At 44.8% G+C, this 72,089-nt stretch overlaps 2 protein-coding genes across 2 annotated transcripts; one reads left to right on the plus strand and one right to left on the minus strand.

Moving 5' to 3' along the window:
* Positions 1 to 14,269: 14,269 nt before the first annotated feature.
* LOC141129413 (cystatin-A5-like) lies at positions 14,270 to 22,294 on the plus strand. The gene is made up of 3 exons (XM_073617436.1): positions 14,270 to 14,485; positions 17,160 to 17,270; positions 21,931 to 22,294. The coding sequence occupies exons 1-3, from the start codon at positions 14,414 to 14,416 to the stop codon at positions 22,051 to 22,053; spliced, it is 306 nt and encodes a 101-aa protein (XP_073473537.1). The 5' UTR covers positions 14,270 to 14,413; the 3' UTR covers positions 22,054 to 22,294.
* Positions 22,295 to 29,955: 7,661 nt separating this feature from the next.
* LOC141130130 (cystatin-A-like) lies at positions 29,956 to 44,336 on the minus strand. Its single transcript, XM_073618083.1, has 3 exons — positions 44,234 to 44,336; positions 42,336 to 42,437; positions 29,956 to 31,076 (listed from the first exon to the last, which is right to left on the minus strand). Exons 1-3 carry the CDS (start codon positions 44,315 to 44,317, stop codon positions 30,924 to 30,926), a joined length of 339 nt encoding a protein of 112 aa, XP_073474184.1. The 5' UTR covers positions 44,318 to 44,336; the 3' UTR covers positions 29,956 to 30,923.
* Between the last annotated feature and the right edge of the window lie 27,753 nt (positions 44,337 to 72,089).

A 72,089-nucleotide genomic window follows, 5' to 3' on the forward strand; every position in this document is an offset into this window, starting at 1 on the left:
ATTTTCACACCCTTCCTGCCCAAGCCAATTTTCAGCACTGTCGCATTTTGAATAACAATTGCGTGGTCATGCTACACTGTACCCAAATGAAATTTTTATAATTTTTTCCCCACTAATAGAGCTTTCTTTTGGTGGTATTTGATCACCTCTGCGATTTTTATTTCTTGCGCTATAAACAAAACAAGAGTGACAAGTTTGAAAAAAACACAATATTTTTTACTATTTGCTATAATAAATATCCAATTTTTTTTTTTAAACTAATTTTTTCCTCAGTTTAGGCCGATATGTATTCTTCTACATATTTTTGGTAAAAAATATCGCAATAAGCGTATATTTATTGGTTTGCGCATAAAAAGCGTCTACAAAAAAAGGGGATAGATTTATAGCATTTTTATTTTTTATTTTTTTACTAGTAATGGCAGCGATCTGCGATTTTTATCATGACTGCAATATTGCGGCAGACACATCGGACACTTTTAAAACATTTTTGGGACCATTCACAGTTATACAGCGATCTGTGCTATAAAAATGCATTGATTACTGTATAAATGTGACTGGCAATGAAGGGGTTAACCCGGAGGGGGCGCTGTAGGGGTTAATTATGTTCCTAAGGAGTGATTCTAACTGTGGGGGGAGGGGACTCACAAGGGGAGGAGACCGATCAGTGTTCCTCTGTACAAGGAACACACCATCGGTCTCCTCTCCTCTGACAGGACATGGATCTGTGTGTTTACACACACAGATCCACGGTCCTGCTCAGTTACCGGCAGGGGCGGACTGATAACTCATGGGGCCCCCTGGCAATAAGAGATTATGGGGCCCCCAGCCAGTCAGAGATTATGGGGCCACACAGTATATACAAACACAGTATACAATCACACAGTATACACATACATGTACACACAGTATACACAGACAAATGTAAAAAAAACACAGATTTATACATATTGTCCCTGATTTTACAGAGGCTGGCAACCCTGATGGGGCCCCCTAGTGGCCCAGGGCCCGAGTGGCTCAATGGTTAGTTCGCCCCTGGTTACCGGGCAATTGCGGGTGCCCGGCGGACATTGCGGCCGCTGGGCACGTGCACCGGGACCCGAGTGACGCGGCGGGGCACGCGCGCCCCCTGGAGGGCCTTGGAGGCCGTCACGTCATATGACGGCGGCTCAGGATAACAGCTGCACCGTCCTGCCGTCATATGACGGTGGGCGGGCAGCAAGCGGTTACATTTAAAAATTTTGTGAAGAAAAATGTTAATTTTATTACTGCATTTTCCAAAATCTTTTCCAAAAAAATGAGTCCTCACAGACTCTTAAAATACCTTGGGATGTTTACTCTCCAAAATGGGGTCATGTTGTGGGTGTTTTTCACTGTCCTGGTGCTCCAGGGCATCCAAAAATGTGATAGGTAGTAATTAAATTAGATGCATAATTTAGGTTCCTAGAAAGACTTAAGGTGCTCCTTGGATTTTGGGTCCCTCTGTGTGCCTAGGCTGTGAAAGTCTCACACATGTGGTACACTTGGGAAAAGTACCAGAATGTGTTTTGGGGTGTATTTCTAAGTATGTCCATGCTGTTTGTTAGAAATGTCTTATTAATTGACAACTCTGTGTTATTTCCCACATTTTCCAAAAACTTGATGCAAAAAATTACATTTTCAAAAGACTCATTATGTCTTTCAGAAAATACATTGGAGTGGTTGTTTCCATTGTCTTAGTGCTCCAGGGCTTCCAAAAATGTGATGGGTAGTCATGAAATTAGGCATGTAATTTATGCCCCTAGAGAGCCTGAAGGTGCTCCTTGGATTTTGGGCCCCTCTGTGTGCCTAGACTTTGAAAAAGTCCCACACATGTGGTAATCCCATACTCAGGAGGCATAGCAGAATGTGTTTTGGGGCGAAATAGCAAGGATGCCTATGCTGTGTGTGAAAAAAAGCTTGTTAAAATGACAACTTTGTGAAAAAAAAAATATTTATTTTCTTCATTTTCCACAAAACTGTGAAAAAAAATGACAACTTAAAAAAAACTCTTACTAAATACCTTGAACTGTCTGTTTTCCAAAAAAGGGTCATTTGGGAAGTATTTGTTCTGTCCTGGCATTTCATGGTCTCAAGCAATTAGATAGGCAGGCAGTATATTAGGACTGATCAATTTTCAAATACACATACAGTGCCTTGAAAAAGTATTCATACCCTTAACATTTTCCACATTTTATCATGTTACAACCAAAAATGTTAATGTATTTTATTGGGATTTTATGTAATAGACCAACACAAAGTGGCACATAATTGTGAAGTGGAAGGAAAATGATAAATGTTTTTCAATTTTTTTTTTTGTCGTATCCCCCACATGGCTTCTTGCAAACTGCAAACGGGACTTCTTATGGCTTTCTTTCAACAATGGCTTACTTCTTGCCATTCTTCTATAAAGGCCAGATTTGTGTGGAGTTGTCCTCCTCCAGAGTTACCATGGACCTCTTGGCTGCTTCTCTGATTAATGCTCTCCTTGCCCGGCCTGTCAGTGGACAGCCATGTCTTGGTAGGTTTGCTGCTGTGCCATACTCTTTCCATTTTTGGCTGATGGATTGAACAGAGCTCCGTGAGATGTTCAAAGCTTGGTTGGAATATGTTTTTATGATCTAACCCTGCTTTAAACTTCTCCACAACTTTATCCCTGACCTGTCTGATGTGTTCCTTGGCCTTCATGATTCTGTTTGTTCACTAAGATTCTTTGTTAAACATCTGAGGGCTTCACAGAGCAGCTGTATTTATACTGAGATTAAATTACACACAGGTGGACCCTATTTATTTATTAGGTGACTTCTGAAGGCAATTGATTCCACTAGATTTTAGTTAGGGATATCAGCGTAAAGGGGGCTGAATACAAATGCATGCCACACTTTTCAGATATTTATTTGTAAAAAAATTGGAAAACCATTTATCATTTTCCTTCCACTTCACAATTATGTGCCACTTTGTGTTGGTCTATCACATAAAATCCCAATAAAATACATTTACAATTTTGGTTGTAACATGACAAAATGTGTAAAATTTCAAGGGGTATGAATACTTTTTCAAGGCACCGTATATCATAGTTTGTAGACACTATACCTTTCACACAGACTAAATAGGCACAGCTTTGGCTTATTTTTAACAAAAAATGTAGCAGAATACATTTTGGCCTAACTTTATGATGGAAGTGGTTATGCAGATAAAGGGGAAAATTTGATACTTAGTGCCTCCAATCAACCATGTGTTTTTCTGTCAATATGGGGTGCTGTGTGTACATTAATGAGGAAAAAAATGAACTTAAACGATTTTAGCAAATGACTGCAATATAACAAAGAGTGAAAAATTTAAGGGGGTCTGAATACTTTCCGTCCCCACTGTACATTCAGTGTTGGAGGTGCCGGAAATGTGTTCCTGCTGATAAAAGCCCTGGTGCTTACAATTTCCAAAAGTTTCTTAAAATGAAAAAGGTTCGGAGCTGCCTTGGAGCTTTTCCCCCGTGATGTCATCATGCTATTCCGGAGCTGGTTCACTTGATGTTGGTTCATGTTGGTGCTCAGTAGAAGTAGGAATGCTCCCTTACATTGGTGGTCAGTAGAAGGAAGAATGCTCCCTTACATTGGTGGTCAGTAGAAGGAAGAATGCTCCCTTATGTTGCTGCTCAGTAGAAGGAAGAATTATTATTTTATTATTATTATTATACAGGTTTTATATAGCGCCAACAGTTTGCGCAGCACTTAACAAAATAAAGGCAGACATTACAGTTACATCACAATTTGTTACAAGAGGAATCAGGGGACCCTGCTCATTAGAGCTTACAATCTAAAAAGGAAGGGTCAATTGATACAAAGGGTAATAGCTGTGGGGGGGTGAGCTGATGGAGGCAGTAAACAGTGTTAGTTAGTAGGGATGAGCTTCGTGTTCGAGTCGAACCCATGTTCGACTCGAACATCGTGTGTTCGGTCGTTCGCCGAATTACGAACGATATGGGCAGTTCACGCCAAATTCGAGTGGCGCATCATGACCCATAATTCACTGCGGCATCGCAGTGCATTGCTGGCTGATGATTGGCCAAGCATGCACTATGACCCGCATGCTTGGCCAATCACAGCGCCGTCTGAACAGAGAGCTGTAATTGGTGGCCAAATCCAAGGAGGCTTTGGCCAATTATGGCTCAGGGGGATTAGTACACGCCCCACACTATATAAGACAGCCTGCACGGCGGCCCTGTGTAGTGTGTTCCAGTGTTCAGATAGAGAGATAGAGAAAGAGAGACAGACAGTGTCATTTGATTTAAGTTAGATAGAGTAGGCAGGTCAAGTCAGTTAGCTGCAGTTACAGTGTATTGTGTATATTTATGCATCCCAGGTGTTGTATATATATATTTCCAGCTACTGTACTGTGTACCCTGCACAGTCTCACCTACAGTATAGTTACCTGCAGCCAGGTGCTTGTGTAGTCTCATTGAATTATTTCCAGCTACTGTACTATGTACCCTGCACAGTCTCACCTACAGTATAGCAACCTGCAGCCAGGTGCTTGTGTAGGCTCATTGATTTATTTCCAGCTACTGTACTGTGTACCCTGTACAGTCTCGCCTACAGTATAGCAACCTGCAGCCAGGTGCTTGTGTAGGCTCATTGAAGTATTTCCAGCTACTGTACTGTGTACCCTGCACAGTCTCACCTACAGTAAAGCTACCTGCATCCAGGTGCTTGTGTAGGCTCACTGAAGTATTTCCAGTTACTGTACTGTGTACCCCGCGCAGTCTCACCTACAGTATAGCTACCTGCAGCCAGGTGCTTGTGTAGGTTAATTGAAGTATTTCCAGCTACTGTACTGTGTACCCTGCACAGTATCACCTACAGTAAAGCTACCTGCAGCCAGGTGCTTGTGTAGGCTCATTGAAGTATTTCCAGTTACTGTACTGTGTACCCTGCACAGTCTCACCTACAGTATAGCAACCTGTAGCCAGGTGCTTGTGTAGGCTCATTGAAGTATTTCCAGCTACTGTACTATGTACCCTGCATAGTCTCACCTACAATATAGCAACCTGCAGCCAGGTGCTTGTGTAGGCTCATTGAAGTATTTCCAGCTACTGTACTGTGTACCCTGCACAGTCTCACCTACAGTATAGCTACCTGCAGCCAGGTGCTTGTGTAGGCTCATTGAAGTATTTCCAGCTACTGTACTGTGTACCCTGCACAGTTGCACCTACAGTATAGCTACCTGAAGACAAGTGCAGGTGTTATCATACTAATAATACTACAGGCAGGCAGTTGATTCTGCTAGCTGCCTGTATAATCGGTATATATATATATATATATATATATATATATATATATATGTATCCCAGTTTTGTGCAGCTCACTGCAGGCCAATAGTATGCCTGGAAGGCCAACAAGGAGAGGCAGACAGTCACAAGCCAATAAAAGAGGGCAAGCAGGCTCTGTGTCTAGAGGCAACAGTGCTGGTCGTGGACACGGTGCATCCTCATCAGCACATGGCCATGGGACACGATTGGCCTTTTTTTCGGCAGCTGGACGTGTTGAGCCACAACATGCGGAAGACTTGGTCGAGTGGATGACCAAGCCGTCCTCATCCTCCTCATTCTCTCTCACCCAGGCTCAGGGTACTTTGTTTGGCAAAGCAGCTGCCAACGCAGCCTCTTCTCTCGGCTCAATGGCATCAGTGACTCCTTCCCTAGCACCACCATCTCCTCCTGAGGAGTCCCCCGAACTGTTTTACCACAGTGTTGGGTACATGCTCCAGGAGGATGCCCAGCGTTTTGAAGATTCTGATGATGATACTGAGCTAGATGAAGGCAGTAATGTGAGCACGGACAGAGGGGGTGCCCAAGAAGGACAGCAATCTGTCAGTCATGTTCCCCCTGCTGCAGCATACTGCCAGCTTTGCTCCAGTGATGAGGAGGGAGGGGATGATGAGGTCTCTGACTCAACGTGGGTGCCTGATAGGTTAGGGGAGGAGGAGGCTAATCACCAACGAGGCAGGATGCCCTCCAGGGGCCAGCCTAAGGGCAGCACACTGACTGCATTACACCGCAGAGCTCCACATGTGCAGGGTGCTGCTGTCTCTGCGCGTTATTCCAAAAGTTCTTTGGTGTGGGCCTTTTTTGAGATGAGTGCATCAGATTGCACCACTGCTATTTGCAACATATGTCTCAAGCATGTCTCGCGTGGCCAAAACATCTCCCGCTTGGGCACCACATGCTTGACCAGACATATGTTCACCTGCCATGCAGTTCATTGACAAGCGTACCTAAAAGACCAACACCAAAGAACAAAGAGAACCTCTCCTTGCTCCTCATCAGCTGGGATCTCCAACCCCACTATACCTTCAGTCCTCTCTGAGACCTGCACTGAGAGGAATGAAGGTGTAGAATTAGGTGTGTCACAGCCAAGTACTTAGGGGCAATCTGCTATCGGTACACCGACGTCAGATTGTTCCAGGCAAATTTCCCTGCCCCAGCTGCAGAAAGAAGCTTGGCAAAATTGCTAGCACTTCAACAGCTACCTTTTCGGTTGGTAGACTCTGCCCCCTTCCTTGAGTTTGTGGAATGTGCAGTTCTTCAGTGGCAGGTTCCCAAACGCCACTTTTTTCTCACAGAAGGCAATTCTGACTCTCTACCGGCATGTGCAAGGCAATGTCTTGGCCTCGCTGGACAGGGCGGTCAGCGGTAAGGTGCATATTACCGCTGACTCATGGTCCAGCATTGGGTGACTCCGCTGGCAGCTGGGAAGAATGCAGGACAAGGTGCAGTAGTGTTGGAGGTTGTTCCACCACCACGCCTCCAAAATGCCACTACTGGTGATTCTGACACACCTCTCTCATCCACCCCCTCCTCTTCTTCCTCCATGGTCTCTTCCTGTGCTTTGTCCTCGGAACCAGTGGTGCTCTGTAGGCATTCAAGGGTACGCAAGTACGCAGGCCAAAAGATGCCATGCGGTGCTTGAGCTGGTGTGCTTGGGGGACAGGAGCCACACTGGGGCAGAGGATCTGTCAGCTCTGCAGGGGCAGGTTCAGAGGTGGTTGACGCCACGCCAACTTAAGGCAGGAATAGTGGTTTGCGACAATGGCACCAACCTCCTCTCCGCCCTGCGACAGGGACAAATGACCCATGTGCCCTGTTTGGCTCACGTCCTTAACTTGGTGGTGCAGCGGTTCTTGGGCAGGTACCCGGGCTTACAGGATGTCCTGAGACAGGCCAGGAAAGTCTGTGTGCATTTCCGCCGATCATATAATGCCAGTGCTCGGCTGGCAGACCTCCAAAAGGAATTTAACCTGCCCAAGAACTGCCTAATCCGTGACATGCCCACCAGGTGGAACTCAATGTTGGCCATGCTGCAGCAGCTGCACATGCAGCAGAGGGCCATTAATGAGTACCTATGCGACTATGGCACCCGGACAGGGTCAGGGGTGCTTGTTTTTTTTCCCCACACCAGTGGGCCATGATCAGGGATGCATGCACTGTCCTGTCACCATTTGAGGAGGCCACAAGGATGGTGAGCAGTGACAGTGGATGCATCATTGACACTGTCCCCCTTGTCCACCTGTTGGAGCACACGCTGCATGGAATAATGTACAGGGCATTTGAGGCAGAACAGAGGCAGGAAGAGGAGGACTTCCTTAGCTCTCAAGGCCCCCTTTATCCAGACAGTGTTCCTGCATGCCCGCCAATCACACAGGAAGAGGACTAGGAGGAGGAGGATTGTGTCAGCATGGAGGTGGAGCCTGGGACTCAGCATCAGCAGCAGTCTTTAAGGGATCATTTACAGTCCTAAAAAACCCATGGACTTGTATGTGGCTGGGAGGAGGTGGCTGCGGATCATGTCGTCCTTAGTGACCCAGAGGACTCCGGACCGAATGCCTCAGCAAACCTACACTGCATGGCCTCCCTGATCCTGCAAAGCCTGTGGAAGGATCCTCGTATTCGTGGTATCAAGGAGAGGGATCAATACTGGCAGGCAACCCTCCTTGATCCACGTTACAAGGGTAAGGTTGCGGACCTTATCTTGCCGTTGCAGAGGGAGCAGAGGATGAAACAGCTTTTGGAGGCCTTGCAGAAAGGTCTGTGCAATGCGTTCCCAGAGACTGGGAGGTTACAAACTCCTGTTCCTGGACAACAGTTGCTGAGGCTTCGGTCAGTCAAAGAAGGAGCGGTGGAGAAGGTGGCCGTCTGACCGATGCGTTCAGACAACTTTTTAGTCTGCAGCCCCAAGGTATGATCGGTTCCAGCAACCATCGCCAACTTCTGTTTTACATGGTGCAGGAATATCTAGGGGCAAGATCTGACTTGGACACCTTTCCAACCGAAAATCCTCTGGGTTACTGGGTCTTGAGGATGGATCACTGGCCAGAGCTTGCACAGTATGCAATTGAGCTACTGGCCTGTCCTGCACCCAGTGTTCTTTTGGAACGCACATTCAGTGCTCCTGGAGGCTCTGTAACCGATCACAGGGTGCGTCTGTCCACCAACTCGGTCGATCGACTGACCTTCATAAAAATGAATCAGTCTTGGATCACCACCAGATACCAAGCACCTGATGCTGATGTAACCGAATACATTTTTTTGAAATGTCAGATCCCTTCAAGACTATGCTGAGTGACTATCCTGTTATGCGGAGTGACTATCCTCTTCCTCCTCAATGATCATGCTGATAGCTTGTAAGAACATTTTTGGTTCTGGGCGCCGCCACCAGTGCCTAAGGCCCAATTCTTCAGCCCTTGTTTAACAGGGGCGTGTGATTACAATTTTTGATGCAATTCTTTGCAGCAGGGCTAGTTCCTGCACTCCAACTAGAGCATCTGTGAGGGGTTGCAGTGTTGTGGCACCAGCACCAGTGCCTAAGGCCCAATTTTTCAGCCCCTGTTTAACAGGGGCGTGTGATTACAATTTTTGATGCAATTCTTTGCAGCAGGGCTAGTTCCTGCGCTCCAACTAGAGCATCTGTGAGGGGTTGCATTGTTGTGGCACCAGCACCAGTGCCTAAGGCCCAATTTTTCAGCCCCTGTATAACAGGGGCGTGTAATTACAATTTTTGATGCAATTCTTTGCAGCAGGGCTAGTTCCTGCATTCCAACTAGAGTATGTGTGAGGGGTTGCAGTGTTGTGGCACCAGCACCAGTGCCTAAGGCCCAATTTTTCAGCCCCTGTTTAACAGGGTCGTGTAATTACAATTTTTGATGCAATTCTTTGCAGCAGGGTTCGATCCTGCGCTCCAACTAGAGTATCTGTGAGGGGTTGCAGTGTTGTGGCACCAGCACCAGTGCCTAAGGCCCAATTTTTCAGCCCCTGTTCAACAGGAACATGTAATTAGAATTCTTCATCTAATATTTCACAGCAGAGCCCGTTTCTGCGCCCACCAAGAGTAACTGTGAGGACTTACAGTGTTGTGGCACCAGCACCACCACCACCAAAGGCCCAATTTTTCTGCCCCTGTTCAACAGAGGCATGTAATTACAATTCTTGATATAATATTTCACAGCAGAGCCCGTTCCAGTGCCCACCAAGAGTAACTGTGAGGACTTACAGTGTTGTGGCACCAGCACCACCACCACTATCACCAAAGGCCCAATTTTTCTGCCCCTGTTCAACAGGGGCATGTAATTACAATTCTTGATCTAATATTTCACAGGAGGACCCTGTGAGGGCTTACAGTGTTGTGGCAACACCAACGCCTAAGGCCCATATTTCTGCAGAGTATATAGGGCAGGCCCCTACTTTCAAACATCCAACAGGAAGTGAGATGAAATCTACCCCTAGGAAGGGAAATTCTCTCCTGTAAGAGTTAATATGGGAAAAACTTTTCTCCTTTCCACTAATGCTTTATCACCAATCCTTGTTTCACTAAAAACCCCAAATTTTCAAAAAACATTTGTCATTGGGACAAAAAGTGAGGTGAAATCTTCTGAAGAGGAGCACAGACAACAGAACAAATGTCACAGGGGTGATAACCCTTCCCTATGTTTTCCAAAAAGCTTAAAATAGATTTTTTTGCTGGAGCTACACTTTAAAAATGTACCAGTTCAAAATTTTCAAACAGATTCTACTTAACAACAAACCGCCTGTATACTGCTGTTCAGAGTATATAGGGCCTGGGGGCCCCATGCCTTTCCTTTTTTTAATTTGGGTGCGGGGTTCCCCTTAATATCCATACAAGACCCAAAGGGCCTGGTAATGGACTGGGGGGGTACCCATGCCGTTTGTCTCACTGATTTTCATCCATATTGCCAGGACCCGACATTACATTAAAGCCGCAAGCAGTTTTAAATCAGTTTTATTCCTTTAAAAATGTCATTTTGTGCAGGGACTGTTCTAAGCACGGGAAACACGCGCCACTCTACAGGCATACTATAGACACCCCCCAGGTACGATATTTAAAGGAATATTTCACTTTTTTTTTTTTTTTTTTACTTTAAGCATCAATAAAATCACTGCTCCCGAAAAAACTGACGTTTTTAAAAACTTTTTTTGCATTAATGTATGTCCCCTGGGGCAGGACCCGGGTCCCCAAACCCTTTTTAGGACAATACCATGCAAATTAGCCTTTAAAATGAGCACTTTTGATTTCGAACGTTCGAGTCCCATAGACGTCAATGGGGTTCTAACATTTGTGCAAATTTTCGGTCCGTTCGCAGGTTCTAGTGCGAACCGAACCGGGGGTGTTCCGCTCATCCCTATTAGTTAGAAGCAGGATAGGCTTTTTTAAAGAGAAGGGTTTTCAGGGATCGTCTAAAGATGGATAGATTAGGGACAGTTGGACAGATTGCGGTAGGGAGCTCCAAAGGATGGGAGAAGCTCTGGAGAAATCCTGGAGGTGAGCATGGGAGGAGGTGACAAGGGAGCTAGAGAGCAGGAGGTCTTGCGAGGACCGAAGAGAGCGACTTCATTGGTATTTTGGGACTAGGTTATTGATGTAGCTGGGGGCAGAGTTATGGATGGCTTTGTTAATTACTGTTAGTACTTTGAATTTTATTCGTTGGGTGAGTGAAAACCAGTGGAGGGATTGGCAGAGAGGGGTGGAGGACAATGAATGGTTGGTAGGGTGGATGAGTCTTGCAGCAGCATTCATTATGGACTTCTACTGACCACCAACATGCTCACTTATGTTGGTGGTCAGTAGAAGGAAGGATGCTCCCTTATGTTGGTGGTCAATAGAAGGAAGAATACTCTCTTATGTTGGTGGTCAGTAGAATGAAGAATGCTCCCTTATGTTGGTGCTCAGTAGAAGGAAGAATGCTCCTATATGTTGGTGCTCAGTAGAAGGAAGATTACTTCCTTATGTTGGGGGTCAGTAGAAGGAAGAATGTTTCCCTACATTGGTGGTCAGTAGAAGGAAGAATGCTACCTTATGTTGGTGGTCAGTAGAAGGAAGGATGCTCCCTTATGTTGGTGCTCAGTAGAAGTGTAGCAGTGTCCCCAACCCCTAGAGGCCTAATAGTGACCTCTAGAGTCAGGGAGAGCTGACATCCGTCTTCGTAGAGTGGGTTACTAGGCATGGAGGGTGTGATGCAAGAAGGAATAATTGGGCGCCAGTCACTTTTTGAATGTGAACAAAAGAGATTTATTGTCTCTTAACAAGAACTGGAGGAGAGAGGGTTAGGGCCAGGACACTCTTAGAGCAGATGCAAAAGCACTTAGCAGACTCTGAGACTCTCAGAGATAGAACAGTATATTGGTTGCATAGCTACAGACACCTTAAAGCTGAGTTGCGCCTGAAAGAGCTGTTTCCTTTAGCAACCAAACTTGTTTTGTGTACTTCAACACAGTTCTGTACACATACCAAACTTGGTATCCCTGTTGTGTAGGACCTGGCCTCCATCTCGCAGCCTCCCGCTGTGGCTTCATGAACTTAAGCTCACAGTCTCTCTTAAAGGGGTTATAAACCCTTGCATCCTATGCATTTAGGTGAAAAAAATTCTGTCACTGAGCAGCCCCCCAGCCCCCCGTTTTACTCACCTAAGCTTGTTCATTCCCACGCCGGAGATGTGCACACCCTCTATGGCCGGTGTCTCGGCTCTTGGTTCGGCTGCACGGTTAAACCCAGGGAGAGCGCTTCTCCTAGGTGGTTTCCCGAAGTGGGGAGGAGCCACGAGCGCAGCTGAGGGACCCCAGAAGAGGAGGATCGGGGCCACTCTGTGCAAAACGAACTGCACAGTGGAGGTAAGTATGACATGTTTGTTATTTTTATTTTTTTTTAAAACATGGGGGTTTAGTAACCCTTTAAAAGGCTCCTTGGACGCCCACTGCCACTCGGTCTCTTAAACTTCACACAGCCAACTGCTGTATCTTTCGAGTGCCACGCACTCTGACCTGCTGGGCCCCTTGCTTGGCTCTTTAGCCCAATTGCTGAACTCTCTTGCAAGCGTCACTACAGCTATCCTGCTGGGTCCCTTGTTTGACTTTCGCTGAGACTTTCCCAACTTTTTCACCATCTCCGACTAGTGAAAAAGGCTGCTCTGGTAGTCTGACTATGAACTCTGGCCTCTGATAACAGGAGCGTTATCCCTTTGAGGGCGAAAGTTTCCGCTTTACCTCTGACCCTGGTCCGAGCTTGCCTCTGGTGACAGGAATGGTTGTCCTACGTTAGCAACTCTGTCACTTCACCTCCAACAAAGAGGGGTTCTCCGGCCGGCAGAACTCGTGCAACTTGGTTGGATTTCCGACATGAAACCCCAACCCTATGCTGCTCCTTCTTATCCTGGGTAGGCCTCAAACTGCCTAGCAACCAGGAAACTCCCGGATAGGCCTCAGGCTTCTGGCCTAGCAGCTGGGAGCTTTCAACACACATCCACCCAGACAGGTGGCACAGAACAGTGATCCCCTGACTCCACCCAAATAAATAGGCTCTCCCAGCATTCCAAGGGCTAAAGAGATCCCTGTCAATTGGCTGGGACAACTCATCCATTCATAGTCTGACTTCGCTATGCCCTAGTCAATCCAATGTCTCTGGCTACAATGCTACCCGGTGACAGAAGAGAGAAGCCCAGCAAACCCAGATTTAGGGAGAAGTTAGTGGATCTTCTAACAATTAGACAGAGCACTTACTACCTGGCAGACTAAATTTGTTAGCAACCCTGCCTAAACATCATGGTGCTACAGAAAGAAGAATGCTCCCTTATGTTGGTGGTCAGTAGAAGGAAGAATGCTCCCTTATGTTTGTGGTCAGTAGAAGGAAGAATGCCCCCATATGTTGGTGGTCAGTAGAAGGAGAGATGCTCCCTTATGTTGGGGGTCAGTAGAAGGAAGAATGCTCCCTTATATTGGTGCTCAGTAGAAGGAAGAATGCCCCCTTACGTAGGAGCTCAGTAGAATGAAGAATGCTCCCTTATGTTGGTGCTCAGTAGAAGGAAGAATGTTTCCTTATATGGTGGTCAGTAGAAGAAAGAATGTTCCCTTATGTTGGTGGTCGGTAGGAGAAAGAATGTTCCCTTATGTTGCTGCTCAGTAGAAAGAAGAATATTCCCTTATGTTGCTGCTTAGTAGAAGAAAGAATGATCTTTTATGTTGGTGGTCAGTATAAGGAAAAATGCTCCCTTATGTTGATGCTCAGTAGAAGGAAGAATAATCCCTTATGTTTGTGGTCAGTAGGAGGAAGAATACTCCCTTCTACTGACCACCAACATAAGGGAGTATTCTTCCTCCTACTGACCATAAACATAAGGGAGCATTCTTCCTTCTACTGACCACCATCATAAGGAAAAATGCTCCCTTATGTTGGTGGTCAGTAGAAGGAAGAATGCTCCCTTATGTTGGTGGTCAGTAGAAGGAAGAATGCTCCCTTTTGTTGGTGGTCAGTAGAAGGAAGAATGCTCCCCTATGTTGGTGGTCAGTAGAAGGAAGGATGCTCCCCTATGTTGGTGGTCAGTAGAAGGAAGGATGCTCCCTTATGTTGGTGGTCAGTAGAAGGAAGAATGCTCCCTTATGTTGGGGGTCAGTAGAAGAAAAAATTCTCCCCTATGTTGGTGCTCAGTAGAAGGAAGAATGCTTCCTTCTACTCACTGACTACTACTCACTATGCATCTGTGTAAGAACCGTCAGGAAGAGATCACCTAGAGATTTGGGCCATAGGCAGAAAGGGAGCACTGGCTGTCTGGGCAAAATTGCCAGGGATAGGATTATTACTCGAGCAAATGAGCATTGGAGAGGGAGGGGGAACAAATAAAAAAAATATTTTCTCAGCACAGACTTTGTTTTAACAGTCACAGGATTTGTGCTGCATCATGTCCAAAGTCTAGTATCTGTTTTCTCCTGAGAATAGCCCATCACCTGCAGGGTGTAGTCATTATTGGACACCTCCTCCCACTCTGTGGAATGCTACAGCCCTCAGGTATATAAGCCCAGGTACTGGCTGATGTGTATCATTGTGTTGATAACTTTGCAAAAATGAGTGGTGGACATATGGAGCTACCTGATCCCAAGCCACCTACTGAAAAGGATCAAGATATCCTTGACAAGGTAAGTGGTTGGGGATCCAATCCTAAGGGCTCATTAACACCAATCAGTTTCGATATTCAGCTTGTTCAGTTGAGTTTTAACAGGGAACGCTAGAATCTCATTGGTTGCCATACACCAAACAACTCCAGTTTTGATAAATTACCCCTCTATGTATTTTGCATAATGTTTCATTTTGTATGTAACTTCTATACCTCTGTGTGTGCTATTCCATTTTTCTGATACTGTATTAAGTGTACGAATGTGTAGATTGGGCAGTAGAGGGACATCTCTACCTACACTGCAATCACTCTGTTTTCTGATCTTAAAATATCAATTGCAAAGGCAATGTATTGTTTATATTGAGACTGACCGGCCCCTAAAGCTGGCCTCACAGTTTACAATCCGATCATACAATCTCCTTTAAGAGTTTCTAAAATGTGAGGGTTCAACTGAACCCCGCCCTTTCAAATTGCATTCAGCCTAGCATTACACAATTTTCATTTAGCTAAAAGTGCAATCATATAGTGTGTGTGTGTGTGTGTGGTCAGATTCAGCCACCCTGAATCTGATGGGCATGAGAACAATGGGCAGGGGGTATCTGAGCGCCACTGAAGCACAATCGACGTTACCACAAAGGAGTAATGTGGAAGGGCCCTTAAAGTGATACTAAAGTCTTATTTTTCTTTTCCTGTTAAAAATAAAAAACATGTTATACTTGCCTGCTCTGTGTAGTGGATTTGCACAAAGCGGCCCCGATTCTGGTCTTCTCGGGTACCTCTTCTGTGATCCTGGCCCCTCCCTCTGGTTGAGTGCCCCCACAGCAAACAGCTTGCTAGGGGGTCACCTGAGCTGAGCCACAGCTCTGTGTGTCCATTCAGACATGGAGCCGCAGCTTGGACCTGTCCCTTTTTTCTCCTCATTGGCTCACTGATTTTGCTTGACAGCAGCTGGAGCCAATGGTGCCGTGCTGCTGTCTCAGCCAATGAAGGGCGTCCTGGACACCCGAGTCTCTCCTGCAACATCGCTGGATCTAGATGGGGCTCAGGTAAGTATTAGGGGGGGCTGATGCACACAGAAGGTGTTTTGACTTAGAATGCACCTTCTGCCTTTACAACCACTTTAAAGCTGAACTAAACCCAAAACCAAAAACGGAATTTATTGTAGCTTACCAATCTTTGGGTGAAGAGCAGTGGTGGCTGGTGTTTTTTTTTTTTGGGGGGGGGGGGCAAACAATGCTCCCACAGCCACACCCCTTGGTCAGTCAGGTCACCCGCACCCCACTCCCCTGTGGTTCGGTCGGCCCTGCACTTACCCCATCTATGGCACAGGCATCGCTTCTCTTTAGGCAACGAGCGGTAGCTTCTCCCGCGTCTCCTCACGGTGGCCGTCTCCTCCCTCCTCCTAGGCCAATAGGATCACTTCTCCTTTTGGCCAATCAGGAAACAGGTCTCAAGACCCACTTCCTGACCTGAGGAGAACCAGTGTAAAAATAGCGAATATTCATTCACTATGGTCACACAACTGGGTGGGCTGGGGGGGGCAGTGCTCTGCCCCCCCCAGCCCACCCTTTTTTTAAGCCAATCTTAGCTTCCCCATTGTTTAACCTGATGATCCTGACCTGGAGTGTCTCCACACTGGATGGAGGAGCAACAGAGCCACCCTTGGACAGCAGCATTGTCAATCCAGGGCGTGAGTAGTGTTAGACTTGCTGATTTAGATCGACTTGACTAACAGATTAAGCTGAACTCCAGATAACACATTATAAGCACGCAGTTCATGCAGTTTACCCTCCCCTGCTGGTGCTGTACAGAGGGCATGGAGGATTAGGGGAACATTGTTCCTCTGTATGTATTGCCATGGAAGCAGTGGTCTGATTGAACACTGCAACACTGGCGAACATCTTTGGTGTGGCCAATACTAATAAAAAGCAGCACCCCGCTGTGGTTGGCATGCAATTGCGAAATGGATAGAGTAAGGACAGGATTCACACTGGTTAGGGACAGCAAACGTAGGTCTAGGGAAAGGTTCCTGACGAGGACAGGCAGACAAGGGACACCACGGTACACCCTGAGGACCTTGGACCGCTAGTCCACCACGTGTTTCTAAATACTTAAGAATGGAGCTCACCCATGCTGTTCTGTCTGCTACCAAAGGATATCACTGGGGACAATGAGGTAACACCAGAAACCTCCAATGGCCTACTTCCTTAATCCATTGCCCCTAACAATATATATTTAGCTACTTGATCAACTGGGCAATACAGTAGACCAGTGGAGTTTCAGGTGATACTCCATTGCCCCAAGTAGCCTTCAGCTTGGATCAGCTGGGTAACAGCTAAACTTCCCCCTGGTCTACTGCCTTACCTTACCCAAGTTGATTCATTAACTAGATACCGATAGAGATGATAGAGTAACACCTGAACCTCCAGTGACTATCTGGTTAGTCTGATCCTTGGCAGCCATGACTATTACAGCTGGTACTGAGTGCAGGTCTATAAATGGGTCTTTCCAATCCTGATACAGTATTTATCATTATTATTATTATTATTATTATAAAGGCTTTATATAGTGCTGACAATTTACGCAGAGCTTTACAACCTGAGGGCAGACAGTACAATTACAATACAATTTAATACAGTAGGAATCGGAGAACCCTGCTTGTTAGAGCTTACAATATAAGTGTTTCTTGTTTTCAGGTAAAAGAAAAGTTTGTGGAACAGTCCAAGACGAACCCCAGTGAATTTAAGGCAATCCTCGTCATTACCCTGATTGTTAATTATGTTCATAGTGAAGTATATCTTTTCAAGGTAATTCTTTCTCTCTCTCTCTCTCTCTCTGTCTCTCTGTCTCTCTGTCTCTCTGTCTCTCTGTCTCTGTCTGTCTCTCTCTCCCAACCCACCTGACACTCTGGGTTCAGACATCTTTCCACCAGCACCTTTTTAAATGGGTGATCTATCTCCTTTAAAGGAGGGCGATAGATCAACTGAGTTTTGAATAACAGCCCAGACTCGGTAGAGGAATTCCACAAAAGACAGCTTAAGAACAGCTATACATATATGCACAGTGAGATACCACCTGAAGCATGACCTGTAGGACAATAAAGGGTTAAGTGTTTAATGCAGGTAGCTACACTCTAAAAGGAACCACGGGCCGGCCTATTCAACCTTTAAATCCTGATCATGCTGTTCTCTCATGCCTAGTGTGGTCAGTTTTTAATAGGAAAGCAGAGGCACACAAAGGAAGTAATACAAAGAGAACAGGAGACTTTCTCATACAAGTACATGGTACAGCAGATACATATCAAGAATATGAAATGTTGGGTTGACATATTCTTTAACCACTTGCCGTCCACGCCATAGTCAAATGAGGGCTACAGCGTGGCCAGCTAGTTCTGGGTTGACGTCTCACAAACTCGTGCTTCCCACTTGCCCTTTGGGGCACGCACCCAGAAGTGTCCGTAATCGCCGGGTCCTCCAGACCCAACGCATCACGGATTGGGTTAAAGGGCCAATGACAGCAGCCCGTTCCTACCTGTTCGCTCCATCCAGTGACGGAGCGATCACTATGTAAGCAAACCGGTGTCATTGCTGGTTCAGCTCTCTCCTTTCCTCACACTGATGCAGCGTGAGAGGAGAAACATTGAGTGCAGTAGCATGAGTCTGCTTACTTTTTGTGTGCCATACAGTGCTCATCTGTGCCATCAGTGTCACTACAGTGCTCACCTGTGCCACTACAGTACTCATCTGTGCCCTACAGTGCTCCACATCAGTGCCCTTACAGTGCTCATCTGTGCCATTACAGTGCTCATCTGTGCCCTACAGTGACATTACAGTGCTCCACAGTGCCACATTAATGTGCCATTACAATGCCCATCATTGCCACATTAGTGCCACTACAGTGGTCATCTGTGCCCTACAGTGCTCTACAGTGTCCATCAGTGCCACTACAGGGCCCTATTAGTGCTCATCAATGCTACCCTATCAGTGGATCCTCATCAGCACCCATCAGTGCCGTAAAAATGTGTTAAAAAAATGTTTTTCATTTTCTTTCCACATTTTCCAAAAACTTGTGAAAAAAAATAACACTTTCAAATGCCTCATAGAATATACGTTGGGGTGTTTGTTTTCCAAAACGGGGTCATTTTTGTAGTGTTCCCATTGTCCTGGTTTTCCAGAGCCTTCAAAAGTGTGATAATAAATAATAATGTTTAACTTATGCTCCTAGAACGCCTGGAGGTGCTACTTGCATGTTGGGCTTCTTTATTAGACATGTGAAGTTCGTTTAATTCCGAATTGAAATTCAGACACATTTTTGTTTTCCGGAAATTCGGATGTATGTGAATTTCCAAGTTACAATAGTACGGAATTTCAACTAATCTGAAACAACTTAAAAAAAATTTGGACCGAATTTGAATCGATTCAAATAGTTTTTGAATTTTCAAAGAGGATAAAATAGAATAGAAAATAAAGGAATAGAATATAAAAATAGAATAGGAGAGAATATAACAGAGAATAAAAGAATAGAATATATTAGAGTAAAACAGAACAAAATAGAAAATAAAAGAACAGAATAGAAATGAATAGAATAGAATAAAAAGAGAAGAATTTAATTAAAAAAAAGTAACCATCTTCTGAAATTCAAATTTCAAATAGAATAAATTTGAATTTGAATACATAAGAAAAGAATAGAATAGAAAAAACAATAGAATAGAAAGAAAATAACCATTTCCCAAAATCCAAATAGAATCAATTTGAATTTGAATAGAATAGAAAATAACAGAATAATGCAGAAAAAAACAGCAAGAAATAGAATAGAATATAACCATTTGAATTTTCAAAAAGAATAAATTCTAATTTGAATAGAAAAGGATATAATAGAATAAACAAATAGAAAAAGAATAGAGTTAAAAAAACAATAGAATAGTATATAAAGAATAGGACCATTTCCCAAAATTTAAACAGAATCAATTTGTTTTGAATAGAATAGAAAATAATAGATTAGAATAGGAAGATGGTTATATTCTTTCTATTCTGCTATTTCTTTCTATACTATTGTTGTTTTCTATTCAAATCTATTCTTTTCTATTTAAATTCAAATTTCTATTCTTTTCTATTCGAATTTCAGAAGATGGTTATATTCTTTCTATGTCATTCTATTATTTTTCATTCCATTCTATTCTTCTTGTACTATTCTATTTTGTTCTGTTTTACTTTATTCTATTCTATTCTTTTATTTTCTCTTATTTTTTTTCTATTCCATTCCTTTATTTTCTATTTTATTCTCTTTGGAAATTCGAAAACTTTTCAAATTCAAAAACTATTCAAATTTGAATACTATGTTCTGTTTTACTTTTTTTTCAGTTATATTATTTTCTATTCTATTTTATATTTTTTATCTATTTCATTCTATTTTGTTTGGAATCTGGAAAACTATTTGAAAACTATTCGAATCGATTCAAATTCCGCAAAAAAACGCTAGTTTAAAAAACGCAAAATTCACAGAAAAATGTGCCTGAAAAACGCATCAAGCGCAGCCGCATAGTGTGAACCTAGACTTAAGCCTCGTACACATGGTTCGATTGTTGGAAGGGGATTGTCTGTTGACAGACTGTTGTCTGAAATTCTTACAGTTGATACGCTCCTTTCAACAATTGTCCAATTTTCTGCCAACAAATGTTGGATGGCAGGCTAGTAAATTTTCGGCGGACAATGGCTCCACGTCTGATTTTCCTATGGTCAGTACACAAATCCGTCGCACAAGTCGAAAGCACAAACACGCATGCTCGGAATCAGTGCTCACCAAACACGAAATTAGCAGAAGGGGCCAAAAACGGTTGGCGCTCAGGAGCTGAAATTCCTCATAGTACGTCACTACGTTCATGTTTGTAGCACGACAATTGTGTACCGTTAGTGTGCAAGACAAGTTCCTGGCACACGCCCCTTTGACAAAAATCAGACGCTCAGTTGGCCAACAATCGTACCGCGTGTACGAGGCTTTAGGCATCAGAATAGCTACAGTGGACTGGCACCCCAGTACTATTCAGACGAAATGCGTTGGGACGGGCTCCACTTAAGAAATACACACTCTTCTCAAATGTGAATTTTTTTTAATCTCATTAAATTTAAAATTTTTATATGGAATTACGCTATGTGGCCCTTTTTTGTTTTCTTTTCTTGATATATGAACATATGGGAGAAATCATCAATTTTTCTGTCTGGAAACACCTTCTATGGAAATTATCACCCCAATGACTGTGTGAGGAACTGGCTTCCATGTTAAAGGTCTCCAGATGCTCGGTTGGCCAACAATCGTACCATGTGTATGAGGCTTTAGCCCAGGTTCACATTGAGCTGCGGGAATGAAGACGTACAAGTTCAGCCGAACTCGAACGATTTCACTCCCATTTCAGTCCTGATTTCGGCTGCAATTTCAGAGACATCTGCAAGTTTCTGCACAGATGTCAATGTAAATTGCAGCCCAAGATGGCAAAAAGTAGTACAGAAACTACTTTTTGAAATCGGTGCCGCATATGTGGCAACCCACCGATTAGGACGGTGCATTTTATGTCAAAACGCTCCAGGGTAAACTAGAGCTTATTGCCCGTACACACGATCCGAATATTGTACGAAAACTGTAGTCCGAGGAAGAATCGTACGATTTTCGAATCATGTGTACTACTTTCGAAAGCTGAGCACGACATTCGCCATTATTCGATCGGACAAGCATGAAAATTTTCCTTGTACGATTTTCGTTTAGTCAGTATAGTTGTCTTCCGAAAATACAATACAAATTCATTACAACACATGACATCACTTACGATTTTTTTTTTCTGTCATACGAGAACTTTCGTGACTTTAGTTACCTATTCATTTTCTACTTGCGACTATTAAGCAAAAAAGTTGTACGATATTCGGATCGTGTGTACGGGCCATTAGTATCCCAAGAAATGAGATCAGCCGTCAGTGCATCAGGTGTGATCAATTTTCAGTGATTGGCAGCATAGCATGTAGAATCATTAACCTTCACAAAGACCAAATAATATCCACTGATTTGGGTTATTTTTACCAAAGATGTGTAGCAGTATAAATTTTGGGCAAAATTTATGAAGAAAAATTACTAATTGGAAAAATTGTATAACCGAAACAAAGAAAAATGCTTATCTTTTTTACAAAATTTTCAGTCTTTTTTCATTTTATAGCGTAAAAAATTAAAAACCCCATGGTGATTAATTACCACCAAAAGAAAGCTCTATTTGTGTGGACAAAAAAGGACAAAACTTCATTTGTGTACAGTGTTGCATGGGTAACTGTCATTCAAAATGTGAGAGCGCTGAAAGCTGAAAATTGGCCTGGTTAGGAAGGGGGTATAAATGCCCAGTGAGCAAGTGGTTAATAATATAACTAGAATATCAGTGAAAATACAAGATTAAAGGTGGAACTGTTTTCTGAACTTTCTTGATCTTTTCAGGTGTACACTGGAGGTAGCACTTATAGCCACCTCAAAGTGTTTGACACTACTCTAGATGAGGGGACAAAACTGGAGAAGTTCCAACTGAATAAGACACTGGATGATAAGCTGGAGTTTTTCTAAGACAGAGATGAGAATGATAACAGAGAATGAACATGAAGAATCCTCAAAGTACAAATATTCCCCACTTCACTTTTTAGTCGTCACAAAATTTCTAATGAAATCCTACTGACCCTTACTGATGTCATTGTGTACCAGGAAGTGGATGTCCATGTCGGTTTGGTGATTATTTTTATGCGCGCATCTCTTTTAACCTTGTGTAAGTGTATTTCTTTATGCAATAAAGCATTTTAACACTATATAAGGAGGCTTGTTTCTTCTTGCTTTTCATGAACCACCATGCTGAGAATCGGGTTATATGGGTCCAACTGACAATGTTCCCGGTTGACATTGAGACTAGGGTCGTCTTTAACTGCTTGACATCCGCGCTATAGCCGAATGACGGCTACAGCGCGGACCTGAATATGACGGCCTCCCCTGTGCACGTGCCCCGCGCGCGCCCTGCAGGGCGCGCGTAGAGCGCGCTGTGATCACCGAGTCACTGAGACTCGGGTGATCACCAATCTAAGTAAGGGGCCGGTCCCGGCCCCTTACCATGTGATCAGCTGTCGGCCAATGACAGCTCATCACATGACCAAAACAAAAGCTCTGTGATCGTTTTTTTTTTCTCCTCGCACTGACAGTGCGAGGAGAAAAAAAAAACGATCACCGGCTCACCAGCAAGGGACATCGGTCCCGAAGAGGAGGAGGCAATAATGCCTCAATTGTACCACAAGTACCCCCTGCCAGTGCCACCTGACATTGCCACACCACAGTGCCCACAGTGCCCACCAGTGCCATGTATAAATGCCCATAAGTGCCACCTATCAATGCCTACAAGTGCCACCTATCAATGCCCACCATTGCCACCTAACAATGCCCACCAGTGGTGCCAATCAGTGCCAACTAGCAGTGTACAAGATCAGTGCCCATTATTGCCACCAATCAGTGCCCATCACTGCCACCCATCAGTGCCCATCACTGCCATCTATCAGTGCCCATTGGTGCCGCCTCATCAGCGTACATCAATGAAGGAGAAAAATTACCCTTTTTAAAAATTTTATAACAAAATATAAAAAAAAAATTAAATTTTTTTAAAAAATTCGGTCTTTTTAAATTTTTTTAACAAAAAATAAAAACCGCAGAGGTGATCAAATACCACCAAAAGAAAGCTCTATTTATGGCAAAAAAATGATAAAAACTTCATTTGGGTACAGTGTTGTATGACCGCGCAATTGTCATTCAAAGTGCGTCAGCGCTGAAAGCTAAAAATTGGTCTGGATAGGAGGGGGGTTTAAGTGCCCTGTAAGCAAGTGGTTAATATGGATTGGACCCTGGGCAAAGATTTTCTTGGGGCCCACCGTGCAATTTTGTTCTCTACCCCAACATCCCAAAAAAAAAATTAAAAAATACACATAGACTTGTCTAAACAAACTTTAATAATGTAAACATAATGAACTGATCCACAAACAAGTCCTATAGTCAACTTTGAGATTAATGACACATCACGGGTCTGTTTCTCAATATTGTGGTCATACTTCTTATATAATCAGAATGGCTACAGTGGACTGGCACCCCAGATGATGTCTGTTCAAACTAAACAATTTCGGGACGGGCTCCACTGCCGCCATACACATTTCTTGAGGGCTGTTTACTCTTCTCAAATGTGAATTTTTTAAATCTAATTAAATTTCTAATTTTTATATGGAATTACGCTATGTGGCCCTTTTTTGTTTTCCTTTCTTGATATATGAACATATGGGAGAAACCATCCATTTTTCTGTCTGGAAACACGTTCTATGGAGATTATCACCCCAATGACTGTGTGAGGACCTGGCTGCCATGTTAAAGGTCTCCAGATCTGATGTCTCATATCTTGGCATTCGCCAATATAAGCTTAGGACGTGTGTCCTTTTGAGTTCAAATCATCTGGTAAGCCTTCAGACTATCGGTGGTGGACAACATTCACACAATGTTTTAGTATCTATTCACCAATTTTGGATGTCTTAAAGATGTTATGAACTCTTGGCGAATGTCCCTTTAGGGGCCATCCAGATTCACTATGTTTTCCACTTCACCTATGGACTCAATGTTGGATCACCTGTGCTATTAATAGGATCAGAAGAAGCACACAAGCACTTGGCTTCAGGTAGCTATACTGTAGGTGCAACTGTGCAGGGTTACACAGTACACTAACTATAAATACTTCAAGAGCCTGCCTGTGCTGTTAATAGGATCAGAAGAAGCACACAAGCACTTGGCTTCAGGTAGCTATACTGTAGGTGCAACAGTGCAGGGTACACAGTACACTAACTATAAATACTTCAAGAGCCTGCCTGTGCTTTTAATAGGATCAGAAGAAGCACACAAGCACCTGGCTTCAGGTAACTATACTGTAGGTGCAACTGTGCAGGGTACACAGTACACTAACTGGAAATTTTCAAGAGCCTGCCTTTGCTATTAATAGGATCAGAAGAAGCACACAAGCACTTGGCTTCAGGTAGCTATACTGTAGGTGCAACTGTGCAGGGTTACACAGTATACTAACTGTAAATACTTCAAGAGCCTGCCTGTGCTATTAATAGGATCAGAAGAAGCACACAAGCACTTGGCTTCAGGTAACTATACTGTAGGTGCAACTGTGCAGGGTTACACAGTATACTAACTGTAAATACTTCAAGAGCCTGCCTGTGCTATTAATAGCATCAGAAGAAGCACACAAGCACCTGTCTTCAGGTAGCTATACTGTAGGTGCAACTGTGCAGGGTTACACAGTACACTAACTGTAAATACTTCAAGAGCCTGCCTGCTATTAATAGGATCAGAAGAAGCACGCAAGCACTTGGTTTCAGGTAGCTATACAGTAGGTGCACATTTCTTGAGGGCTGTTTACTCTTCTCAAATGTGAATTTTTTTAATCTAATTAAATTTCAAATTTTTATATGGAATTACACTATGTGGCCCCTTTTTGTTTTCCTTTCTTGATATATGAACATATGGGAGAAACCATCCATTTTTCTGTCTGGAAACACCTTCTATGGAGATTATCACCCCAATGACTGTGTGAGGACCTGGCTGCCGTGTTAAAGGTCTCCAGATCTGATGTCTCATATCTTGGCATTCGCCAATATAAGCTTAGGACGTGTGTCCTTTTGAGTTCAAATCATCTGGTAAGCCTTCAGACTATCGGTGGTGGACTACATTCACACAATGTTTTAGTATCTATTCACCAATTTTGGATGTCTTAAAGATGTTATGAACTCTTGGCGAATGTGCCTTTAGGGGCCATCCAGATTCACTATGTTTTCCACTTCACCTATGGACTCAATGTTGGATCACCTGTGCTATTAATAGGATCAGAAGAAGCACACAAGCACTTGGCTTCAGGTAGCTATACTGTAGGTGCAACAGTGCAGGGTACACAGTACACTAACTGTAAATACTTCAAGAGCCTGCCTGTGCTATTAATAGGATCAGAAGAAGCACACAAGCACCTGGCTTCAGGTAACTATACTGTAGGTGCAACTGTGCAGGGTACACAGTTGTGCTGACCAGAACACTCTGGTCAGCACAAGGCAACTACATGCAGGACTCCAGTACCCAAGCCCAAAAAGAAACAAAACATTTCTCCTGTTCTTATAACTCTGCCCCTATCCATGTTGCCTGCTGATCCTGTGCTCATCGATCCAGTGCCTGCTGCCCAGTCTGAACGGCTACCCACATAGCTCCCAACTGTCCCTGATTTCGAGGGACTGTCCCTGATTTGGAGCAATGTCCCTCTGTCCCTCTTTCCCCCTCATTTTGGTCTAATCCATATAGTTGTATATAAAATGTACTTTTTATCTTTCAAAAAGTGTTTCCCAGTGCTAAACCTTTCATCCAAATTCTAAATTGTAAATTTTAAAAGCCAATATAAAGGAATAGTAGTGGTAAAAAAAGCCCTTGTGGATTTAATTAAGTTTTTATGTTAATTCTCCTTTAAGGGGGTGTGGCAGGGGGAGTGTCCTATGCCTACATACATTTGCTAGTAGGTGCCCCTCATTCCCATCTCAAAATGTTGGGAGGTATGTACCCAGCCTGATGTGATGATGACTGCTTCTGATGTGATCCAGTCCTCCTCCATGCCCTCCTGGTGTCCACTGCCCAGCCTGCTGATTCCGGGGCTGCCACCCCTCTGGACTATGCCAAATCCCTGCTTGCTGTTAAGCTGGACTCTGTTGACCGGGTTAAACTCCCACCTACTGATGTATCTGAGGCTTCTAAAACTCCAGTGTTATGTGGCCTAAAGGGGTTGTCTGGGTGGGTTAAGATCCCTACTTTTGCTCATCCTGAGTTTTTTTTGCAGCCAGCTGATCCTGTTGTGCCAAGGCCAGGAGGTCCAGATCTCCACTTTGAAGCCACATCTGCTGTTACAACCCCAGTAGTAGAGGTCCTATGGGAAAGGACAGTGTTCCATTTGAACTTTGTCCTGACCCAGGGGTCATCTCTGCGATCCCTGGTGCATTTGGGGACCCGAGTGGGGTAACCTATGCTCTAGGTAGACCTGAGGGACAGGTAAAGTGCAGAGCGGCCTCTAGTAACAGAGGGACAGAGGGTCCAGTCGTGAAGGAATGCCCTGGCGTCAGGGTACCTGCACGGACCAGGGACTCTGGCATTGGCCGGTCGTGTGTCCTTTGGTGTCTCAGCATTGGGACACAGCCTTTAGTGTTGCGCCTCTTTAGGGATCTGACTAGCAGAGAACCCAAACAGTTTTGGGACCGTTTTTCTCACCAGGCCTTCAGACATGGACAGAGTGCTTAGTCGGCTTGCAGACCCTGGTGGTGGGGCCCTATTGAGTGTCCAGAGGCCGCTCCTTAAGACCCCTTTCACACTGGGGTGTTTTTCAGGCACCTGTAAAGCGCCTGAAAGAAGCCTCATCTGCACTCCCAATGTGAAAGCCCGAGTGCTTTCACACTGAGGCGCTGCGCTGGCAGGGCGTCAAAAAAAGTCCTGCAAGCAGCTTCTTTGCAGCGCTTAAGCGTTTTTTTGCAGTTTTTTATTAATTCTGTCATAGGGCTCCCCTTAACCACTTCAATACACTATATTATATATTGTACACTGCACTATATACCCTGCACTGTATTATATATACTACATATACTACACTGACTGCACTATATACTATACAGACTGCACTATATACCGTATTTATCGGCGTATAACACGCACCGGCGTATAACACGCACCCCAATTTAGGAGGGAATTTTAAGGAAAAAAAAACTTTTAGGAGGGAAGTTGAAGGGAAAAAAAACTTACATTTAAACGCCCATCATTGCAGCCTTCTCAGTGCAGCCATGTCAGTGCAGCCTTGTCAGTGCAGCCTTGTCAGTGCAGCCTTGTCAGTGCAGCCATGTCAGTGCAGCCTTCCCCAGTGCAGCCTTCCCCAGTGCAGCCTTGTCAGTGCAGCCATGTCAGTGCAGCCATGTCAGTGCAGCCTTGTCAGTGCAGACTTCCCCAGTGCAGACTTCCCCAGTGCAGCCTTGTCAGTGCAGACTTCCCCAGTGCAGACTTCCCCAGTGCAGCTTTCCCCAGTGCAGCTTTCCCCAGTGCAGCCTTCCCCAGTGATCCCAGCCATTCTGGGCTTCAAAATCGCCGATCGCGATTTGAAAATGGCGCCGCCGGCGCCGAAATACACAGAGCCGGTCCTCGGCTCTTTCCGGCGGCTGTCGTTCACTTTCGGCTCCACTCGTAGTCCCGAGCGGAGCTATCTGAACCTAGCCGAGTAGGTTCGGATAGCTCCGCTCGGGACTACGAGTGGAGCCGAAAATGAACGACAGCCGCCGAAAAGAGCCGAGGACCGGCTCTGTGTATTTCGGCGCCGGCGGCGCCATTTTCAAATCGCGGTCGGCGATTTTGAAAATGTGACAGGTCGGGATCGCAGGGGATCGGTGTATAACACGCACCTGCGATTTTCCCCTGGTTTTAAGGGGAAAAAAGTGCGTGTTATACGCCGATAAATACGGTACTCTGCAGTGTATTATATATACTATACAGACTGCACTATATACTCTGCTGAAAAATTGGGCCTTAGGTGTTGGTGGTGGCAGAACACTGTAACCCCTAACAGTTACTCTTGTTGGGCGCAGGAACAGTCCCTGCTGTTAAATATTATTTCAAAAATTGTAATTACATGCCCCTGTTAAACAGGAGCAGAAACATTGGGCCTTAGGTGTTGGCAGAACATGGTATATACTAGCCTGACTAATATATATATATATATATAAAATACGCTGCCACTAACTAATCTGCCTGCCTAATCTAGCTCAATCTCTCTATCTCCATCCACTATAACACACTATACACTTTATGGCGCTTATATAGTGTGGGGCGTGGACTTAGTCCCCCAGAGCCATATTGGCCAATTATGACTCTCACAGAGGAGCGCGCTGTGATTGGCCAAAGCATGCAGGTCAGGTGTATGCTTTCGCCAATCATCATACAGCAATGCACTGCAGTCTCGCAGTGCATTATGGGACATTGCGAAGCGCTCGAATTTGCTCACGAATGCCCCATAATATTCGCTGTTCGGTGAACGCCCGATGTTCGAGTCAAACTTACGTTCGGCTCAAACTCGAAGCTCATCTCTATTGGATACTACTATTACTATGATACTACTATCGACTACTATTGTACCAAATTGTAATGTAACTGTAATGTCTGCCTTTATTTTGTTAAGAGATACGCAAACTGTTGGCACTATATAAAACCTGTATAATAATAATCAAAAATACTACTATTTTACTATGTTGCCCTTTTTTATGTGGGTACAGATGTACCCAGGGGTACCAACTTGACTATTTTACTTTTTAGAAAGCTGAATGACTGTATGGTATTGTCCAATGATGGGATGCAGTGGGTGTTGAAGTCCATTCCTCCATGGAGCTTAATACTACCATAACAGGTAGTATTATACAATAAATGGATTATCTATATGTACATTGTGCAATTGTGTTTAAAGCACGTTAATGTTATTTCCATGCCTCCAGACATTTAGAAAGCTTTGTTAGTCCTGGCTCCTGAAGAAGCAGGTCTTGTCCTGTGAAACGCGTCGAAGAAAAGGTCAAGATGGTATACTGTTAATTGTCTACCATGGAGTCATATCACTATGTAACTTTCTAATTGGAGTTAGTAACTTGTGAGGACGATGTCCATGCCAAATGTGCAATTTATTCTTTCTGTGGGATTTGAATTTGTTTTTTTATGTTGTAATAATAAAAATACCAGTTATTTAACTTACCTATGGTGTGGTAACGGTAAAGTTCTACTTAGCCATCTTCTTAAGGGTTTTATTTTTTCTACATTCTAATGTACTATAAATGGATGTGGTACCAGTAAATCCACCAAGGGAGAGGGCCATACTGTCAACATTAATTATTGTATGTGGTAGGTTAATCGCATCCTGTCTAAAATTTACCCTAGTATGGTGGGACCCCCTGTTGAACTGCTGGGGCCCGGGCCCGGTACAGGAGGGCCAGTTCTACTGCTTTATCAGCAGCTGTGGATGTACGATGGGTCCCACCTAGGCACATCTGTGGGATCTGGAGTGTATGTGTCCCTCAGCAAAATACGACCTCCTGGATGTGGACTTCCCAGGCGGTAGTGGGGGGGGGGGGGTCTAGGTAAGAAAAGCAGAAGATCTGCCCCACAGCTCTAAAAAGATAACAAATATTTCTAAAACGGGGGAACATTTTTTCAGTTTTGTAAGGGTGGAGGGACCAGGATAAATAAGTTCAGATAATTTAGGATTTGCACTTTTTTAGAGACATTGATGCACAGTGCGGCTTTACATGCATTTGCAGTTGTAGGAAACAAAAACCTTTTTATGTTATTGTATTTCTCAGAGTTTTTATTACAATGATGAAGATAGAACATTGAACGGGATTTTACAAATAGGACAATTATCAATGTAGTGTTCAGGTTTAAAGTCAGGAGACCTCAGTACACAAAATCGCCTCACATTGTCAGCCAACCGCATTTCTGGCAGATCAGATTTTTGGCTACTTTCACATCCTTTAGAGCGATATTAAACCGAAAAGCAAACATTTATTATATTGCTGCTTACCAGTTATTAGATGTGATGGCTGCATTTGTTTCCTTTTTTTAGGCTTTTTTCTTTCATCTGGTGATCTGGCCAGTAAGTCTGTTGTTTTTCAACAGAACAAGTTGTCCTGCAAATGTATCAGTTTGAGTGTGGAGATGAACCATTTACCACTGACAGGGGTGCTTACAATGATCAGCTTTTATTTATTCATGTAAAACCTTTTATCCCAAAAGAAAAAAAAATTGTTGCAACTGTTTGTGTAACTGCAGTGTGAGCTGGAGTTTGGCTTCATTTTGTTAGAATAACACTCCCCTCCACCCAGACTGACAAGGCTGCTGTGCCTCCTGTGCTCATTCATCCAGAGTTATGTCTCACTAATACAGGAGGTGTGTTAGTGGCCAGATCACCAGGTGAGAAAAGCCTAAGAAAAAGAAAACAAATGCAGCCACTACATCTAATGATTGGTAAGCTGGAAAATATTATATTTTTGGCTTTGGGTTTAATATCGCTTTAACCCCTTGTTGTTGGCTGCTGTTGGCGACATTTTGGTCACTGCAGAGAGACGCTCTCTGCGTAGAACTTTGGAGCCCACTGACACATTTACACAACGAGTGTTAGGACCAGTCTCCTGTGTGGTCACATATGTGGATTATACCAGTGGGAAGGGGTTATAGAGATAAACATATGGAATACATGTATTGTAGAGATGTGCTGTATACTTTATTCTCCATGACACATAATTTAGTTAGGAATTTTGTGACAACTAACTAAAAAGTGAATTGGGGAATATTTGTTCTATGAGGATTTTTCATCTTCATTGTCTGGTATCATTCTCATCTCCATGCTTTAAATCCTCCAGATCATCATCCAGTGTCTTATTCAGTAGGAAACCCACCAATTCTGGTTCAATGCTTCCAGAAGGTATGTAGAGTTTCAGGTGGCTATAAGTGCCATCTCCAACGTCAACCTGAAAAGATCAAGAAAGTTCAGAAAACAATTCCACCTTTAATCGTATATTTTTACTGATATTCTAGTAATCATATTGTTAGAGCTGTTATTCCTGATAGAACACCTGAGATACTCTGAGGGCCACTTTAGATTACAAGCTCCTGAGGAGCAAGGATTGACCCAAAGACGTTAGAACACACGCTTGTATGGTGAGTAGGGATGGGCCTGATGTTTGAGTCGAAGTGGACTCGAAACATCAGGTGTTTGTTAAATAAACAAATGGGGCTCTCGCGGGAAGTTTGCCCGCCAGCGAGTGCCCCGTGATGCACTGCAAGATAGCTTTACATATGCGGGCATGACTGTATGCGTTTTCTTTGCTGCGCGAGCTAGCGGGGACGAGGGCGCTTTAAACATATTTTTTTTTCTTATTTGTTTTATTTATTTTTATATTTATATATTGTGTTTTTAAAAAAAAACAATTTTGATGACTTTTATTGCTGTCACAAGGAATGTAAACATCCCTGGTGACAGTAATAGGTGGTGACAGGTATTCTTTATGGAGGGATCGGGGGTCTAAAAGACCCCCGATACCCTCCATTGCACTTCAAAGTATTCAGATCGCCGAAAACGGTCCGTCCCCAGCCGCCGGAGGCAGCCGATTGGACATCGGGCCTCCCGATGAAACGGGAGGCCCTGTAAGGGCAGCGGGAGGGGGGCGTTCCCTCCCGCTCCTCCGGTATAACAGCCGAGCGGCTTTAAGCCTCATCGGTTGTTATAACTGGATAGCCAATCGCCGGCTCTAAAAAACAGTACTGGGATAATGCCCGCAGCAGCGGGCATTATCTCGGTATAACCCCGGAGAGCCGAGTACGCACATCTGCTTACGCTCGGCGGGAAGGGGTTAAACATGTTAATCATATCCCCCTTAATCTCCTCTTCTCAAGAAAGAATAAATTCAGTTCCTCTAATCTTTCCTCATAGCTGAGCTCCTCCATGCCTCTTATCAGTTTCGGTGCTCTTCTCTGCACTTTCTCCAGCTCCCCGATATCCTTTTTGAGAACTGATGCCCAAAACTGAACTGCATATTCAAGATGAGTAAAAGCAGTAAATCAGTGCAAAAATAAAAATAAATATAAACACCCACCTAATTTTATCTGTAAAATGTGAGTAGCCCGTTTTTGGGCTTTTAATAAATGTAATTGTCATGATTGCACAGTGAGCACTTAGATCCTTCCATCTTTTTTCATATACATCTGGAAAACCGTTTTTTGATGTTAAAACTCTGGAGGAATTGTCCCTATTGATTCACCAGCTACCTACCTTGTTGTGTGGGATCTGCTTGCATTGACTGCCTGTTAGTTCAGGAGTCCATGCAGTGGGGTGAGCGTAGATATACTACCGGAGGTGGCGGGTCTGTCACCATTTACTCACTGTTGTTCTGATTGTCACTGGCGGTGGAGCCTATTTGCTGAATCTTCTGAGACTTGTAGTCCACCAGCTTTATTAAGGACTCTTTTCCAGACTCTATGCCATATATATTCATCCATACATCTTATTCTTCTGTGATTTTTATTGTGTATTACGCTGCACTTCCTACTATACACATATTCCAGATGAGGTCTTACTAATGATTTGTACAGGGGGGCAAAATTATATCTCTCTCTCTGGAGTCCATACCTCTCTTATACAAGAAAGGACTTTGCTCGCTTTGGAAACTGCAGCTTGGCATTGCATGTTATTATTGAGCTTCTCCACTATTAATTCCCCCAGTTGTACACCCCCATGAGGGTCCATGCACACTAGGTGCCTGAAAAAATGCCAGGACCTCTGGCAGAAAAAGCAGCATAAAAAAACACTCATAATGGCTTCTATTGCACACAAGTTTATGCACATTTATGTGCGTTTGTGATTTTTTCCAAAACATTCCCCTCTGCTTATTTATCACTAAAATCAGTTTACACTTGAAAACGCTGAACGTACCTACATTCTGCACATCAAGTGGTTTTTCCACCAGAAAGCTCCTCATGATTATTTTTTTCAGCCGGTTAAAGCTCCTCTTCAAATGTATCTGTAAATGCCCAAAAGTGCATGGACACATAAGCTAACAAGTTGCTTCTACAGTCTGAAGAAAATAAAAATGTCTATATAAGCAGTATTTTTTACACCCAGTGTGCATGAAGCCTTGGGGTACATCACTGTGGAATTTCAGAGCTATATGAAGGGGAGGTGGAAGTGGGGGGTCTAGATGTTGTGATCTGGGTGTGGTGGGTGGCAAAGAAATTGGGAGAGAGGTGGGTGTGAAGGAAGTGCTGTAACTAGGGGAAGGGGGATTGAAGAAGGGGGGAGTAGAAGCATAAGATTAGGGAGTAAGGAGTTGGAGATAGCATTGTGGGACTGCAGCATGAGTTGGGGGTGTAGGGGTGATGGCCATCAGCCTAACATGGGGATGATGAGCAGGGGAACATAGCAAGGAATAGGGGGTGGGGAGCAAGAAACCACAGCATTGGATGGGGGTATGAAGAACAAGGGGATCAAAGTGTTGGATAGGTAAGAGAGGAGCAGGGGACCACAATGTTGGATGGTGGAATGAGGAGCAAAGGACCATAGTATTGGATGGTGGAATGAGGAGCAAGGGACCACATTGTTGGATAGTGGAGTGAGGAACAAGGGACCACAGTGTTGGATGGTGGAGAGAGGAGCAGGGGACCACATTGTTGGATGGTGGAGTGAGGAGCAATGGACCACAGTGTTGGATAGGTAAGTGAGGAGCAGGGGACCACAGTGTTGGATGGTGGCTCTTGTGATGGTTTTTTTTTTTTCAGCCTATAAACACTCCTCCTCAAACATACCTGTAAATGCCCAAAAGTGCATGGACACATAGGCTAACAAGGGGTTGCTTTTACAGTATGAAGGAAAGAAAACCGCCAAAACGTCTGTATAAGCAGCCTTTTTTACACCCAGTGTGCATGAGACCTTAATGTCATCTGTACATCATGGTGGAATGTCAGAGCTATATGAAGGGGAGGCAGGGGGGGGGGGGGGGTTGGTCTGGACATTGGGATCTGGGTGAGGTGGGTGTCAGAGAAAGTGGGGGAGAGGTGGGAGTGAAGAAGTGCTGTGGGAAGGGGGAGAATGGGGGGTAGAAGCAAAAGATTAGGGGGTAAGGTTTTGGAGATAGCAGTGTGGGACTGCAGCATGAGTGGGGGGTGTGGGGTGATGGCCATGAAACCACAGCATTGGATGGGGGTATAAAGGGGACCGCAGTGTTGGATAGGTAAGTGAGGAGCAGGGGACCACAGTGTTGGATGGTGGAATGAGGAGCAAGGGAACAGTGTTGGATGGTGGAATGAGGAGCAAGGGAACAGTGTTGGATGGTGGAATGAGGAGCAAGGGAGCAGTGTTGGATGGTGGAATGAGGAGCAAGGGACCACAGTGTAGGATGGTGGAGTAAGTAGCAAGGGACCACAGTGTTGAATGCAGTGGTGGCTGGTGCTCAATTTTTTTTGGAAAAATACTGCACCCCCCCCCCCCCCCCCCCCCATCAATTGCAGCCTCACTGTGGCCATCAATTGCAGCCACTGTGCCATCAATCGCAGCCACTTGTGCCCATCATATGCAGCCACTTGTGCCCGTCATACGCAGCCACTTGTGCCCGTCATACGCAGCCACTTGTGCCCGTCATACGCAGCCACTTGTGCCCGTCAAACGCAGCCGCTTGTGCCCGTCAATGCAGCCGCTTGTGCCCGTCAATGCAGCCGCTTGTGCCCGTCAATGCAGCCGCTTGTGCCCGCTGACCCCCCACTTGCAGGGCTTGCGGCTCTGACATCACCCCCAACCCCCCACGCGGCTCTGACAGACACCCCCTGGCACTTACCGACAGGCAGCAGCTCCTCTCAGTGCAGTGAGTGAGTGCACCAGAGCGGCGGCGACCTCCACTCCAGTGTCTCTTCCGCTGAGTCCGTTCCTCTTACTAAGCGACAGGCATCCAAAATGGTGGCCTGGCGCTTTGGCCAATTAAAAACAGGTCTGACACCCTGCCTCCTGATTGGCAGGGAGGAAGGTTAGTGTGGAAATAGCAAAAATTCATTCGCTATTGTCACACAATTGGGTGGGACCAGGGCGCACTCTCTGCGCCCCGAGCCTATCCTATTTTGAACCCTATTAGAGCCTCTTGCTCTAACCATGTGCTTCAAAAAGTACCACCTCCTCCCGCCCCACCATAGGAATCCATGCGTCCGGCGTCCTAAAAGGGGATGAGCACATAGATGGGGGGGGCAGCGCCCGTGCTCCCACAGTGCATGGGCCGCCACTGGTTGGATGGTGGAGTGAGGAGCAAGGGACCACAGTGTTGGATAGGTAAGTGAGGAGTAGGGAACCACAGTAGTGTTGGATGGTGGAATGAGGAGAGTGGACTATAACATTAAATAGATGGTGGGGTGTGGAGCAGTGAATCATAGTTTGGGTGTTAGGAACCTAAGGAACCCAGGAATGTTGATAAAATGATAACTGTTGGTATACATTAAAGTGGTGAGGATGAAAGTGGGGTGTTACCTAGTTGTATAGTGTGTGTTTGAGCCGGAGGTTGTCCAGAACAACTGATACTACTGGAGGAACAGAATGGGCTTGCACCATACAGTGAGTGTGTGTGGGTAGAGACCAATCACACTTTTTCATAAACCTGTTGATAAGGGGTTAATTCAGCCTGCCAAAGCTGAAGGTACAAAGATAGATATGTCTGAAGTGCCACCAGAGCAAGCTGAGAAAAGTGGAGTATTGCAGCCTGCCATGGTTGAAAATCTGTTGACACAGAGTGATGTGGAAAACGATGACAAACATTGGCGTGCACAGCCTATTGCATTATGGTGTGCAACCCAGAGCACAAACACACATACGTGTATTAGCAGAGCAGTGGACGGTGTCAGAGCAGAGATGAGTGTCAGTAGTTTTTATTTTTATTATTTAAAAAAAAAAAAAATTTCAATTATTTTTTACAATATTTTTTTACAAATTTTTAGGAGCCCAGTTAGGGGGCTTTGGTGAAATATCAAAGATCTAGACAGACCCCTGATGTCTCACTTTTGAGACAGAGAAAGGAACTGAGGACAGAGCTTCCCTGTCCCTTTCCCTGCAGCCTCAGCTTCATGGACAGTGAATGAAATGCTCTGCGCTGAGCGGCTTTCTGTTCATTCACAGTTTACTATGCTTCAGTTAAGAATGAAGACAGAAGCAAATAGTACAGATCACTCACTGTGTTCATTCAGAAAAGCGAGGGGCCGATAAATGAAATATTTACCGGTCCCTTCCCCCTGCTCTCAATCCTTAAACATCCTCAGCCGGGGAGAGACGAAGAGGAGGAGGGAAACTGGCAGCACTGCAGGGGGTAGACAGGGTGAGCCAGGTGTGTGTTATTCCCTCATTATCCCATTTACAAGGAGCAGATAAAAGGTCCAGAGTTCATTTCAAGTGTGCTATTTGCATTTGGATAATGTTGCTGTCAACTCTCAATATGAGATCCAAAGAGCTGTCACGATCAGTGAAGCAAGCCATCATTAAGCTGAAAAAACAAAACAAACCCATCAGAGAGATAGCAAAAACATTAGGTGTGGCCAAATCAACTGTTTGGAACATCCTTAAAAAGAAAGAACGCACCGATGAGCACAGCAACACCAAAAGACCCAGAAGACCACGGAAAACAACTGTGGTGGATGACTGAAGAATTCTTACCCTGGTGAAGAAAACACCCTTCACAACAGTTGGCCAGATCAAGAACACTCTCCAGGAGGTAGGTGTATGTGTGTCAAAGTCAACAATCAAGAGAAGACTTCACCAGAGTGAATACAGAGGGTTCACCACAAGATGTAAACCATTGGTGAGCCTCAAAAACAGGAAGGCAAGATTAGAGTTTGCCAAACAACATCTAAAAGCCTTCACAGTTCTGGAACAACATCCTATGGACAGATGAGACCAAGATCAACTTGTACCAGAGTGATGGGAAGAGAAGAGTATGGAGAAGGAAAGGAACTGCTCATGATCCAAAGCATACCACATCATCAGTGAAGCATGGTGGTGGTAGTGTCATGGCGTGGGCATGTATGGCTGCCAATGGAACTGATTCTCTTGTATTTATTGATAATTTGACTGCTTTGGTTACAAAAGCAGCAGGATGAATTCTGAAGTGTTTCGGCAATATTATCTGCTCATATTCAGCAAAATGCTTCAGAACTCATTGGACGGCGCTTCATAGTGCAGATGGACAATGACCCGAAGCATACTGCGAAAGCAACCAAAGAGTTTTTTAAGGGAAAGAAGTGGAATGTTATGCAATGGCCAAGTCAATCACCTGACCTGAATCCGGTTGAGCATGCATTTCACTTGCTGAATACAAAACTGAAGGGAAAATTCCCCAAGAACAAGCAGGAACTGAAGACAGTTGTAGTAGAGGCCTGGCAGAGCATCACCAGGGATGAAACCCAGCATCTGGTGATGTCTATGCGTTCCAGACCTAAGGCTGTAATTGACTGCAAAGGATTTACATCCAAGTATTAGAAAGTGAAAGTTTGATGGATGATTGTTAATCTGTCCCATTACTTTTGGTCCCTTAAAAAGTGAGAGGCACATATACAAACTGTTGTAATTTCTCCACCGTTCACCTGATTTGGATGTAAATACCCTCAAATTAAAGTTGCAAGTCTGCAGTTAAAGCACATCTTGTTTGTTTCATTTCAAATCCATTGTGGTGGTGTATAGAGCCAAAAAGATTAGAATTGTGTCGATGTCCCAGTGTTAGGGACCTTAGGTTGTAAGCTCCTTGAGGGTAGGGACTGATGTGAATGTACAATGTATATGTAAAGCGCTGAGTAAAATTGACAGCGCTATACAAGTACCTGAAATAATAATGATAATAATAATAATAATAATAATAACGCATTAATTTACCACATTGAGCTGGTTGCTAAGGAGTGGACTGGGACTTGCCCCTGACCACCAGGCGCTGCGTCCTTAACAACCGATGACTCATGAGCTATTAGCGGGCTTACCTGCTGACAGCTGATTGTAAAAAAAAAAAAAAAAAAGCAGACAATTAAAAAGTATGAAAAAAAACCAAAAAAACCCCATCTATTTGGGTCTGGTATAGATTTAAAAGGGAACCCCATGCCAAATAAAAAAAAATGGCATGGGGTCCCCCTTAAAATTCACACCAGACAAACCATATCACAAGGGGGCCCGAGATCCCGCCCCCTCCCCCCTTTGTGAATGAGTAGGGGATACATAGTACCCCGACCCATTCACCAAAAAAGAAAAACCCAGAGACAGTTTTTGACAAATCCTTTATTAAAAAAAAAAAAAAAAAAACAGTGTCCCCTGATGTAAAACCATCATCGATCACCACGTCCACCGGACCCGAAAAACAAACAAACAAAAGAGCTCTGCTCCCAAGAACAGCTGGCTGCCGAATGCCTCCTTCATCGTTAAGGTATAGGTAAGGGTGGGCCATGTGGTGATGTCATCTGGTGGATCTGCCCCCTCGTGATGTCACGGACCAGTGTATGCTGTGTCAGTGATGTCACAAGGGGGCGGACATCGTGATTGATGATGGTTTTACATCAGGGGACACTGTTTTTTTTTTTTTTTTTTTTTTTTTTAATAAAGGATTTGTCAAAAACAGTCTCTGTTTTTTCTTAGTTTGACACTTTTTTGGGTAAATAGATGTGGGTACCCCATACTTATTCACATAGGAGGGGGGTGGGATCTGGGGGGCTTGTTAAAGGGGGCTACCAGATTCCAATAAACGCCCTGCCCGCAGACCCACACAACCAACAGGCCACAGTTGTGGAGATGAGGACCTTGTCCCCATCAACCCCCCCCAACCAGGCATGTGGCCTGGCATAGTTTTGGGGAGGGCTCTCGCCCCCCCCCCCCCCCCTTTCCTGGCCTGTAGGGCTGCATGCTCGGATAAGGGTCTGGTATAGATTTTGAGGGGACCCCACGCCATATTTTTTTTTTATTTCGGTGTGGGGTTCCCCTGAAAACCCACACCAGACCTGAAGGGCCTGGTATAGACTGGGGGGACCTCACACTTTTTTCTCATACTTTTTAATTGTGGGTTTTTTTTTTTTTTTACAATCAGCTGTTAGCAGGGAAGCCCGCTGACAGCTGATGAGTCATCGGTTGTTAAGGACCCGGCGGCCGGCTTCTCGGCCCACTGCTTAGCAACAAGCTATTTGTCACCTCCTGGCTATTTTTTGACAAATACCACGTGTCATACCGCCAGCAAAACCCTGGTGATAATTATTGCATGCTTTTTTACTCTCTGGTCTGTTTGTGAATTGGATTTAAGAGCTTTTTATGCAATATTTACCATTACTTTTTTTTTGGTAAATACCGCATAATAATTTTTTTTGGCTTAATTTACCACATGCAAAATTACTAACATGATACCCTTATTGCATGCAGTAAAGCTTAGTGCATTGATGACATTGCATTCTTCAGCTGTGCAAAGCAGCTTGCAACCTGTTACAGAGCAGCCAGAATCTTAGCAGTCTTCAATTTAGTACAAAGTTCTGCAGCTTCTACAGTTCGGGGTATCCCAAGTACAACCTTCCTGAAATAAAAGCACCAAAATCAAACCCTGTTTATTGAGCGTGGAAAATACTGTGTGTCTGGCTGTGGGTGCTGTAAGGGGGAAACAGACCCAATTACCAGCGGCTCCTTTAGGGGCAATGCTATAGTATAATAATAATAGTGTGTGGGGGAGCCTGGAGGACCGTGCTGCACACTACAAGAACAGTAGGAGACCTCTCTCAGGACAGGACCTGACAGAACCTAGCCGCCCCACAGTTCCTGGGTATTCCTGCCTGGCCGGAGGAAACACAAAAACTGACAGTGGGGAAGAAGCCTCCAATTTGAAAGTCGGTATTGGGTGTGTTTCCTGTGGGCACAGGAAATGAAATATAGTTCATGTTGATTGAGAGAGTGAGGTTCTGCTTTAAGGAAGGATAGTATGCGACTGGTAAGTTCCTCTGGTGCAGAGACGGATTTGAATGGCTCAATGCTCTCTGTACAGCACTGCGGTATATGTCAGAGCTATACAAAAGGGAATAACCCCAATTCCTGCTCTCCTACAACTGATCTGTACCATGGTTATCATGCCTTGCCATGCACCTGAGCATACTGTGTGTCCTACTGTAACAATGCCCCCTCTTATCACACTGCCCCCCACCTGTCCCACTGCCCCCCCTCTTATCACACTGCCCATATCAAACTGCCCCCCCATCTGTCACACTGTCCCCCTTGTCACAATACCCCCTGTCATACTGCCCCTCTCCTCGTCACACTGCCCTTCCATCATTCTGCCCCCTCGTCACACTGCCCCTGTCATACTGCTCCCATCTTGTTACATTGTCTCTTTCTTTCACAGTGCTCCCTCATCACAAGGCTCCCCTTCTTTCACACTATACTCCTCCTGTCACAGTTCCCAGGTACCCTTCTATTACACTGCCCCATCATACTGCCCCCTCCTGTCACGCTGCCCCCCATTATACTGCCCCTTCTTGTCACACTGCCCCCCCCTTTTTAGTGTTCAACTCCTTTCAAAGTGCCCCCCTCCTTTCACACTGTCCCCCACGTTACACTGTCCCCCTCCTGTCACACTGCCCCGCCATACTGCCCCCTCCTGTTACTTCCCCTGACATACTGCCCCATCACACTGCCCCCTTCTGTCATACTTTCCCCCCTCCTGTCACACTAGCGCTGTCATACTACTCCTTTCCTGATACTGTCCCCCTCACATCACACTGCTCCCCTTCTTTCACAGTGTCCCCCTCTTTTCACAGTTCCCAGGCACCCTTCTCCTGTCACACTGCCCTCCTCTTATCATACTGCCTGCTCCTGTCACACTGCCCCCCCCCATGTCACACTGCCCCCTCCTTTCAAGCTTCCCAGGTACCCGTCTCCTGTCCCACTTCCTCCCTCCTGTCACACTGCCCCCCTCTTTTCACACTGACCCCCTCCTGTCACAATACCCCCTCCTGTCATACTGCGTCCCCCATCATACTGCCCTGCTGTCACACTGACCCCAATCATACTGCCCCCTCCTGTCACACTGCCCGTTCTTGTCACACTGCCCCCTCCTTTCACACTTACCAGGTATCCTTCTCCTGTCACACTGCCCCCCTCATGTCATACTGTCCCCATCATACTGCCCCCTCCTGTCACTTCCCCCATCATACTGCCCCGTTACACTGCCCCCTTCTGTCATACTTACCCCCTCCTGTCACACTAGTCCTGTCATACTGCTCCCCTCTTTATACACTGTCCCCCTCACATCACACTGCTCCCCTTCTTTCACAGTGTCCCCCTCCTTTCACAGTTACCAGGTACCCTTCTTCTGTCACACTGCTCCCCTCTTTCCACACTGCCCCATCATACTGCTCCCTCCTGTAATACTGCCTTCCCATCATACTGCCCCCTCCTGTCACACTGCCCCCCATCATACTGCCCCTTCTTGTCACACTGCTCCCCATCATACTGTCTCCTCTTGTCACACTGCCCCCATCTTACAGCCCCCTCCTGTCCCCCCATCATAATGCCCCTTGTCACACTGCCCCCACCATACTGCCCCCTCCTGTCACACTGCTCCTCATCATATTGTCTCCTCCTGTCACACTGCCCCCCATCTTACAGCCCCTCTTGTCCCCCCATCATACTGCCCCTTCTTGTCACACTGCCCCCTCCTTTTTAGTGTCCAACTCCTTTCACACTTCCCAGATACCCTTTTCCTGTCACGCTGCCCCCCCTACATGTCACACTGCCTCTTCCTGTCACTTCCCCCAGCATACTGCCCCATCACACTGCCCCCTTGTCACAATACCCCTGTCATATTGCCCCCATCTTGTCACACTGCTCCCCTGTCATACTACCCCATTCTTGTTACACTTCCCCCCCCTTCTTTCACAGTGCCCCCCTCTGGCTCCTTCCTTTTCTGAATGAACACAGTGAATGATTGTTACTCACTGCGTTCATTCATAATTAAAGCATAGTAACTGTGTTTACAATGCTTCAGTATATGAATGAACGGGAAGCTCTGTACAGAGCTATTCATCTCCATTAATTCTGTGCAGCTGGGCCTTCAGAGATGGAGACTGAGGGCCCCGGACTCTGAGAAAAGGGCCTCTGCCAGGGTCAGGGGGTCCCTTCATGGTTTCTTGCACCGGGGCCCTGAAGGTTCTAGTTACGCCTCTGCCAAGCTGACAATATTGCTCAAAACCCAATGCCTTACCTTGAAAAGGTAATGCAGGCCATTAACAACCTGAATACGGACGAGGACTGCCAGAAATTTCCGGGGGTTCGGCCCAGTCCTTTTCTTGTACTCTTCTTTTACCTGAAAATAACAAAACTGGTTATTGGGATTGGAATGACTGAAATTTAGACCGGCACTCAATAGCAGCTGTAATACAGTCACTGATGAAGAGGATCAGATCAACCAGATAGTCACTGCAGGTCCTGCACAGTGCAGCTCACAGCAGGGTCTGAGTACATTCATACTACTCCTCCCATCCCCCAGAGGAAAGAACATTCTGCTTACTCCTGGGAGTGTCCGACCTCCTGGTTCCTAGCTGGCTCTGTGGATCCTTCTGCTGACCAACATCACTACTGTGCCCCCAGATATGTCTTCATTTCTTTAAGTGCAACAGAGGATTTAACAAATAAGATTTTAAAACTTGAACCACTTAAGCCCCGGAAGATTTGGCCCCTTAATGACCAGGCCATTTTTTTTGCGATACGGCACTGCGTCCTTTTTTTTCCCCCCACAAATAGAGCTTTCTTTTGCTGTAATTTGATCACCTCTGTGATTTTTATTTTTTGTGCGTAAAAAAAAGGAGCGACAATTTTGAAAAAAAAAAAAAAAACTATAAATTTTAACTTTTTGCTATAAAAAATATCCCCCAAATTTTTTTTAAAAACAAAATTTCTTCCTCAGTGTAGGCCGATATGTATTCTACTATGTATTTTTGTTTAAAAGAAAAAAAAAAAAAAAAAAAAAAAAAAAAAAAAAAATCGCAATGAGCGTATATTGATTGGTTTGCGCAAAAGTTATAGCATCTACAAAATAGGGGATAGATTTATGGAAATTATTATATATATATATATATATATATATATATATATATATATATATATATATATATATATATATATATATATATATATATATATATATATATATATTTTTTTTTTTTTTTTAATAGTAATGGCGCCGAACTGTGATTTTTACTGGGACTGCGACATTGCGGCGGACAGATCTGACACTTTTTTTGGGACCATAGACATTTATACAGTGATCAGAGATTACTGTATAAATGTCACTGGCAGGGAAGGGGTTAACACTAGGGGGCGATCAGGGGACTGCCTGGGGGAGGAGACCGATTGTTGTTCCTAAGCATTAGGAACAACTGATTAGTCTCCTCACCCCTGACATAACGAAGATCTGTCTAGTTACACTGACAGACCTGTGTTCTGTCTCTGTATGGTGCGATCGCGGGTGTGATTTTCCTTTTGGAATAAAGATTTTACAGAAATTAATAGAAGATGACCATTGTAAACAGTGGTAAATGCTTTGTCTCAACCATCCAACTGCCACTTTTGTCTGGTCAGCTCAGTCTGTTAGAAAAACACCCCCCGCCCATTGTTCTCAGTGAGTTGCCCTGAATCTGATGATTGCAATTTTATCTAACTGAAAATCGTATAGAGCAAGACTGAATGCAATATGATTGGACGGGGTTCAGTGGAGACCTCACATTTCATACTCTCAGAGGAGAATATACAATCAGATTGTAAGCTGTGTGGCCAGCTCTAGGGGCTGGTTTGTCCCAATAAAAACAATGCGTTGCCTTTGCAATTGATTTTTTTAACATCAGAAAGACAGAGTGATTGCAGTATAGATAGATGTCCCTCTAGTATCAGAAATATGGAAAAGCAAACACAGAGATATAGAAGTTACATACAAAATGAAACCATATGCAACATACATAGAGGGGGGATTTATCAAAACTGGAGCAGTTGTGCATGGCAGCCAATCAGCTTCTAACATTTATTGTTAAAACTCACCTGAACAAGCTGAAGACAGAAGCTGATTGGTGGTAATGAGCCCTTAGGATTGGATCCCCGACTACTTACCTTGTCAAGGATATTTTGATCATTAATAGGTTGCCTGGGATCACTATATCCCCCAGGTATCACACGCTTAACAACGTCACTCATTTTTCCAAAGTTCTCAGCAGACTGAGTAGATCAGCCAATACCTGGACTTATATACCTGAGGACTGTACCATTCCACAGGGAGGGGCGGGGGGGTTTGCAGGTGAAAATCAGTTTTCAGGAGAAAACTGATACTAGACTTTGGACATGACACAGTACAAATCCTGTGATTGCTGCAACAAAGTCTGTGCTGAGAATATTATTCCCTCCGAAATCAGTGGAAATGCAGCCTGTGGAACCCCAGAGGTAAATGTGAGGGTGGCACACAGGTCTCTGGTTTTACCACCCCCCCTTACCCCGACCGCCCAGCTAAAGAAAAACGTACAGGTACTCATGCTGTAGAAAAAACAAAACCTCCTGTCATATTCAGCAGACAGCGACCATTCAGGTGCATCCACATCCACCCTACCACCTTGTACCACCTTGGTCTGGCCTTTTCAGGGTTAAAACAAACAATGAAGAAGTGACATAAAAATTGATATATATTTTTTTAAATACAAGCAGTGTAATTGACAAAATGTGACTTGGTAGCTTCCACCTGTAAAGCCGGTACAACAGAGGTCAGACTGAGATAGGGAGAAGTGGCACATGGAACCAATCACTTGTGCTGCAGTTCTCATGAAGTAACATGGGGTATGCCCAAAGAAGGAGAGAGCAGAGTCACAGGGAGGTGAGCTGCTTAGTCTTCTGCTACTCCTTTTACTGTCCAATCATCATCTGGGGGAAGGACAAAACCTTTTTAGGGTCCATGCACTCTGGGCATAAAAAATGCTGCTTGTACGGGCTTTTGCCATTCCTTTCTTCAGCCTGTATAAGCGGCTCTATGTTAGTCTATATGCCTATTCACATTAGGGAGTTTACTGGCATAATTGCAGAGAAGTGTTTTCAGGCAGAAAAAAAAAATAAACTCAAAATCACATTTTTGAGAGAAGTTTTTGAGCATAATAATGCTTGATGCGCAAAAAATCCGGCATTTAGGAGCGTTCAATGTGTACATTGATTATAGTGTAAATGACACTGACTTAGCCAGGCCTCAGTGAACTGCCTTTTGCGGGCAGGGACCTCGAGCCCTTGTGGTGTAGAAATAGTTCAGGTACTAACTGTCCTCTGCTCAGCTACCAATCCCAGGTAGCTCTCTTCAGGCCCTGCATGACATCTTTTCACTGCCCCTCCCACAGTCCTCTCTTCTGGTTCTGCACCCATCTCAAACTGCAATCTCCCAGTTCTCTCAGGCATGCCTCCCAAATCCTCCCGACTGTGTTTCACTCACCAGCCCTCCAGGCTGCAACCAGTTGTCCTCTCTGGAGTCTCTTAGCAGTTCTCTCCCGCCATCCTCACCTTGTTCTCTCATGTGCCTCTCCTTCCAGGATCTCTTCTCTCCTCCTGGATGAACCCTCCCCCCGTCCCAGGGTCACCCCCTCCCCCCGAGCTGAGGAGCTCCCCGTGGGCCCCAACAGCCTCCACACACTCTCATTCAAGCTCTTCCACCCAACAACTCCTCCCCAGCTGGGCTGATCTAATGTATTTAAGGAGGCCTGCTACCTGCCAATCCAAGTTGGGGGTTGGTCAAGAATACCCCAGGCAACTCCAACCTCGCCTCTCCTCCTTTCCTTCTAGCACTTTCTAGAAATAAGAGGGAGGTGACAGTGATGCTACCTGTCAGTCACTCAGCCCTGCCCTGAGCCACTCCCAACTCAGAATGAAAACAAACAGGCCTAACCACCAATGTAAGGAACATTCTTCCCACTGACCACCGATGTAAGGAACATTCTTCCCACTGATCACTAATGTAAGGGACATTCTTCCCATTGATCACCAATGTAAGGAGCATTCTTCCCACTGATCACCAATGTAAGGAACATTCTTCTCACTGATCACCAATGTAAGGAACATTCTTCTCACTGATCACCAATGTAAGGAACATTCTTCTCACTGATCACCAATGTAAGGAACATTCTTCTCACTGATCACCAATGTAAGGAACATTCTTCTCACTGATCACCAATGTAAGGAACATTCTTCTCACTGATCACCAATGTAAGGAGCATTCTTCTCACTGATCACCAATGTAAGGAACATTCTTCCCACTGATCACCAATGTAAGGAGCATTCTTCTCACTGATCACCAATGTAAGGAACATTCTTCCCACTGATCACCAGTGTAAGGAACATTCTTCTCACTGATGACCAATGTAAGGAACATTCTTCTCACTGATCATCAATGTAAGGAACATTCTTCCCACTGATGACCAATGTAAGGAACATTCTTCTCACTGATCACCAATGTAAGGAACATTCTTCTCACTGATCACCAATGTAAGGAACATTCTTCTCACTGATCACCAATGTAAGGGACATTCTTCCCACTGATCACCAATGTAAGGAACATTCTTCCCACTGATCACCAATGTAAGGAGCATTCTCACCGCTGACCACCAATGTAAGGAACAGACTTCCCATTGACCACCAACGTAAGGACCATTCTTCCCACTGATCACCAATGTAAGGAGTATTATTCCCCCTGATCACCAATATAAGGAGCATTATTCCCAATTTTTCTTTATTAAAAATCTTGCAATCAATCATAAAACTGAATTTACAGCAAAGGCAAAACTCCTATAAATAATGTCATTGCTGGGGAAGATAAATCTTACTACAACTCACATCACTACACCAAACATCAAACCTGTGAGGTCAAGAAACAAACCTGCATCCATTATGCATGCAGCCCTTCTTCAAAAAGAAGTTACTAACCAGCAAAAGCTAAAGGAGTGAAAAGAATAGTAAAGGAAAGAGCTCCTCACCCAGAGATGGATAGTTCACCAAAGGCAAGTATGATATTCCTCCATACCCTTATCCAGACCACCCAAAGCTCCCTGCCCTTCGCAAGACACCAAATCTTCCCAACCTTACCCAGAATATCTTGCACCACCACCTCAACAGGGAGGACTTTCTTCCACAGGGTAATCTGGCACCGTGCATTTCACGTGAAGTAAAGAACAACTATACTAACTAAAAAAAGTGTATCCAAATCAAAATCCCAGGGAGTCGGGAATGACCCGTACATCCACTCCGAATAACTCACGCGATAGAGAAAGGGGATGACTAGAGCCCTCCCCACCCTTTTACACACCTTTATGTTAAAGGGACACTGGAGCAAAAAATGGTCCATAGACTCCACTTTACCAACACAATCTGCTCTAGGACAATCCAGATCATCCACAGGGCGATGCTTCAAGTTTCCTCTCACATAGAGCCTTCAATGGAAAGAGAGCCAGGCTTGATCCCTAAACTTCAAAGGGATTCTTTCTAAATTGATTAAACGCAACCCCTCCCTCATTACGGAGCCTTGGCAATCCCTTAAGGCCAGTGACACACTGAAAGCAGAGGCCAAAATCCTCTTCTCCAGAAGCTTTCTGGGGAGGGACTTGATATCCTCCACTGTCATGTTCTGCCTCTCCAATCTAAGCATTGAAAGTGTGAGCTCCGTAACTTACAGTTAGTTGTGTTAAGATGTCGATAACCCCAATCTTATTTGGATAAACAGACAGTGATTCGATCCAGGTGACACCTTGTTGATCTTGTGAAGTTTAATTCATAAACTGTGAGGATCTTACAACAATGAACATCGTATAGGTCAAAAGATCATAATTTGATCCAGTCAAGACATGTGCTGAGATGCATTTCTGGGAAATGAACAAAGGGTGGAGCTAACTATACAGGATAAGCTGAGATACAGGAAGGGGAGGAACCAGACAGAATAATACATAACATTTAAAGACATATCACAAAGCGTGTGAACATGACAGTCCCTTTCCACTGCTGAATAGGGATGAGCTGAACACCCCCCGGTTCGGTTCGCACCAGAACCTGCGAACGGACCGAAAGTTCGCACGAACGTTAGAACCCCATTGACGTCTATGGGACTCGAACGTTCGAAATCAAAAGTGCTCATTTTAAAGGCTAATTTGCATGGTATTGTCCTAAAAAGGGTTTGGGGACCCAGGTCCTACCCCAGGGGACATGTATCAATGCAAAAAAAACTTTTAAAAACGGCCGTTTTTTCGGGAGCAGTGATTTTAATGATGCTTAAAGTAAAAAAAAAAAAAGTGAAATATTCCTTTAAATATCGTACCTGAGGAGTGTCTATAGTATGCCTGTAAAGTGACGCGTGTTTCCCGTGTTTAGAACAGTCCCTGCACCAAATGTCATTTTTAAAGGAAAAAATCTCATTTAAAACTGCTTGCGGGTTTAATGTAATGTCGGGTCCTGGCAATATGGATGAAAATCAGTGAGACAAACGGCATGGGTACCCCCCAGTCCATTACCAGGCCCTTTGGGTCTTGTATGGATATTAAGGGGAACCCCGCACCCAAATTAAAATAAGGAAAGGTGTGGGGCCACCAGGCCCTATATACTCTGAACAGCAGTATACAGGCTGTAGGTTTGTTGTTAAGTAGAATCTCTTTGTAATTTTGAACGGGTACATTTTTAACGTGTTTAGCTCCAGCCAAAAAATCTTTTTTAAGCTTTTTGGAAAACATAGGGAAGGGTTATCACCCCTGTGACATTTGTTTTGCTGTCTTTCCTCCTCTTCAGAAGATTTCACCTCACTTTTTGTCCCAATGGATTGGAAAGCATCAGTGGAAAGGAGAAATGTTTTTCCCATATTAACTCTTACAGGAGAGAATTTCCCTTCCTAGGGGTAGATTTATTCTCACTTCCTGTTGTCTCCTTCCGTTTGCAAGTAGGAGTCGTTTGTAAGTTAGTTGTTTGAAAGTAGGGTCCTGCCCTATATACTCAGCAGAAATTTGGGCCTTAGGTGTTGCTGTGGCCACAACACTGTAAGCCCTCACAGGGCTCTGCTGTGAAATATTAGATCAAGAATTGTAATTACATGCCCCTGTTGAACAGGAGCTGAAAAATTAGGCCTTAGGCACTGGTGCTGGTGCCACAACACTGCAACCCCTCACAGACACTCTAGTTGGAATGCAGGAACGAGCCCTGCTGCAAAGTATTGCATCAAAAATTGTAATTACACGCCCCTGTTAAACAAGGGCTGAAAAATTGGGCCTTAGGCACTGGTGCTGGTGCCACAACACTGCAACCCCTCACAGACACTCTAGTTGGAATGCAGGAACGAGCCCTGCTGCAAAGTATTACATCAAAAATCGTAATTACACGCCCCTGTTAAACAGGGGCTGAAAAATTGTGCCTTAGGCACTGGTGGTGGCACCCAGAACCAAAAATGTTCTTACAAGCTATCAGCGTGATGATTGAGGAGGAAGAGGATAATTACTCAGGGATAGTCACTCAGCATCAGCATAGGCAGTCTTTGAAGGGATCTGAGATTTCAAAAAAAATGATTCGGTTACATCAGCATCAGGTGCTTGGTAGCTGGTGGTGATCCAAGACTCATTCATTTTTATGAAGGTCAGTCGATCGACCAAGTCAGTGGACAGATGCACCCTGTGATCGGTTACCACGCCTCCAGCAGCACTGAATGTGCGTTCCGAAAGAACGCTGGATGCAGGACAGACCAGTAGCTCAATTGCATACTGTGCAAGCTCTGGCCAGTGATCCATCCTCAAGACCCAGTAACCCAGAGGATTTTCGGTGGGAAAGGTGTCCAAGTCTGATCTTGCCCCTAGGTATTCCTGCACCATGTAAAACAGACGCTGGCGATGGTTGCTGGAACCGATCATACCTTGGGGCTGCGGACCAAAAAATTGTCTGAACGCATCGGTCAGACGGCCACCTTCTCCACCGCTCCTTCTTTGACTGACCGAAGCCTCAGCAACACGTTGTCCAGAAACAGGAGTTTGTAACCTCCCAGTCTCTGGGAACGCGTTGCACAGACCTTTCTGCAAGGCCTCCCGAAGATGTTTCATCCTCTGCTCCCTCTGCGATGGCAAGATAAGGTCCGCAACCTTACCCTTGTAACGTGGATCAAGGAGGGTTGCCAGCCAGTATTGGTCCTTCTCTTTGATACCACGAATACGAGGATCCTTACGCAGGCTTTGCAGGATCAGGGAGGCCATGCAGCGTAGGTTTGCTGAGGCATTCGGTCCGGAGTCCTCTGGGTCACTAAGGACGACATGGTCCGCAGCCACCTCCTCCCAGCCACGTACAAGTCCATGTGTTTCTTGGGACTGATCCCTTAAAGACTGCTGCTGATGCTGAGTGCCAGGCTCCACCTCCATACTGACACAATCTTCCTCCTCCTCCTCCTCCTCCTCCTCTTCCTCCTCGTCCTCTTCCTGTGTGATCGGCGGGCACGCAGGAACACTGTCTGGATAAAGGGGGCCTTGAGAGCTAAGGAAGTCCTCCTCTTCCTGCCTCTGTTCTGCCTCAAGTGCCCTGTCTATTATTCCACGCAGCGTGTGCTCCAACAGGTGGACAAGGGGGACAGTGTCACTGATGCATGCACTGTCACTGCTCACCATCCTCGTGGCCTCCTCAAATGGTGACAGGACAGTGCATGCATCCCTGATCATGGCCCACTGGCGTGGGGAAAAAAACCAAGCTCCCCTGACCCTGTCCTGGTGCCATAGTCGCACAGGTACTCATTGATGGCCCTCTGCTGCATGTGCAGCCGCTACAGCATGGCCAACGTTGAGTTCCACCTGGTGGGCATGTCACAGATTAGGCGGTTCTTGGGCAGGTTAAACTCCTTTAGGAGGTCCGTCAGCCGAGCACTGGCATTATATGACCGGCGGAAATGCACACAGACTTTCCTGGCCTGCCTCAGGACATCCTGTAAGCCCGGGTACCTGCCCAAGAACCGCTGCACCACCAAGTTAAGGACGTGAGCCAAACAGGGCACATGGGTCATTTGTCCCTGTCGGAGGGCAGAGAGGAGGTTGGTGCCATTGTCGCAAACCACCATTCCTGCCTTAAGTTGGCATGGCGTCAACCACCTCTGAACCTGCCCCTGCAGAGCTGACAGAACCTCTGCCCCAGTGTGGCTCCTGTCCCCCAAGCACACCAGCTCAAGCACCGCATGGCATCTTTTGGCCTGCGTACTTGCGTAGCCCCTTGAACGACTACGGAGCACCGCTGGTTCCGAGGAAGAGGCCATGGAGGAAGAAGAAGAGGAGGGGGTGGAGGAGAGAGGTGTGTCACAATCATTAGCATTTTGGAGGCGTGGTGGCGGAACAACCTCCAACACTACTGCACCTTGTCCTGCATCCTTCCCAGCTGCCAGCAGAGTCACCCAATGCGCCGTGAAACTTAGGTAACGTCCCTGTCCATGCCTGCTGGACCATGAGTCAGCGGTAATATGCACCTTACCGCTGACCGCCCTGTCCAGCGAGGCATGGACATTGCCTTCCACATGCTGGTAGAGAGCCGGAATCGCCTTCCGTGAGAAAAAGTGGCGTTTGGGTACCTGCCACTGAGGAACCGCACATTCCACAAACTCACGGAAGGGGGCAGAGTCTACCAACTGAAAAGGCAGCAGTTGAAGTGCTAGCAATTTTGCCAAGCTAGCATTCAACCGTTGGGCATGTGGATGGCTGGGAGCAAACTTCTTTCGGCGGTGCAGCAGCTGGGGCAGGGAAATTTGCCTGGTACAATCTGACGTTGGTGTACCAAAATCAGATTGCCCACAAGTACGTGGCTGTGACACACCTAATTCTACACCTTCATTCCTCTCAGTGCAGGTCTCAGAGAGGACTGAAGGTCTAGTGGGGTTGGAAATCTCAGCTGATGAGGAGCAAGCAGAGGTCCTCTTTGTTCTCTGGTGTGGGTCTTTTAGATACGCTTGCCAACGAACTGCATGGCAGGTCAACATATGTCTGGTCAAGCATGTGGTACCCAAGCGGGAGATGTTTTGGCCACGCGAGATACGCTTGAGACATATGTTGCAAATAGCAGCGGTGCGATCTGATGCACTCGTCTCAAAAAAGGCCCACACCAAAGAACTTTTTGAATAACGCGCAGAGACTGCAGCGCCCTGCACATGTGGAGCTTTGGGGTGTGATGCAGTCAATGTGCTGCCCTTAGGCTGGCCCCTGGAGGGCATCCTGCCTCGTTGGTGATGTGCCGCCTCCTCCTCCTCCTCCTCCTCCTCCTCTCTCCTATCAGGCACCCACGTTGAGTCAGTGACCTTATCATCCCCTCCCTCCTCATCACTGGAGCAAACCTGGCAGTATGCTGCAGCAAGGGGAGCATGACTGCCAGATTGCTGTCCTTCTTGGGCACCACCTCTGTCCGTGCTCGTGTTACTGCCTTCATCGAGCTCAGTATCATCATCAGAGCCTTCCAAACGCTGGGCATCCTCCTGGAGCATGTACCCAACACTGTGGTCAAACAGTTCGAGGGACTCCTCAGGAGGACATGGTGGGGCTAGGGAAGGAGTCACTGATGACATTGAGCCGAGGGAAGAGGCCGCTGCTTTGCCAGACAAAGTACCCTGGGCATGGGTGAGAGAGGATGAGGAGGATGAGGACGGCTTGGTCATCCACTCGACCAAGTCTTCCGCATGTTGCGGCTCAACATGGCCAGCTGCCGAAAAAAAGGCCAAGCGTGTCCCATGGCCACGTGCTGATGAGGATGCACCGTCTCCACGACCAGCACTAGACACAGAGCCTGCTTGCCCTCTCTTATTGGCTTGTGACTGTCTGCCTCTCCTTCTTGGCCTTCCAGACATACTAATGGCCTGTAGCTGCACTAAGCTGGGATATATATATATATATATATATATATATATATATATATATATATATATGTACTGATACTGCAGCTAACAAAATCAACTGCCTGCCTGTAGTATGAGAACACCACCAACCTTCTACAGGTAGCTTTAGCTGAACACTGTGAGGTGGACGCATCCCACTAACTTGTAGGTTTAGCAGAACACTGTGAGCAGGACGCACTGCACTAACTGTAAATAGTCTAGCTGCCTGACTGTGGTACTAATAGGATCAAAAGAACACCAGCAATTTTCTTCAGGTAGCTGTATTTACTGTAACAAGACAAGCCTGCCTGTCAGTAAGAAGATAACAGAAACGGATCTAGCTGAACACTGTGAGCAGGACGCACCCCACTAGCTTGTAGGTTTAGCTGAACACTGTGAGGTGGACGCACCCCACTAACTTGTAGGTTTAGCTGAACACTGTGAGCAGGACGCACCCCACTAACTTGTAGGTTTAGCAGAACACTGTGAGCAGGACGCACTGCACTAACTGTAAATAGTCTAGCTGTCTGACTGTGGTACTAATAGGATCAAAAGAACATCAGTAATTTTCTTTAAAATACTGTAACAAGACAAGCCTGCCTGTCAGTAAGAAGATAACAGGAACGGATCTAGCTGAATACTGTGAGCAGGATGCACCCCACTAGCTTGTAGGTTTAGCTGAACACTGTGAGGTGGACACACCCCACTAACTTGTAGGTTTAGCTGAACACTGTGAGCAGGACGCACCCCACTAACTTGTAGGTTTAGCAGAACACTGTGAGCAGGATGCACTGCACTAACTGTAAATAGTCTAGCTGCCTGACTGTGGTACTAATAGGATCAAAAGAACACCAGCAATTTTCTTCAGGTAGCTGTATTTACTGTAACAAGACAAGCCTGCCTGTCAGTAAGAAGATAACAGGAACGGATCTAGCTGAACACTGTGAGCAGGACGCACCCTACTAGCTTGTAGGTTTAGCTGAACACTGTGAGGTGGACGCACCCCACTAACTTGTAGGTTTAGCTGAACACTGTGAGCAGGACGCACCCCACTAACTTGTAGGTTTAGCAGAACACTGTGAGCAGGACGCACTGCACTAACTGTAAATAGTCTAGCTGCCTGACTGTGGTACTAATAGCATCAAAAGAACACCAGCAATTTTCTTTAAAATACTGTAACAAGACAAGCCTGCCTGTCAGTAAGAAGATAACAGGAACGGATCTAGCTGAACACTGTGAGCAGGACGCACCCCGCTAGCTTGTAGGTTTAGCTGAACACTGTGAGGTGGACGCACCCCACTAACTTGTAGGTTTAGCTGAACACTGTGAGCAGGACGCACCCCACTATCTTGTAGGTTTAGCAGAACACTGTGAGCAGGACGCACTGCACTAACTGTAAATAGTCTAGCTGCCTGACTGTGGTACTAATAGGATCAAGAGAACACCAGCAATTTTCTTCAGGTAGCTGTATTTACTGTAACAAGACAAGCCTGCCTGTCAGTAAGAAGATAACAGAAACGGATCTAGCTGAACACTGTGAGCAGGACGCACCCCACTAGCTTGTAGGTTTAGCTGAACACTGTGAGGTGGACGCACCCCACTAACTTGTAGGTTTAGCTGAACACTGTGAGCAGGACGCACCCCACTAACTTGTAGGTTCAGCAGAACACTGTGAGCAGGACACACTGTACTAACTGTAAATAGTCTAGCTGCCTGACTGTGGTACTAATAGGATCAAAAGAACACCAGCAATTTTCTTCAGGTAGCTGTATTTACTGTAACAAGACAAGCCTGCCTGTCAGTAAGAAGATAACAGAAACGGATCTAGCTGAACACTGTGAGCAGGACGCACCCCACTAGCTTGTAGGTTTAGCTGAACACTGTGAGGTGGACGCACCCCACTAACTTGTAGGTTTAGCTGAACACTGTGAGCAGTACGCACCCCACTTACTTGTAGGTTTAGCAGAACACTGTGGGCAGGACGCACTGCACTAACTGTAAATAGTCTAGCTGCCTGACTGTGGTACTAATAGGATCAAAAGAACACCAGCAATTTTCTTCAAAATACTGTAACAAGACAAGCCTGCCTGTCAGTAGGAATATAACAGGAACGGATCTAGCTGAACACTGTGAGCAGGACGCACTGCACTAAATGTAAATAGTCTAGAAGATAACAGGAACGGATCTAGCTAAACTGAATACAGTGTATATATATATATATATATATATATATATATATATGCAACACCTGGGATGCATATATATACACAATACACTTTAAGTGCAGCTAACTGACTGACTGTCCTGCCTAATCTAGCTAACTCAAATGAAATGACACTGTCTCTCTCTCTCTCTAAGCACACCGGAACACACTGCACAGGGCCGCCGTGCAGGCGGCCTTATATAGTGTGGGGCGTGTACTAAATCCCCTGAGCCATAATTGGCCAAAGCCTCCTTGGCTTTGGCCAATTATGGCTCTCTGTTAAGGCGGCGCTGTGATTGGCCAAGCATGCGGGTCATAGTGCATGCTTGGCCAATCATCAGCAAGCAATGCACTGCGATGCCGCAGTGAATTATGGGCCGTGACGCGCCACACGAATTTGGCGCGAATGGCCCATATCGTTCGCAATTCGGCGAACGATCGAACAGCCGATGTTCGAGTCGAACATGGGTTCGACTCGAACACGAAGCTCATCCCTACTGCTGAAGTATTTTCAGACACGGGCAACATAAGCCGGAAGCTTGCCATGTCGGACTCTTAGACTTTTCACTGGGCCGCCATCTTCCCAACATTGCATAAAAGGCCTAAACCAAGATTGAAAAATACCCACCCATCCCGACCATTCCAAGGCCACCCTCCTGCCTGGACAGGTAAGTTACATTGTGTTTGATCAGGTTCAGCCTATTTACCCATAACAGTTGGAAAAAACATACACTATACACCCTTGCATAGAGAGATGCTGGCAAGATACAGACTAAGCCGACATATAAAAAGATTGGGATCAAGTACGTTTTGATCAAGTCAACCCTCTCCCTCAAGGAAAGTTTTCATTTCTTTCAGCTTGCTACTTTGGCATTGACACCCACCAACCTGCTTTCCCAATTTTGGTGACCATAGTCACCAGGACCAAATTTGATGCCCAACACTTTAATTTCCTGATAAATAGACAAACAGCAAAAAGAACCTGCTCCAGGTGTCTGGGCCACAAAAATCTCCTCCTCCTCAGATATGCGTGCTGGCTCAGTATGCAAAGTACAGTGTGAAACATGTTAGCTGTTGATTCCATCTTTTGCTGTATGGTTTTAAACCAATAAAGAAATTATTGTTGGAGTGCGGCCATCCGCATTGAATTTCTCTCTACGCTTTAATTTCCTGCTGGGGCTCTGGGAAGGCATCCGGAAGTTCGAAGCTTTCACCATCCTCACCCATCCAGAACACATCACTCTTTTCATGTTTGACTTTAGAACCAGAAGCCTCCATGTACTGCTCTATCACAGAGACCACCTCCTGCGCCTCCTCCATCCCAGATATAATAACAGACACGTTATCGGGATAGGCCACGACCTTCAAAGGTGGCACATCGGCAATGCCCAAAGGCACCCCGCACAACGATCCACCCTCTAGCCTTCTTATGAAAGGGACGATTGTGAATTCATATAGCAGGGGGCTCAGAGGACATCCCTGGCGCACACCAACCTAAAAAAAGGCCGTCCACTTCCATTTCCGGCGCCGTATGCAGCAGACAAGGAGACCAGTGGCTCCGCTCAGCCTGCAGGTAAAAACCTGATATAAACCCCTGGGGCAGCTCCTCTACCGCCGGTTCGCCTCCCAAACCTGCCCTGCATTACATTGTATGGAGCGGTATCTCTCCCAGCTGTGCTCCAGCTCTGGATCCCGCTCGAGGCATACCTCCCTCACACAGGCAACCCAACAACCTAACATGGCTGTCGCAGGCAGGGCAGGACCTAGGGTGGTGGGGGCCCCTGGGCTTGAGTCACTTTCTGGCCCTACCCTTCTATACGTATGCACAGTTCTATAAAACAGAAATAGAAAAGGACAAGGTGCGCCAGACTCAGTGCAGTATTAAAGAACTTCTGTTTAATTGGACAAGACAAAACAGCCAAATGGCTACACACAAAAGTAGATAATATATAAGCCTATAAGTGGGCATATTGTACTGGTATCGTCCTTGGTCCACGATTAATAAAAGCAATAAAAATGGATAAAATGTTAATTACCGTATTTATCGGCGTCTAACACGCGCCGTCATATAACACGCGCCGTCGTATAACACGCACCCCAAGTTTAGGAGGCAATTTTAAGGAAAAAAAAACTTTTAGGAGGGAAGTTTAAGGAAAAAAACTTACATTTAAATGACCATCAATGCGGCCTTATCAGTGTCCATCTGCAGCCTTGCCAGTGTCATTGCAGCCTTGCCCAGTATCAGTGTAGCCTTGCCCCAGTGTCATTTGCAGGCTTGTCAATGTATCCTTGATCCAGTGTCATTGCTACCTTGTCATTGCAGCCTTTCAGTTTAAAAATGGCGCCGCTGAGATACAGAGCCGGCTTTCGGCCGCTGTCGGCAGCTTTCGGCAGCTTTTAGCCGAAACGGACGGGGCCAGCGGGGCCCCCTATTGGCCGGGGCCCATGGGCTTGAGCCCCATCAAGCCCAATGGAAAGTCCGGCCCTGGTCGCAGCTCATCCCTCATCTCCCCCCAGGGAGAAAAAAGTCCACAAGAGACAGCCAGATCCTCTGCCTGCGGGGGCAACATAGAAATTATGGAAGCCAGTGAGATGGGAGGACCGGAGCCACCAGGCTCCCATGAAAAGATTGGCCAAGCTGTAGCAGCGCTCCTGTCACCTACCATCACAGCAGCAGTAGAAAGAGAAGTGGCTGTGGGCATTACACAGTTAAGGAGAGAGCTGGGGGAGCATTCACAAAGACTCACAGAGGCCGAACAGCGCATTTCCTCCATAAAAGATGATCAATGCCACATGAGTGCAACTATGTAGAAATACACACAAGCTCAGCAGCAACTACATGAAAAAATGGAGGACCTCGAAAATTGTTCCAGGAGGAACAATTTAAGGAGAATTGGCCTCCCTGAAACTTACAAGCCTGGGTCACTAATGGATGTTTGCACCCCACTTCTCCCAGAGGCTCTAGGCATTCATCATAGATGCGTAGCTGAGAGAGCTTGAAACCCATTGCCCCAATTGACTCAACTGAGTTCCGCTGAGCAACCCATATCTCGACTTCTAAGAAACCTCCAGGATAAGGGTGATTAACCCTCTCTCCACAAGGAGACTTCAGGGTTTTTCCTTTTTCCCATCAGGTACGGTCTTTCTACCCTAGGCACCACACAGACTCGTTACTAGCCAAAATGAACCATAAACTCAGCATGTCTCAATGTTAGCCTATCCTCACTAGGTTTTGTTACCTACCTTCACTATCAGACTCTCCCACCAAATGGTCCTCTTCGCTATGATCATATTGGACACAAACCCGCTGTTGGCCGACAACTCGGAGGGGCTGCACCTGAGCCTACTTTACCACCACCTGTATGCGGGCTAGCGGCTCAAATGGTAGTGGAGAGGCATACGGAAAAAAGTGAAGTCAGCCAGTTATATGTTATTTTGTTTTAGCTTCATTTTCTCTCTTCTTACTGTCCTCTCTTACCTTCCGGTTCCTAACGAGGGTTTATTCAGTCAGTCACAAATTCAAAAGTCCCATTATGTAATCAAAAAGCAAACCTTTAGACTTCCTACTTATAGGATGAACTCAAACATCTACAGGCCCATTCTATACATATTTCTCCATGCATGCCATGAGAATAATTTCATGGGACATTAAGGGGCTGAGGTCCCTGATGAAATGAATGAAGATCCATAGACATCTAAAGAGACTAAAAGCAGATATAGCCATGCTACAGGAGACCCATCTCTCTAAAGGTGACTTCTCCCGTATGAAAAAGCTGTGGGTAGGCAAGGTAATAGGCTCATCGGCAAAGGGACATAAAGCAGGGGTTCTTATCCTTTTTCACAAGAACCTCACATACAAATTAATCTCTACGACCAAAGACGAGTAAGAGAGACTAATCTCAGCATGCCTCAAATTCCCGACGAAGGAAATACCAATCACTAATATACAGTATATGCCCCAAACTTACCTGATAAAAAGTACTTTAACAAGTTATCCATACAGCTCCTAAATGCGCCTCAAATTCCACACTTGATAGGGGGTGAGTTCAACATAACAATGTGCAATCAAGAAGATAGGTCCAACTCACATAGTAGATCAAGAGCCTTTCCATCCGAAAAATACACACAGCTATAGCTAATGACGAATGCCTTACAACTCATAGACCCTTGGCAGATATCACACCCAGTAGATAAAGAATATACTTTCTTTTCCCATGCCCACAACTCATTTTCTAGGATTGATTAATTTCTCTGTACCCCTTACCTCCTTCTGAATATACGAGAATCTGACATACACATTCTGGTTATATCAGACCATAGCCCCATCTCAGTAACACTAGACAACCTCCAAACCTACACTAACACTCACCAATGGCGCTTTCCAGCGTACTTAGGACAAAACGAGAAATTCAAACATATGTTATGAAACGCTAGGTCAAAATATGCCTCGACCAACGCCTCCCATGCAGCGAATTCTAATCTTTTCTTGGAGACAGGCAAAGTATTCTTAAGAGGCAAAATAATCTCCTTTGTAGCCGCTTACAAGAAAAGCACACAGAAAAAATACCAAGAAGCCAGTGCCCTAGTACGAGCAGCTCAATCGCGGTTTAACAAACATACCCCAGCTAACCTCAAGGCATTGCAAGAAACCAAGCGTCTTTTTGACACATGGGCCAACAATCTAGAACACATGAAGTCATCACACACCCAATTACAATACCATAAACATGGGAATAAAGCAGGGAAACTATTAGCCAGACTAAGTAAGGGCATGTACCATCCAACACACATTACATTATTAAAGAACACAGATGGCACTCTATCCTCCTCCCCCAAAGAAATAAACAAAACCCTAGAAAAATTATATTCCAACCTGTATGCAGGCGACCTCTTTGACGCAGAGGAAGCAAATAAATGGCTTGAATCTGTAGCCCTACCAATGATAGACCCAGATCATCTCAAAATTTTTAACTCCTCGATCACAATTGAAATATTAGCAATTAAGAGGATGGCAAACGGTAAAGCCCTAGGCCCAGACTGTTACACCCCAGAATTTTACAAGTTCACCAAAGACCTAATGTCCTCTACCTTACTGGATGTATACAATGGCATATGAGAAGGGGGCTCTAATTTACCTTCAGGACATCAGGCAAACATAAAACTAATTGCAAAAAAGGGCAAAGACCCAGCAGAACCATGCTCCTATCGCCCAATCTCCCTATTAAATGTGGATTCCAAGATCCTTTCCAAAATAATAGCATCCCATCTAGCAAACTACATGCCCTCTTTAATCCACCAGGCACAAGCAGGCTTTACAAAAGGCAGATCAGCCTCTTCAAATATACGGAAAGTACTACTAGCGTTAGAATATGCAAAATACCACCCTCTAGAAGACCTTGCAATCATAGATGCCGGAAAAAATTTTGACAACGTCAGTATCCATTGGCTCACCCTAGTTATGCAGAAATTTGGATTAACAGGCCCCTTCAGCCATTTTTTTCATAGCTTATACTTTGCACTTTCAGCCAGGGTTATAGCAGCGGGACACCAATCAGAACCAATATCATTAAAGAAAGGAACGAGACAGGGATGTACCTTATCTCCCTTATTATTCAATCTAGCCATAGAACCTCTGTCTCGATACCTAAATGGCAATGCCCCCATTCATGGGATCCCAGTTGGACAAAATTATCTACCAGTCGCTCTTTTTGCAGACGATATATTAATCTTCACGTCTTCGCCCCCCTTGGATATAGCCAGCATTCAGTCTATCTTCAACTCATTTCACAAATGCTCAAGACTCAAAATAAACTTCAATAAAAGCGAGGTCTTAACCTTAGGTACCTTGCATCCACGACTTTGGGCACCATCAACCCCCTTCCCCATCAACAATAAATGTATCACTTATTTAGGCATAAAAATAAGTAAGGAACCATCTTCTCTCTACTCCCTAAACTATCCTCCTCTGATCTCAAAAATCATAGGCGAACTGGAGGCTTGGATGAACCTCTCCATATCGCTGTTTTGGAAATGCTTATTATTTAAGATGGTGTGTTTCGCGCACCTTTTAGAACCCTTACAAACAATACCCTTGCTTATGAAACATAAAGATATACAAAAAATTAATAAGGCGGCAACAACCTTCTTATGGCGCACTGGGAAATGGAGAATAGCCTTGGGCAAGTTATACCTCCCAAAGAGCAGGGGGGGTGCTGGGGCAAATTAGGGGGGCAAATTAGGCAGATTTCCCTAATATCAGAGTGTAAAATTTATTATTTGTCTCTAAATTCCTACCCATACAAACAAATCCAATTTTCCCTCTGGGCCTTCAATACGAACCGTTCTCTAAATGGAAAGATAAGGGTTTAGTCAATGCAGTTTCCTTCTACCATGAAGAATCCAGATCTCACAAGTCCTTCCTCTCCATAGCTAAGGACTTTCACCTACCAAAACATCATTTTCTCCCAGTTTCACAATTCTCAGACTTCATAAGCAAAACTTGCCCACAAAAACACATCAGGTTTTGGCCCACCTTCCTGGACAAGTTGCTTAAGGAACAACACTACTCGATTAAAGACATTTACCAACCATTGAACTCAACCTTTACAAAACCTCTACATCAAACTTCAATGAAATCTTGGCTAGCAGATATACCTGGCGAAGTCAGAATAGACAACATCCTCGAAGGTTATAATGCAATAGACATGTGCATTCGTTTTCGTCCGAATGCATTTTCGTCCAAATTTCAGGTATTTTCGCTATCGTTTTAACAAACGATAACAAGATTGCAGAATCTGAAAAACGAAAGATCTGACATAAACAAATGCTTTATTTTCGTTTTTGTTGCTACAACAGTTCGATATAGATAGGAGATTCGACATGATGATGACAATAACAATCTGTGTCCATCAAACCTGTGGTCGAATGTGCCTAACCTTGACTCTATTAGTCCAAGATTATTCTACATAGAGAGAAAAGATTCGACATAGAGAGAAAAGTTTCGAGGTAGGGGAGAAAAGATTCGACGTAGGGGAGAAAAGATAAATAAAAATAATGATGATGATGAATGTTATTGGCTGATTGTAACCAAAGAGGAGGAGCAGTAAAATAGCTAGAACTAAGTACACACGCACTTGGGCTTATTGTGTCTGTTGAAAGTTCAAAGAAGATTCGACGGAGCAGGTAAACTATACGGCGTCGTACAGTTTAGCTGCTCCGTCGAATCTTCTTTGAACATTCGACAGACACCATAAGCCTTCAATGACAGATTCGACCTTAATTTGGATTTTCGGACGAATGCAATTTTTAACGAAAAACAAAATAAATAAAAACGAATTTCGGGAGTAACTAAATAAATTTATTTTTCAGACGAAAACGAAATTCCGAAACGAAATATTTCAGTGTGCACATGTCTATAATGCAACCAGAAAGCTAATATCAAACAAAACCTGGAGGCAAACACAATTTAAAATAATTCATAAGGCCTACTTCCCATTCTCAATGAAACATCCCACAACTAAGGAAGCCTCATGCCCTTGGTGCTCAATCCGGAAACCGACCCTGATCCATCGTCTATGGTCTTGCCCTCCTATCACAGACTAGTGGTCACAAATCCTGTCTTTTATCCTTGGAGTGACTAATTGCTACATAAATAAGGATCCTAGGCTTCTTCCGTTCAGGTACCTCAAAGCAACAACAACTGGTACTGCAAGTTCACCTCCCAGAGACCCCCCAAAAAAACAAAAATGGATCCTCCTTGCATTGCCGAATGCTCGCAGAAATATCTTCAGACACTGGATCTCCTCTTCACTGCCCACTCTATCAGAAATAAAAAGAGACCTTAAAACGCTATTATGCCAAGAAAAACTAGACACCTTGCTGCAAAATGATTGGGATATCTAAATATTTGAAAAAAGGTGGAGCTCCTTTATCGAAAAATGTCTAATGGCTTTTGAACAATCCTCTCCACAAGCCCCCTCATCCTTCATCAGCAGTGGCTATATGTCATGCCCTATGGGCTCTCCTGGATAGACCCTACGACCTCCCCACTTCTACAAGGTCTCAGGACCAAACGTTGTCTTGGACTCTGTTACTACAGGTTGTTAAAAAGTAAACTTTAGTTAGGTTGTAGTGATGCCATAACATATCCGATGATTATTTATTTTTTTCTGTTTTTTTTTGTTCTCGTTAAACAACCCTGCATCCCCAGGGTAAAACAGGAGGGGATGGACTTGGACATCCCTCTCTGGTTTGCTTCAGCCTCTCCCTGCTTTTTTCGTACACCTTCTCTTTCTTTTCTTACTCTTTCTTATCTTTACTATCTAAAAAAATAAAGGTTCTAACAGTTGACCACCATTATACAACTAATCAGCTTGTTTACCTACTGTTTAACCTGTTAAAACCCAATAAACTATATTGAAAAAAAATAAAAAAAAATAAAAAAAGCTGTCCAACCCAGCCATTAACCAGTGGGAAGCTCTCTCAGCCCTTCTATATAATGTTTCCAGCCAATCTATAAACCCCCCTGCACGCCGTATCTACCAGGTAGCAAATAAAGCTACTCATGATTGACTCGATCAAAAGCCTTCGCCTGATCCAATTCCATCTGGCCCAGGCAATTTTTTGGTAACCAGCTTCTCTATAGCATGAACTACCTCAACCACTGAAATTGGTTCTGTCAAATCCATCAAAGGCAATGTACAATTTCCCAATCCTGGAGAAGAATCCAGAAAGCTTTCCATCCTGTCCTGACAAAGGTCCTTTCTTCCCAGAAGGTCTGTGTAATATGACCCGAAGATTTCCAGGATCCCTGAGCTGGACTTCACCAGGGAACCCGTACTATTCCTCAGGCCTATGACCGTCTTAACTGCTATGCCCTGCTTACAATTCAGGTAAGGATCAGGTGAGTGATATTTCCCATAATCCCTCTCCAGAACCAAGGAGGCATGCCGGTCATATTGAAGCTTCCTAAGAAGAAGCTTACCCTCAGAGATCTCCCCTGGATCTCTTCCATACGAGAGAAGACGATCAAGCTTCCTCCGCAAATGCTGGCAGGCAATGTACATACCATGCTGCTTCTTCTTACTTATGGCCTCGAAAAGTCCAATTGCCCCTTGTTTCCTTTGTTTCACAAGCTCCCACCACTCTGACTTACTGCTGCAAAAGTCCAGAATAGAAACCTGTGCTTGAAAAAAATCCTCAAAGGATTGTCTTACCTCTACATCTTCCAGGAGAGACAAATTCAGTTTCCAGGTACCCCTTCCCCTGGGTGGAGTGTCTGAGGCATTCAGTCACTGACAGCATACAGTGGTCAGAGAACTCCACCGACCTCACTTCAGTTCCTAAAAAAGTAGAGTTCTCCTTTAAAAAAAAAAACCTATCTATCCTACTCTGACTATTCCCTCTCTGAAATGTGAATCCCGTGCTGCCAAGGCAGTGCTTAATATGCATATCTACCAGGCCTGCTTGTCTCACCATATCTCTAAGAAAAACTCTATCATAACCCAGCCTGTCTATGGAGACTCTCCTGTCTTGAGGCCTAATTATGATGTTAAAGTCACCTCCAACGAAAACCTGCTGGGATGTAAAAAGGAAGGGTATGATCTTTGTGAGGAGGCATTGCCTGTCCCATTTTGACTGCGGTCCATAGATATTGATCAGGTGCAGGTCCTGCCCCCTAACAGAGACATCTAAGACCATGCATCTCCCCATTTCTACCTCAACTACCTGCCGACACCTTACAATAAAAAGGACCGCAACTCCGCTGCAGGGCTCAGCCACAAGAGACCAAAAGGAGGGACCGCATCTCCACTCCCTTTTTGCTAGATGGACATTGGCCAAACACAAGAGACCAAAAGGAGGAACTGCATCTCCACTCCCTTTTTGCTAGATGGACATCGGCCAAACACAAGAGATCAAAAGGAGAGACCGCTTCTCCACTCCCTTTTTGCTAGATGGACATCGGCCAAAGTATTGAGCCAGGTCTCTTTCAAAAATAAAATTTCAGCATTAAACACGCTGAGCGAAAATAAGGCAATACTGCGAGCTCTTGAAGATTTAATGCTGGCGTCATTAATGGTCGTCACTTTTATCGGAGCGGGAACTGCCATCAGGAGCACTTCTTGTGGGTGCGGGATGATGCAAAGTGGCCTTTCTCTCCACATTTATTACAAACCTCAGGCTGTCCCTGGTAGAAAATGGTCAGCCTATCCCTTCCCAGAAAAGCTAAGGAGGGCAGGTGCTGAACTACATTGCCCAACGCCCCCAATTTTAATGACACTATCCAGGCCCCTGTCCATATCCCATGCTCATCAAGGACCTTCCACAGTGGAGTGAGGACCTCACCATTTCGGCATAGCCATACTATCAAATCAGCCTCTGATATGGATTCTTTAGACACCAGGATTATCACTGATTTTTATCAAAGGCTGCCTTGAAACTACCTTTGGCACCAAACCACTCCACTGCCGAAGACCCTTGCACCTCCTATATCTTTCTTTTTTACAAACTGTACATAAATTTACTGGTGGCTGGCAACACTGGGTGCAAGTGATCACATTCATGGGAAATGATGAAGTCTGTTTGCACAGTATGAGGTGTGTGGATGATTGTAGTTACATGGAAGAAGTTTTATTGAATCATAATTGGTTTATGGTGTCTTTATTGGAAGAGTACCAGGAAGATTACATATATGTTGCCTTTGGACTGCACTGTGGATTATTTATAAAGAATGTTGTATATTCGAGTCCCTATATTTGATTATTTTGCAGAAATATTTACATTATTATTTATAACACCTATTAACCACTTCAGCTTTGGAAGATTTACCCCCCTTCATGACCAGGCCATATTTTGCGATGCGGCACTGCGTTACTTTAACTGAAAATTGCGCGGTCGTGCAATGCTGTACCCAAATAAAATTGATGCTCTTTTTTTCCCCACAAATAGAGCTTTCTTTTGGTGGTATTTGGTCACCTCTAAAGTTTTAATTTTTTGCACTATAAACAAAAAAAGGCGACAATTTTGAAAAAAGAAAACATTTTTTTGCTTTCTGCTATAAAACATATCCAATAAAAAAAAAATCTAATTTATTCATCAATTTGGGTCAATATGTATCCTGCTACATGTTTTTGGTAAAAACAAAATCCCAATAAGCGTATATTGATTGGTTTGCTCAAAAGTTTGGGATAGATTAATGGAATTTTTATTTACATTTAGTTTTTTTTACTAGTAATGGCCGTGATCAGCAACTTATAGCGGGACTGCGACATTGCAGGTGAGGTATCACTGCAACCTCCTCTGTAACTCAAAACATGCAACCTGTAAAATTTTTTAAACAACGCATATGGAGATTTTTAAAGCGGAGTTCCACACAAAAATGGAACTTCCGCTTTTCGGAACCCTCCCCCTCTCCGGTGTCACATTTGGCACCTTTCAGGGGGGTGGGGGGTGCAGATACCTGTCAAAGACAGGTATTTGCATCCACTTGCAGCATAGACTCCCATGGGAGTCTATGCCTCTTCCCGTCCCGACCGCGCTGTCTGCTGGGAACACACAGCTCCCAGCAGAGAGCAGGGACCACTAGGGACGCGCAGCGCGACTCGCGCATGCACAGTAGGGAACCGGGAAGTGAAGCCGCAATGCTTCACTTCCTGATTCCCTCACCTAGAATGGCGGCGGCAGCTGTCGAGAACCGAGCGGGTTCTCGGCGTCCCCTGCCGACATCGCTGGACCCCGGGACAGGTAAGTGGCCATGTATTAAAAGTCAGCAGCTGCAGTATTTGTAGCTGCTGGCTTTTAATATTTTTTTTTTTTGGCGGTGTGGGTGAACCCCCGCTTTAAGGAAAAAAGTTTGTCACCATTCCACGAGCGGGCGCAATTTTGAAGCGTGACATGTTGGGTATCAATTTACTCGGCGTAACATCATCTTTCACAATATAAAAAAATTGGGCTAACTTTACTGTTGTCTTATTTTTTAAAGTGTATTTTTTCCAAAAAAAGTGCGCTTGTAAGACCGCTGCGCAAATACGGTGTGACAGAAAGTATTGCAACGACCGCCATTTTATTCTCTAGGGTGTTAGAAAAAATATATATAATGTTTGGGGGTTCTAAGTCATTTTCTAGCAAAAAAAAAAATTATTTTAACTTGTAAACAACAAGTATGAAAAATAGGCCCGGTTAAGTGGTTAATGTTGAATCTGTCAATTGAAGGCTTTTGGTGTCTGTCGGATGTTTTAAGAAGATTCGACGAAGCAGCTAAACTGTACGATGCCGCAATCGTACATTTCCGGTCGATCGCTCCGCCCACAAGCGATGCCGCAATCGTACATTTCCGGTCGATCGCTCCGCCCACAAGCTATAGTAGAATTCTAATGTTGTTTGACTAGTAAAAATTATAATTATTAATTATTATTACTAGTCAAACAACATTAGAATTCTTCTATAGCCTATGGTTGGAGCATTTGACTGTAAATGTCGCTCCCGGCGATCAAATGTTTTTAGCTGCTTTGTCAAATCTTCATGTAGAACGGTATTATACATATTTTTGACTATTTACTATTGTCTCTATAATGTTGAATCTTTTCTCTCTATGTCGAATAATCTTGGACACGAAAATAAAGCATTTTTTAATTTCGGATCTTTCGGATTTCAGATTCTGAGCGTTCGTTATCGATTTGTTAAAATGAACGCGAAAAGCCCCGAGATTCGGACGAAAATGCATTCGGACAATAACTAATGCACATGTCTAATTCGTAGTTGTAATAACACATTTTGACATAAAGCAAAAAAAAAAAAAAAAAAAAAAGCAAACACTGGGCATAAGATGACACTTTACACCAGATCAGCATAATTTGTAACAAGGTCACAGAAAAGCAGCAATGGACAGTAATGTAGCTTAACCAGTTGCCGACCGCCTACCGCAGATTTACTGCGACAGGGTGGCTCTATTGCACTAAAATCACGTACCTGTATGTGATTTTGTGCAATAGCCACTGGGGGGGGGGCATGCATGCAGCGCTGGAGGCGCGATCGTGCACTGATTGGCCACAGAAGGAGCCTATCAGCAGCTCCGGCAGACGCAATGTCCGCTGGCCACCTGAAATTGCTCTCCAAAGAGACAGAGTGGCGGTCTGGCGATGTAAACAAGGCAGACTGCTGTTCTGTCAGGCATGGACACTGTGATCTTGTGTTCCTGCTAATCAGGAACACTGTGTCCCCCCCAGTAAGAAAGCACAAACAGGGAACACACTTGATCCTTTGATCGCCCCTGATGTTAACCGCTTCACGCTTATTGGGATTTTTTTACCAAAAATATATAGCAGAATACATATTGGCCCAAACTGATGAAGAAATGAGATTTTTTTAAATGTTTTTATTGATTATGGTTTATAGCAGAAAGTAAAAAATATTGTTTTTTTTTTTGTTTTAAAAAATGTCACTCTTTTTTTGTTTATAGTGCAAAAAATTAAAAAATGAAGAGACGATCAAATACCACCAAAAGAAAGCTCTATTTGTGGGAAAAAAAGGACATCGATTTTATTTGTGTACAGCGTAGGATGGCTGCATAATTGTCAGTTAAAGTAACGCAGGGTCGTATCGTGGTTAATTACCTGTGTTCAGGAGACTATGCTGCCAAGATACCTTATTGGTGACTATACTAGGGCTAGGCAGATTGGGCAGAGGTACCAGTTAACTGAATAATGAGTAAGGACTAGAACAATGGCTTGGTTAGGAGGTGGGAGGGATGCTCTTCTGCTGGTTGTTATTGGGGCCCTTTAACCACTTGACCACTGGAAGTTTTACTCCCTTCATGACAAGGGCATTTTTTGCTATTTAGCACTTGTGACGTAATCACTTTGGCACCTCCCTTGGGTTCTTCCTTCCATCAAACAGTGTCTCCTGCCCTCCAAACTGTTCCGTTTTGGGTAGGGAATAGGGATGAGCCCAATGTTCGAGTGGAACCTAAGTTTCACTCGAACATCGGGTGTACGCCTGTTCGCCGAACAGCAAAAATGATGCGGTGTTCGTGGCAAATACGAATAGCCGGGGAACACCATTAAAGTCTATGGAACACTAACATCAAAAACCAAAAGTGCTCATTTTAAAGGCTTATATGCAAGTTCTTGCCATAAAAAGTGTTTAGGGACCTGGGTCCTGCCCCAGGGGACATGGATCAATGCAAAAAAAAGTTTTAAAAACGGATGTTTTTTCAGGAGCAGTGATTTTAAGAATGCTTAAAGTGAAACAATAAAAATGAAATATTCCTTTAAATATCGTGCCGGGGGTCCCCTTAGTATGCCTGTAAAGTCGCGCATTTTTCCCGTGTTTAGAACAATACCACAGCAAAATGACATCTCTAAAAGGAAAAAAAAGTAATTTAAAGCGGATTGCGGCTGTAATGTATTGTCTGATACCGGCAATATAGATAAAAAAACATTGATAAAAATGGCATGGGGACCCGGGTCCTGCCCCAGGGGAAATGTATCAATGTAAAAAAAAAGGTTTAACATCAAAAACCAAAAGTGCTCATTTTAAAGGCTTATATGCAAGTTCTTGCCATAAAAAGTGTTTGGGGACCTGGGTCCTTCCCCAGGGGAAATGTATCAACGCAAAAAAAAGTTTTAAAAACGGCCGTTGTTTCAGATGCAGTAATCTTAATAATGCTTAAAGTGAAACAATAAAAATAAATATTCCTTTAAATATCGTGCCTGGGGTGTCCTTAATATGCCTGTAAAGTGATAAATTTTTCCCGTGTTTAGAACAATACAACAGCAAAATGACATTTCTAAAGCTAAAAAAGTTACTTAAAACTGATCGCGGCTGTAATGTATTGTCAGATCCCAGCAATATATATAAAACTCATTGAAAAAAACGGCATGGGTTCCCCTCCCCAGTTTATCATAAGCCCCTTTGGGTCTGGTATGAATATTAAGGGGATCCCTTCACCAAAATGTAAAAAAAAATGCGTAGGGGGCCCCCCAAATTCCATACCAGGCCCTTCAGGTCTAGTATGTATATTAAGTGTAACCCTGCACCAATTTAAATAGCGTAGGGTTCCCCCCAAAATCCATACCAGACCTGAATGGTATGGATTTTAAGGGGAACCCTGTGCCAAAATTTAAAAAAAAATGGAGTAGGGGTTCCCCCCAAAATCCATGCCAGATCCTTATCCGAACACGCAACCTGGCAGGCGGCAGGAAAAGAGGGGGGGGAGAGATAGTGCTCCCCCTCCTTAACAGTACCAGGCCACATGCCCTCAACATAGGGAGGATGTTTTGGGGTCATCCCCACAACCCTTCCCCTGTGGTTGTGGGGGTCTGCGGGCTGGGGGCTTCTCGGAAACTGGAAGCCCCCTTTAACATGGGGACCCCCAGATCCTGCCCCCCATGTGAATGGGTATTGGGTACATTGTACTCCTACCAATTCACCAAAAAAGTGTCAAAAATAGTAAAAATGACAGGAGACACTTTGGGACAAGTCCTTTATTAAAAAATAAAAATGTCCCGATATGTAAATCCATTTCCTATGACGCTTCTTCGCAATGACAGCTGTTATATAGCTGAGAGCGGGGCCAGTCAGTGATGTAAACAGGTGACCCCACCACCCTCTGACGCCACATGACGTCAGAGGAAGGCACCTAAATGGGGATGGTGCAGATCTGCTGGGAGTGAATATTGCCAAAAAGTTAGAGGGGTTTTTAAACTAGGTGGCGGCGGGGCAGGTCCAGAAGTAGAGATAGTCAGTGCAGAACATATTTCAGAGGGTAGTATTGGGGGTATTAGTGGTAGGTTGACTAAAGCACAAAAACTCAAGGTAAGTATAGTAACAAGTTCTAGTTGCAATCTCAGAAACCCAATAAGAGGATAGTATGCGGCCGGGCTAAATTACGTGGCATGTTCACCAATGCCAAGATGGGTGAACTAGAGATACTGTTGTACGAGGAGGATTTGGATTTTGTGGGAATTTCAGAGACCTGTTTCAACAACTCTCATGATTGGCTGGCAACCATTCAAGGGTATACACTTTATCGCAGGGATAGAAAGGTTAAAAAAGGGGGAGGGGTATGCCTATATATCAGGGACAATGTACAAGTAAATGTGAGAGATGACATCACTAAGGGAGCTAGGGAGGAGAAGGAATCCTTATGGGTAGAGCTCCAAAGGGATGAAGCTAAGGGTAAAATAATACTGGGATGAAGCTATAGGCCCCCCTAACCTGAGGGAGGAGGGGGAGACGGACCTCCAATCACAATTTGGATTAGCAGCAAGTATGTGAAGTGTTATCATAATGGGGGATTTTTATTATCCAGATATAGACTGGGCGGAGGGAGCAATGCATTCGTCAAAAGCTTGCCAGTTCCTAAATGTCTTGCAGGACAATTTTATGGGTCAGATGGTAGATGCACCAACTAGAAATAAAGCGTTACTAGATTTACTGATTACCAACACTACAGACCTGATCACAGATGTGGAAATACGGGGCAATTTAGGAAACAGCGATCATAGGTCAATTAGCATCAGTATAAATTACACAAATAGGAATCATAAGGGGAATACAAAGACACCCCCCTAACTCCCCCCCAACTCCCCTAAACTACGAACCTTGCTAGAGGGCATAAATTGGGATAAAATCTTAGGAACAAAGAACACGGAGGAGAGATGGGTTTGCTTTAAGAGCATATTAAATAAGGGCATTAGCAAATGCATCCCATTGGGTAATAAATTTAAAAGAGCCTAACAAAAGTCCTGGATGGCTTAACTCCAATGTAAAAATGCATATAAAAGCAAAGGAGAAGGCCTTCAAAAAATATAAGGTTGAGGGATCATCATCAGCATTCAGACTTTATAAAGAATGCAACAAGAAATGTAAGGGTGCAATTAGAGCGGCTAAGA

Source organism: Aquarana catesbeiana, linkage group LG02 (assembly GCF_042186555.1).
Source record: "Aquarana catesbeiana isolate 2022-GZ linkage group LG02, ASM4218655v1, whole genome shotgun sequence".
NCBI lineage: Eukaryota > Metazoa > Chordata > Amphibia > Anura > Ranidae > Aquarana > Aquarana catesbeiana.

Excerpts from the sequence above, each read along its gene's own strand:
- LOC141130130 (XM_073618083.1), bottom strand. The coding sequence starts at position 44,317 with ATGAGTGACGTTGTTAAGCGTGTGATACCTGGGGGATATAGTGATCCC. Across the intron at positions 42,438-44,233 it reads ATCAAAATATCCTTGACAAG|GTAAAAGAAGAGTACAAGAA; the intron begins GTAAGTAGTCGG and ends TGTTATTTTCAG. Across the intron at positions 31,077-42,335 it reads GCCTGCATTACCTTTTCAAG|GTTGACGTTGGAGATGGCAC; the intron begins GTAAGGCATTGG and ends TGATCTTTTCAG.
- LOC141129413 (XM_073617436.1), top strand. The coding sequence starts at position 14,414 with ATGAGTGGTGGACATATGGAGCTACCTGATCCCAAGCCACCTACTGAA. Across the intron at positions 14,486-17,159 it reads ATCAAGATATCCTTGACAAG|GTAAAAGAAAAGTTTGTGGA; the intron begins GTAAGTGGTTGG and ends TCTTGTTTTCAG. Across the intron at positions 17,271-21,930 it reads GTGAAGTATATCTTTTCAAG|GTGTACACTGGAGGTAGCAC; the intron begins GTAATTCTTTCT and ends TGATCTTTTCAG.